Source organism: Haliotis rubra, unplaced genomic scaffold (assembly GCF_003918875.1).
Source record: "Haliotis rubra isolate DU_JTF1 unplaced genomic scaffold, ASM391887v1 Scf2179, whole genome shotgun sequence".
Lineage (NCBI taxonomy): Eukaryota > Metazoa > Mollusca > Gastropoda > Lepetellida > Haliotidae > Haliotis > Haliotis rubra.
In genome coordinates, this window is record NW_025766202.1 from 1 (window position 1) to 58,605 (window position 58,605).

Below are 58,605 nucleotides of genomic sequence, written 5' to 3' on the forward strand. Positions count from 1 at the left end.
GATTAGCACTAATTAGTCTCTGGCAACAGAGAGTGGGGTAATCAGCGAGGGGTTCAAGGTGTTGAGTAGTGAGGTGACTCTCGGGCTTAATGAGTTAGAGATAAGTTGTTCACTGGTTTCGAGGGGGATATAGGGCTGATGTACCCTCAATGTTTGCTTATGTTCGGCTCAGGGAACATTAAGAAACATCAAGGGTACATCCACCCATAGGCCCTGAGGGACCAGTGAACAACGTATTTATCCTACCGAAAACCTCTTAGTTTCATTTCAGGTATATGTCCCACATCTGATGACTAGTTTGAATTAGTGACCTGGTCTGTGAGACAGCTTAAAGAAGTTTCATCTGTGACCAGGACTGAACTACTTCGGTTTCTTTGTGTATGTCATTCCCTGCTGCACAAGATTATCCTTCATTATTTCCATTCTTCCATACACTGAGAAATTAAAAATATGACAGAGAAGAGGCATTTGTTCCTTGCCCCTTCTTCCCAATGGAATGAGACTAATCTAACCCAGGACCTGACAAATATCTTCATGGCTTTGACATTGCTTTCAGCTCTTGAATTCAGCTATACTAAGACTTTGTGCAAGGATGCAGCCTTTAAACTGCTACAAATCAATCCCAGCTTCAGTGATCCTTTCCCTCCATGAATGAAACACAGTCCATCATGGATATTGTCTCAGTTCTTCCCTGATAATATCTCTCCCCCATGGGTCACTCTCACCAAAACTATCCTCCCAGGCTAAACACTTATGCAGCATGGGATGTATGGCTGGTTTTGTTCATCCTAGCAACCACTTACAGTGGCCTATACCAATCCACCCTTCACAAATGTTGAAACTTAACTGTAAATTCTATATCTCTAGTAAAACTTCCTTCTGCAAAACTTATGTGTTAAGCAAGAGCTTATCACTCACAACCAACAAAACCATCCCAAAAGTAGAAGGATTTGACAACAATGGATCTGCAGGGCATCCCATTATCAAACATTATGCCTTTGCTATCTCATGTTATTGGACATGTTAAGCATTACTTACACCAAGATTGACAGCAATGATTAAATTATCATGAGACGGACTAGAGAGTTTCTCAGTAATTGCATTAGTTTGCTTTGGTTGCAAAAAGACAATTCCTGACTTCTGCGCCAATGAATTCTGTCTGTGACCTTGGGATTACAGTCAACATTACTTTGGTCAAAGGACTCAGCTGATCTTTGAACGATTAGTAAGTGCTTTCTTGAGACAGTGTTGAGAAAGTATTATGGTGCCTAAAAGAAACAATTTGATTCAAGTCCACTATGCAAAAATTATGATAGAGGGAATCATCAAGACATGTGTCCTGACATAAAAGAAATAAAAGGTACTGGCAAATAGAAATGATGTGCTCATATCTGCTTAGGAGTCGTCAATCAGATGTAAAGGGTTTTGGTGATTGGTGTGATGAGACGGTGGCGCAAAGGTCATTAAAAAGGTTGAGGTCAAATATGAAAACTTGCATTTTTCAGCAACTGTCACTGAATGTCTGGGAAAGCACTGAGCACCTAGTTAGTTGAGTGTGATGGGTGATTTTTTGTCTCAGACATGTTCAATGGACAAAGGTCAGGCACGAGTGCAACAATATCCTGACATGAAATGCTGCATGGTCAATGAAGTAAGTTTCTTTATGATTAAACATGTTCAATTAAGGTGCTGTGACCATTTCAAGAAAGCCTTATATGTTTGCTGAAAAATGTGACAGTGGTAAATCAAGCATACAAGGTTGTGTTTGGGTACTTGATTTCTTTAAAGATGTTCTTACTTACTTTGTTTGACACTTAAGTTTGTTCACCTTAAAACAAAGCATCGTCTACTTTTTTTTGTCTAAGTATGTAATGATTTGATATCTCAGAGCCTAAATATCTGATACTTGGTCTAAAGGGTTCTTGATTCTCTGACCATGCAAACAAGCATTTGAAGCTGCATATCAGATTTCTTACATGTGCTCACATGGAGGGTTTATCATGTGTCAACAAAGAGAGGTTTCAATTCAGAGGAGAAAAATCTAATTTTTATGAAATTATTAAAAATAAAGCTTAATGCATGATTTAAGCTGAACTCATTACAGAACTTACTACGCTACATTATAGTTCGCAAGCTTGACATAGAAGGAAAGTTGGAAATGTAATGCACCATTTAAGTGAAACCCAACAACATTGGTATTTAGCTTGTAAACCAAAGAAACAAAAATATAAATGAGGTTGAATTACTGACTGACTGGCTGAGTTTGGTTTTACACAGCTTTTAGAAATATTCCAGCAACATCACGGCAGGGGACACCAGAAATGGGATTCACACATTGTACCCATGTGGGATTCGAACCCGGAGTTTTGGCGTGACGAGCCAACGCTTTAACCACTAGGCTACCCCACCGACCAAGGTTGAATTAGAGATTAATGGTCTCAAAGGGCATGCTCAGCTCTTTTAGAGTAACAATGAGCTAATATTTGTCATGCATTTTCTTTCCAATGTTGACATCATATTTAGTTCAAATCATTATGACTTTTTCAGATGCACTTTTGTAACAAATATTCCAAGAAAGAAACTTCAGACAGGTCCAAAATCATACAATCAAGAAAACCTATACATTGAGCTAAGAGTTCTCATGACGGTGAATATTTTCAAAAAGATTACGCTTTGTACAAACTGGCAGACTAATATAATTGGTATTTCATATGAAAATTTGGACTGAAACAAACTGGGTCATAATTTTGGTGGGAACAAGCATTAAAACTTCATTGGTGAAGTGTTTTCTGAGGGAATACTGTTTACAGTTTTCCCAGAATTTATTGGGAAAATCCTTGTTTCCTTATACTGATAACATAATTTTAAAATAGGTGTTACATTACATAGTAAATTACTCAATATGGGAGGCAACTCTTGTAGGCTTAAGAATGAACCTTACCACATCAAGAGTTATCTCCCTGGTGTAGCAGACGACTTCCTTTGTTGACATGGCAGATTTGACAGCAGAAAAAAGGAAGCTGGTTCTAGATGATTTTGAAAGGGTGTGATTGATGCAGAAGAGTTAGCTGGTGGACATGACATTCCTCTGTCGATAGTATACAGAACTTTGAAGAATATACAGTCAGGAGTTGGGACTGAGTACAAGACAGGGGCAGGGAGGCCAAGGAAGATCAGTACTATGGATCGCTGGTGACTTGGTCAGATTGCTTGAGTAGGTTAACAACTGAAAATCATTGAGAATATCAGAAATGAGATTATTAGAGGAAGTCCTCAGGTATGTAATGAAATCTTTAGACAAGAGTTACAAAGACTTAACAGGGTGAAAAGTGCAGAATTTCCTTACCACTGATGAAAGATGCACAAAAATAAAGATGTTTAAGGCTCACAAAAATCAAGATTGGGATAATGTTTTCTTTTCAGATGAAAGTTCTGTCTGGCTTTTCTGTGTGAAAATTTGGACAAAAGATACCATGAAAGCTATCTACCAATGCCCAAAACGAACCCAGAAATTTCACATGTGGGGTGGTATATCATCACATGGAGTGACGCTGTTGGATATTTTCACTGGATATATGATGAATGAATGATATGTTGACATCTTAAATGATCACCTCATTCCAACGGCTCAAACACTGTATGAAGATAATTGGGTTTTCCAGCATGATAACAACCCAAAACACACTGCAGGCTACTAGAAACAGTGGTTGTCAAATGAAAATGTTCAAGATTTAGACTGGCCCAGCTACAGCCCAGATCTTAACCCTATTGAGAATGTGTGGGGGACTAAAGGAGGACAGAATAAACCAAAAAGGACTTAGAAATATTGAGGATATGAAGAAAGAAGTGGTTGAATATATGCTGTCACACGATTTCCTACAAACTTCGATTGTGGCACATTCAGTCATGTATTGCAGGGCAAGGAGGTCCCACATAAGACACTTAGACTGTAAGAGAACGTTTCCTCAACATATTCATTTAAGTAAAACTACTAGTTTATATACATGTATTAGATATTTGCCAAAACAATTTCTCAATCATTTCTGGGAATACTATACAGTGCAAGGAAATACATTTTGAGAGAATTTAGAGCATTGTCAAAATGTGATGTCATTATTGAGATATGTAAAATATAAACCATTGTATGCTAACCTCAGCTTTGAGTTTCTTCACCTCTGCTGCCAGTTCCTCAGTCTGCTGAACATAGTGCCACTTGGCCTGCCTTTCACTGTCAAGAATCTGTAGAAGGTGCAAGTGTTTCTGCTCCAGTTCTTCTTTCTGCTCCAACACCTTGCCATAGCTGAATTATCATGAATTAAATGTTCTGTTCAATATCTTGTTTGTGAACATAAACTACCAGGCAAAAGAAAGTTATCACCGATTTTTTCACCAAAAGATAGAAACAAAGATGTATGTGAGATTTATGATAATTACTTTATAAACAGAAATCATTTTCCAACATTTTTGACTGAAAATTAATTGTAATGCTGGTCTTGCATTTGCTGCAGTTCATTAAGAAAGAGTCCAGGGGTCAAAACTTCAAAATTACGCAAATCAGAGTTAATTAAAAATGAAGAGTCACATAATGCGACAGAAGCCTGGGGACACGTCACCAAGTGTGACCATTCTGGGCATCCATACACGCCAACACATGTCTCCTCATTGATGCTGTCAGTCAGCAGATTACGTCAGCAGGAATCCTGATCCATGAGTCCAAGAGTGTCTGTTCAAGTTCTTGTTGGTTTGCTGGGGGTGGTACATACAGTCTCAAATGATGATCAAGATGAGCCCAGAGATGTTTCATGGGGTTCATGTCTGGAGAATGAGCTGGCCAAGGCAATATGTTGGCGTTAACATTGTGCAGGTATTCTTGCGATGTCATGCTGCAAAACGACTCCTCTTAGCTGTTGTCGAATATAGGGCACAACAAAAGGTATCAACACTTCATCTTTGTATCGCTGGGCATTCAGATTTCCTTGGATGATAACCAGTCTTGTTCTCTGGCCACAAATTTCCGCCAAATTTCCATGACGTCTCCTTTATCGATCAAATGAAGTTCTTGAATGCAGTTTGGAGCCAGTCGTTCTCCCCCATGTCGAAAAACTTGTACTCTGCAATTGTTTCTGAACAAACTGAACCGAAACTGTCACCAACTGTTGTACGTTCGTGCTGATTGCAGTCTGCTTTGATGGTTTAGACAGACGGTAGGCTTGTATACCAGCCATATCAAGTCATCTAAGGACTGTTCATCTGCTGATGGCACGTCTTAGTGCTGTCACTGCCATTAACGTCACAGTAACGCATTTGTTCCACAGGTGGATCTGCCAGATGTAGCATTCTTCAGCGCAGTGTCATGACTCTTGGTCTTCACAATTTTGGGCTGTCTTGGGTTTGGCCTGTTTGCTAGTAGCAGTTTATCAATTTGCTGATGGTGGCTGATGGTGGCTGATGGTGGCTGAAGGTTCTAGCCAGCTGACATTCTGAAGAACCATGTTGGCCATATCGATCGCCCTGTCTTTTTGGGCCTGTATATGTCTTGGCATATTCGTGGGTTTTTTTTTTGGTTACTGCATGCTTACTCTGTTCAACATCGGTATTTAAGCCACAATCTTGCACATGCATTTGGACCAATGTCCCAAAATTATTTTGAAAAATGCATGATTCGTACAAAGCTGTGTTGTTATCGGGACCATGTTGGGTTTTGGCGAATGTTTTCTGCTTGGGTTAAAACCTGTACCAGTGTTTTTGTTTTTTATACAATTACTTAAAAAGTGATAACTTTCTTTTGCCCGGTAGTTCATGTTTATCAAGTTCAACTAAAATCTCTTCTTTTCTGTAAAGTGTGGTGAAACACCTCTAATTATCCTGGATAGCTTTTGAGGTGATTTTCATGAGTTGACATTTATCAAAGAAAGGAATGACTGTCTCATGTGACATGTCACTTTTTGGCCTTGGTTATTCTGCAGAATTAGAAAGGTGTTTGCATTACTTGGAAAAAGCAGAAGCAAGCCCATTCTGGCGGTTATGAATCATTTACACCTCACACATGCTTAATGTGTCCTATAAATCTTCGGGGACCCATATTGCGATATATTGGAGAACTTACGTGTTTGACAGTGAGTGACAGTGAGTGACTTTAATTGTACATGTCGATCCTATTTTCTACATCATAAGTCTCTGAACATATATGTTATGGTTCTGGAGATGATAGGATACCCAGGACGTTTTAACTACAGTCCGTTTTGAGTCAGAACGGGCCAATGAATTGCAAATTTTATCATTGTACAAAATTGCCACATAAATATAAATAGTACACGTTTATCATTGACTAGTACCCAACAGCTTTCTTATATTTGAAAATTTTCCGGACTCCACCAAAAAAGTTGTTTAAGAAACTATCATCATTGAAAACTCAAAAGTTGTTATCTGTCAGCGGCGGGTGAAACGCAGAAAGCGGAACAGCCACTATCTCGTCGTGCACGGGATACACATGCCTGATGAAAATGAAGTTGAATGCTGACGGAAACAGTTGATGATTAAAGTGTATGATTTTTTTCCGTGCTGAAGCCGAAAGGGCAAACCATTTTATGCCATTAACATATTCCGTAAGGCGGGCAGCAAAAGCTTTAGGAGTATCAGCAAGGGTACTGACAAATGTTCTGGAACACAAACATTTGTGAGGGTGATGCGAAGCAGGTATGGGGTCGTGTCAAAATCACACAAATTAAAACATTTGGACAACTTTCAAAAGAACCTTGTAAGGCAGTCTATCAACAAGCTCTATTCTGAAAACAAATACATGTTGCTGAAAATTTTAAAAAGCATTTGAAGCAAGAACACAACCTCAGAGTATCAAAGTACACACTCTGGCCTTCTTACACTCTTTCGGGTATCGTTATAAGAAAATTTCGGGGGAGAATAGGTCAGTACTCTGTGAACACCCTGATATCGTTCACGCTGCCAGCAGTCAGTGGGTACCCGATGGGGATGATAAGGGGTCACGTAGAAAGCTGCCTCTAGGGAATGGAGAGAGACTAATCATTCTCCATGCTGGTTGCTCCAGCAAAGGCTTTCTCCCTGGCTGCGACTTGGTATTCAGGGCAAAGTCCACAGATAACAGACTACCCTCCGAGATGAATGGTGCGGTTTTCCTCGATTGGGTTAAAAACAAGTTGGTACCAGCTCTACCAGAGAAGTCTTTTATCGTAATGGACAATGCCCCATACCACAGCGTGCAGGACCCCGACAGTAAAGCCACGACATTGAACAGTCGAAAAGGTGATATGATATCATGGCTCGACAAATTTCAGATCGCACGGCCTTCAAAGGCAACGAAGCCTCAGCTATATGAGATCATAAAACCCCACAAAGGTGAACCTTTCTACAAAGTTGACAGTTACATAAAAAGTAAGGGTCACGATTTTCTGCGACTTCCACCCTATCACTGTGACCTTAACCCCATTGAAATGATATGGGGTATGGTCAAAGGAGATGTTGCCAGATCAAACACAACTTTTAGATTACGTGACAGAGGTTTTGGTTAAGGAATCCCTTAACAAAATCACGACTGAAACTTGGCAAAACTGTGTCAACAAGGTAGCTAACGTCATTGAACAAGGTTACTGGTCTCAGGATGGCTTACAACAGGCAACTGTGTCACCACTTGTCATCCCTTTAAGTCGTGACTATGACACTACGACAGACGAGGAACTGACAGGTCTCCAGGAAAAGGTTTTGAGATGTCCCCCGCCATGACTGGCTGTTCCGTTTCTGCGGTTTCATCCCGCCGCGACAGATAACAACTTTTGAGTTTTCAATGATGATAGTTTCTTAAACAACTTTTTGGGAGGAGTCCGGAAAATTTTCAAATATAAGAAAGCTGTTGGGTATTAGTCAATGATAAACATGTGTACTATTTATATTTATGTGGCAATTTTGTACAATGATAAAATTTGCAATTCATTGGTCCGTTTCTGACTCAAACGGACTGTACCATCGGATCTCATTGCAAGATACTTAGTTATTGTTTAATAAGATTCTAGAAACAGAATGTAGCATGTGAACTAAGCAGAAATACTCAGCCATGTCGTTTCTGTTCGAAACCCACACAATTCATATCAAGTGCGTTTAACTCTGAAATACAAGCCACAGTAGCTAATGCTACTAGAAAGTTTTACATGTTATTTGTTCAAACTCCTTATCATTTAGCGGCTCATAATCACTGGATACCAAGTGATGAAGGACAACTGACAAATCCCATGCAGGAGGTCTAAACCTCCTAGACTGGTCAGCAAGTCTGAACAGAATGAAGCAGATACTGGAGCTCAGGAGTAGTAGACACCTTGGTTCCAGCAGTATTGGCTACAACCGAATTAATGGCAGCCAGGTAGTTTGACAATGTAGTACCTTTGTGTTTTTGTAGCCCATAAATGCTATAGAAATTCCTCAACAACCTGAGTTGATGCAGTGGTGGAGAATTAATTCTCTTAATTTCACAGTACAGTTCAAATTTCTTCCATTTATCGTCTTACAACGGTTGGGTCGATGTCCAGTGTGCAGATGTTATAGCTGTAGTTACTCTATGAGAGTAACCCTTGGCTATCAGTGATTTCTGTAAATGCACCAGACGTGCAATTCAGGGTTTGTGATGACCCGTGGTACACGCCTGAATGTGGATGACGAAGTAGGTCATTTCAGGCGGTAGCGGTTCTGGATTCGGTTCTGCTAGCTTTTTTGTGCTGACGAACCAGCTTCTTGCTGGCCAAAAGGGCACAACCAAAAGTAGACGAATCTTGCTGGTCGCAAGTAACTTTGAACTACTTTGGGTAGTAGAGCCGGGGGAGGAAATGCGTAAGCATTTAGACCCTTCCATGATGGGTCCCAGGATTGGGGACATGAACTGCGGGAGCTGATGGTTGTACCGAGTGGCGAATAGATCTATGTCTGGTTGTGATAACAGGTAGATCATCGATTGGAATATCAGGGACAGTAACTTCCACTCTGTTGGTGACGATCATTTTGGATGTGACAGGGCATCGGCCATGACATTTCTCGCCCCAGGAATGTGTCGAGCGCTGGCCATTATGTTGAGTGAATTGATTAGATGATAAAATCAAAACATCTACTGAAGCAGAGCTGCAGAGCCTGTCGAGCCAAGAATTGTGTGATTGAATCAGTAGATGGGACGACCATAGTTTTGCCGCCCAAATGCTGAATGGCGAGAATGACAGCACTGAATTCCAACTCATTGATGTGAAGGACCTTTTCTGATGACCACTGTCCGGCCACTTGATGATGAAAAAGTGGGCACCCCAGCCCTCGATTGATGCATCGACGAACAGGTGAAAAGTCTGTGTGAAGGGCACCATAGAGACTCCTGCGCAAACATTCTGCTCGTTGAGCCACCACTGAAGGACTGGATATGGTTATATCCCAAAACTTCCACATCCCAATACTACCACACATTGTTAAAACAACAATTTCTCATCACCCCTTTTAGGCATACAAGACATAAATTATGCATGCTTAACATGCTTAACTACATGTACATTAAAATATGTAGTCAGGGCTCCAGATAACTTTTGGGGGGGGGGGTGAGTGTACTTACACATCATATTGCAAGTGGAGGTGTACTGAAAAGTTTGAAGGAGTACTGACATGTTTTTGTGTGAGCGTGTTGGTGTTGTGGTTTGTCTGGACGATTCTTCGATCACTATTTCCAACCATGTATTTGTATTTGAAGTCGTGTGAGAAATAACTGAGCGACCGTGTGATGCGCGAAATGTCAGGTCCGACTGGATATAAATAGGAACAGTGTAGTTTTTAGCCAATCGAAAAATAGTGACGCATATCGTTGCATGGCAACGCAAGTGATTCCTACTGTCGGGGTTTCCTCATGTGTCAAATCGTGTTTCGCAAAAGAAACTTGAAAAGTATTTATCCGAAATATATTTCCATTTGCACGATACGCACGGAAATTAAATGTTAGATGTACAAAGGTATTTATGTGCGTACACGATACGCTTGAAATCTTATATTATGTCGTACTTAACTGATTTTGAGGCGTACATTACGCCTGTACGCCCCTTATCTGTAGCCCTGTGTAGTTTTATAATATAACATGGCTAAAGAGTTTTGAAAGTTTATATTTATTGCATAAAAAGGGGCCAACAAGCCGAACAATTCCTTTCAATTCTGATTTGCAAAATAAAGTAATGTGCAGCAAATAATTCAAAATGAGAATATGAATTGAATTGTTATGGCAGTGACGCAATAACGGTAGTGACATTATTAATAATAGCCAGTTTTATAAGTTTTATATGATTTAATGAAATTTGTCAGTCAGATATTTCAGAATGTTTAAAGAATATTCAATAAGCAAAAGATTTACTTATGGGTGTCCCTGTCATGTAAAAAAACAGGTAAAGACTGCATGTCACGGCAGTGACACTGTGATGGTATATAATGCTCCAACAACAGTACAGAGTGACAGTGTTGTGACTGTCAAATGTGCGGGTGAAATCTTGGACACTTTAGGACATAAGTTCCATAAAAATGTTCTACAAAGACTGTGATATGTAACTAGAAATTATATGTATTTTTGTTAATAACCCTGCCTTAATAAATTATATATTTATTACTAAGTGATTGTTTGTATGCATTACTGATTAATGGATTACACCATTACAGACTGAGGTAATCAGTATTCTAAAGTGAAGAGGGCGAAGAGGGCGAAACTGCAGTTGGCCCCTGTAAGTGCTTGTGCCAAGTCAACAAATCTAGGAAGTCCTGCCACTGGCGCAGAGTTCTGGGTGAGTTCAATGCTAAAGATAGAATGCGCCAATACTGCCACTATGAACTGTGTCGGTGTTAACTCTGACTTCTCATAGTTCAGGAGCCACCCTAATTGCGTTAGCAACTTGATGGTGAACTGCCTGTGGGGATGAAGGACGACTGGATCCTGCTGAGCTTGAACACAGTCATCGATATAGCTTTCGAAAGTGACGCCTGATAACAATGCAGGTAGCTTGTTATCAGTTTGGTTACCCGAGTAAAATGCCATGGGGCCGTAGATATTCCAAACGGCAGCACCATCCACTGGTAATGGCGCCCGTGGAACGTGAACCGATGATACTTCCGGTGATCCGGATGTATCGACATGTGAAGGTAGGCGTCTTGCAGGTAGAGAGAAATGAGATAGTCCCCTTTCTTCAATATGGTGCGTAGAAGGTTGACTGACACCATTCTGAAGTGGGGTGGCAGTGACAGAAACTGGGAATTGAACTGTTTCATGTTCAATATAAGTTTGATTGAGTTCTTTTTGGCACCAGAAAGACGAGGGAGTAGAACCCCGGAATAGCGCTGACTGGGTCGAGCTGTTCTACAGCATGCTTGTTCCGAAGTGTGTCTAAGGTGGCCTGAAGAAACAAGTTTTGATCCAGAGGATAATTGTGTTGAAGAGGAGTGACTGTGAGAGATGGATTCCTGACAAGTTGCATCTGATATCCGTGAGTGAGTCTCCAAGAATGTCCTAATTGGGAGCAAACTTCCCTAATCTCCCGCCCATTGGTGAGTCGAAGATCGGGACGATTGGGGGTGGTAGGGAGCTACCTCCCGGTATCAGGATCAGCCTTGGGGGTGGGAGGCGCCACCACGGGAGGGTTTCCTAACCCTGTTCCACGTTTGAGTAAAGGGTCTGTCACAAAAGCAATCCTTCAACTCCAGATTGGTTGGAGAAAAACGTGGTGTTCTGTGTTGTTTTAAGGAACTTCAGTAATTCTACTGAAACTTGAAAATGAGTCTCCTGATGTACCTTGGTAGACACCTCTTCAATCTTGCCACCAAAAAGCATATCTGAGGACCAAGGCTGCCTAACCAATTCAGCCTTGAATAGTTCATCCCAAGATGAAACGTTGAGGGGCCTCTTCTCACGCACTTCCGAGTACATAACCACAAATTGGGATAGTTGGTCTAGAATGACCTGAAATTGGTCTAGAACCAGCCATGCATCCTCTAATGTACACATCTTGGTCAGTATAGGCATGGTCAACAGCAACAGCAACAGCGTCCACTGCTGAAACAGCACAATTGATAAAGGGTAGTGTACGGCGTACAGTCAAATCCATGTGAGCCAATTCCCCTGTCTTTGCCAAAGAAAGGTGAATCCAGCACACTTGCCACAAAGGGCAGAAATGTCTTTGTCAACCGAAGGAGAAGAAGCCAATACAGAAAACCCATGACCATGAGTGATGGATGGCATAAACTAGGCAGATGACAACCCATTCTCAACGTGTTTCAACTTCTTAAACGCATCATCCAGTGAACCGGACAATTGTAGAATACACGGTCATAGAGGCTAGGTAATGGTTGATGAGTCTCTATTCCTAAGAGCATAAGAGACATAAAGGTCATCCGGGGATCTGCTCACTGATAGTTGAAGCTTTTCACCAATCCAAGCAAGTACATGGACATGTGAAGGCTCTAAAAGGTCGATACTACCCTCTGGGATAGAAACATCTGAGTTAATTGGAAAAGTGGAATGAAGGCTGACGAGACACACTATGCACACCAGAGGAAGACTGGTCACCAGCTGAAGGATAGGGAACTGAATTCGAAGTAGTCGAAGGTTGGCATTGATTCCAAGCCACTGTAATAGCCCAAAGCATTGCATTCAAATCAGGCCAGTGAGAGGAATCCACAATTCAGGTAAAATATTCCCCACGGTAGTATGAACCGAAGAGTCAGTACGATGTGAAGGAAATCGACGGTCCATGGAACCATACCGGTGTAACAGGCCAAACTTTCCCCCTGGCCAAACTTTCCCCCCCTAGGCTTAATCTTCCCCGGGGAAAGTTTGTCCTAGGCCAAACTTTCCCCACCCTTGAATCAACTTTAAAGGCTACTTCTTCCCCATCCTTGTTCAGTATATCAAAGGGGAGATTCTGGCCTAGCTAGGCTACTTCTTCCCCAACCTTGTTTTCATGATTATGTTTGTCTTGAAAAAGTCAGAAATGAAAAACAAGACATAGCTATTCAAATCACTACACCCAAGTCAGAGGCAAGAATGGCCTATCTGGCAAAAATGTGTATGAAAAAATTAAATCAAAACTACTGTCGGTTTGATGTTTGTAATAACTTGTTCTCAACAAGGGTGGGGAAGAAGTAGCCTAGCTAGTTCAGAATCTCCCCAAACTTTCCCCGGGGAAACAATATCCTAGGACAAAACTTCCCCGGGGAAAGTTTGGCCTAGGCCAGATTCTCCCTGGGGAAAGTTTAGACCTGGGAAGAAATTGCCTGCTACACCGGCATCTAGTTGGGGAGTGACTTGGCAAAAGCAAACGAACCGTAGAATACTGTCAGGGACAGAAGAATGTGATGACCTAACTCAATCTTGAGATCTAGCTCTATTAGAAGAGCCCGGTATACCATCCCAATAAGATGACCTAGAGTGAACAGGTGAATCTGAACACCAAAGTGATCCAGTCCGGGAAAAACTCCCTGAACAAATACGTGAAACACTTCGATACGGTGAAGCAGTTAAGTGGTGTGAACCAGAATGAGAAGACGATGAGAAGACCGGATTGGTGAGGTGAAACGGTTCGGCTAGCCGAATCGATTCGATCCCTTGAATCCATTTGCCCAGAAGCCGTGGAATGACTCAGTGAAACAGAACGGAGACCTGAACTGGTTTCGGCGACGTGAGTCATCACAATTAGATGAACCCATCCGTTCACACGAATCTCTACGACATGGTGACTTGATTTGGCCTGGTGAACTGGTTCGGTGGCACGAATCCGAACGTGAGGAAGTGTCGAAACAACCATGTGAATCAATACGTGATTTGGTACGATCAACAGAAACAGATCGACGATAAGAACCACTTCGCTGGGGTGAACATGACCGCTCAATCGATCTACAAGATGGATTTAAGACAAAACCATGAGGTGATCTCAAACGACTAGCAGAACTGGGACATTCCGATGAGATCGATCAATGAATGGAATGGGATCATCTGGGATGACCAGGAGAAACGGACTTATCCGGTACCGCAGATTGATGAATCAAAGTGACTGTAGTCACAGGCTGAGACGAACCAGAGGCCCTAGAAACCAAGAGAGTAGACCGCAGGTCAGGGGAGGCTGTAGAAACTTGAGGTTTATCTACCACAACTATCCTAGAACCAGCCTGAGGCGTTGAACCAGGTGATGGAAGTGTCCCAAAAAGCTTTTGTACCTCTTCAGACAGGTATGAATCTGAAGAAGTGTCTCAAGAATCCTCAGCCTGAAAGGGTGGGGATTTCAAATGTAGAGCCGTGAGGGTGGGACGATCCAAGCATGGTTTCTTAGTAGGGGAGGGGCCTTGGTCAATAGATGTATTCCGAGCCCTATCTGCAATTCTACGAGCACAGACCCGTTTATAAGCCTTGAAATCCTCAGGAGTAAACCCTGCGCATTTATCACAACATTTCTCCCAAGAACATAGACCCACACAATCAACACACGAAATGTGTGGGTCCCAAGTCGAAAATATTGTTTTACACTGGTTTAAAACTTAAGATTTTTTATTTGGAGGATCAGATTTCCCCATGATACAATAAACAACTCAACTTGTGCGACAAGAAGAAGAAAGATCACTCTGAGGTAGTCACGTAGGTAGATGCTGCATGCTGCATGCTTAGCTAGGGACTAGGGACCTGTCCTATAAGGAGAGCAGCCTGGGGAACACAGGCTTATGGACAAGAGTGGCCTACAGGGGAAAGTTCTCGTTCGTTCCACTGAGCATCAATTGGAAGCAAGAGAGAAGTGCAGATCGTGGAATAGAATAAGTTTAAAAATATGGTGTTTTGTTCAAAACATGAAAAGTGGTTGAATGGTTTGTCTGCTTCAAGTGTTATCACTTACAATAAACATGTAGTGTTATGTTTTCCTCATGATCTGCCAATTAAACAATTAACTGTCATGGGCAAAGGATGCAAGTATTCATCTCATAATGTATTAACTCATTAAGGCTGAGAGACACATATAATGCGAGAAACTTATTAGCTTCTCTGGCGAGAGACGCACATGTGCGTCAACAGAAAGCACCTCTTATTCAGCAAAGAGACACACATGTGCTGTCTTACTTTTTAAAATCGCACTGAACCTATTATTTCAACCAATTGAGTAGTACTACTGAGCAAAGATGAGTTTTCTTACGAGAAATGCAACCTTTTAGTGTTGATCACAGGGAAGTACTTAGAGTGTTTTGATAGCAATTGCTAATCATTATCATAGGCTTATCTTGCGTTTGGTAAATGAACATGTTGGCAGAAAGGGGATTATGAGATGTTTTACAGAGGTAAGTGTCTGGTACTCTTCATTGGGAGTGGATACTAAAATACTTTTCATGCACATTGATTGAATTAGATGTAATGGTTTAGATGTTACTGAAGATTATATTTTCTTCAACTACCTAACAAATACAAAACAATATACTAATTTTCCCCTAGCCCCTGTTGTTACAAGCCACTAACTAGTACCTCTAGCCCCCGTCCCCCTAGCCCCCTGTTGTTACAAGCCACTAACTAGTACCTCTAGACCCCGTCCCCCTAGCCCCCTGTTGTTACAAGCCACTAATTAGTACCTCTAGCCCCGTCCCCTTAGCCCCTGTTGTTACAAGCCACTAATTAGTACCTCTAGACCCGTCCCCCTAGCCCCGTTGTTACAAGCCACTAATTAGTACCTCTTGACCCCGTCCCCTAGCCCCCTGTTGTTACAAGCCACGAACTAGTACCTCTAGACCCCGTCCCCTAGCCCCCTGTTGTTACAAGCCACTAATTAGTACCTCTAGCCCCCGTCCCCTAGCCCCTGTTGTTACAAGCCACTAACTAGTACCTCTAGACCCCGGCCCCCTAGCCCCCTGTTGTTACAAGCCACTAATTAGTACCTCTAGCCCCCGCCCCCTAGCCCCTGTTGTTACAAGCCACTAACTTAGTACCTCTAGCCCCGTCCCCTAGCCCCCCCTGTTGTTACAAGCCACTAATTAGTACCTCTAGACCCCGTCCCCTTGCCCCTGTTGTCCCCTACAAGCCACTAATTAGTACCTCTAGACCCCGCCCCCTAGCCCCCTGTTGTTACAAGCCACTAATTGGTACCTCTAGACCCCGTCCCCCTAGCCCCTGTTGTTACAAGCCACTAATTAGTACCTCTAGACCCCGTCCCCCTTGCCCCCTGTTGTTACAAGCCACTAATTAGTACCTCTAGACCCCGTCCCCTAGCCCCTGTTGTTACAAGCCACTAATTAGTACCTCTAGCCCCGTCCCCTAGCCCCCTGTTGTTACAAGCCACTAACTAGTACCTCTAGACCCCGTCCCCCTAGCCCCCTGTTGCTACAAGCCACTAATTAGTACCTCCAGCCCCCGTCCCCCTAGCCCCCTGTTGTTACAAGCCACTAACTAGTACCTCCAGCCCCTGTCCCCCTACCCCTCCTGTTGTTACAAGCCACTAATTAGTACCTCTAGCACCTAGCCTGGCTGTTCTGTTTGGGGCTAGAGGGGTGGAGTCCATACAAAGAATTCATTCACAATGGAACAGTTTGAATTTACATTTTAGGTATTATTACCTTGTCATGTTTCATATAATGAATCTAAAGACAAATAATTATACATCCAAGCTGGAATAGATTAGACATATATGAAGCTACTAATCTAAAGCTTACTGAATTGTAACTATGTATTTTCACAATAAAAGTTGATAATGTTACCTAATCAAATTAGGAGATAAACGTACTGTGTTGGGAAATTAGATGAATGTTAGGCAGAATTGATAGTCTCTAAATTTCATTTGGAACCGAACGCATAGCGTGAGGTTTCAAATGATTAATTTAGAGACTATCAATTCTCCGGTAGAATGCATATGTAGTTATGCCCTTGTTGAAAGCTTTGTCGCAGTGTGTGTGTGTCTCGACTCGGCTTGTACAGCCGACCGGCTGGCTGGGCTACGTTATGTTGATTTCCACTAAACCATACCGCAGCTCTCAGCAGTCCCCTCGGGTCGCCTTGCTGTCATCTCGGTAGTACTGAGCGAGCGCTGTGGGCGAGTCACAGTGTGTGTGTGTGTGTGTCTCGACTCGGCTTGTACAGCCAACCGACCGGCTGGCTGGCTGGCTGGCTGGCTGGCTGGCTGGTTAACTTATGTTAATTTCTGCAAAGTCATACCGCAGCTCTCGGCAGTTCCCCGGGTCACCTCGCTGCTGTCTCGGTAGCACTGAGCGAGTGCTGTGGGAGAGTCGCAGTGTGCATGTCTCCGCTCGGCTATTCACCTACAGCTCGCTGAGTTAGATGGCCGGCTGGCTACATTATGTTGATGTCCGCGAAACAGTTTATTGTGAATCTCCTATGATTTGTTTGGTTTTCGTAATGAAGGCTTGTCAGGCCTGTTGCTTCCCTTGTTCTATGAATTATTTTTTCTGGTCTTCGCAAATGACAGCGTTTTTACGAGACTTGGTCCGAATCTCTTGTTTCATTCTGTGATATTTTGCGATTTCTGATAGCACCAAAGGAAACTCTTCTTTCGGAGATTTTAGAGTCGGTAAGCGGGGTGGAAATATGATCGTCTATCGTGTTTAACTTCGCTTCCGCTAGAATTCTCATGTCGTCGTGTTTCAATGCTTTACGTTGCAGTCTGCGAGATATGAACTTAAGGGTCAATCCCATCAACCCTGCCACTCCGGCTGTTATTTCGATGCCTAGCACCACGGGTGCGGCCACGATGGTGGATAATAACCTGATACCTGCTACGCCTAATCCCATGCTGACTGGAACCAGAGCGCTGTCAACACCGTCCACGGAATTGACAGCCCTGTGATATTTTTTCTGTAATGCCGACAGTGTATCGCGTTCACGTTCTAGTTGTTGTTTGATCTCACATATCTGTCGCAAACGAAACCCGTCTACGGTTTCCAGTGTTTTCGCTACTTCATCCACGACTGGGTACAGTCCCATCCTGTGTGTGTATATATATATTTTTTTATAAAATAATATTTAATTGGTTTTCGTTAATGTCTGATCGATGTATTTGAGGCTGATAAGGTTTAGATTATCGTTAACGTAAATATCCGAGACATGAATCGATTTTTTTCTATAACACGCATTACTACATCGGGGCTTATTAAGGGTGTCGATTCGGTCTTATGGCGATACGACACCGTTGGTGATTGTGTCTGGTGAACCAGTGTATTATCAACCCAGTCAAAAGCGTTTGTTCTGACCCACGAGCGTCAGCGAGATAGACATCTATTACGAGCGTGTTGTGTGATTTGATAGTCAAATTTGAATCGAAAAAATCCCATTGGTAATCGGGTACATCAAACCGTAAATATGAAGCCATGTCGTTTGAATCTAACATGTTGCCCGTGTGACCTGGTATTCGAAAAACTTGTACATCAAACTCTGGAGTGAAAGACGTGAGAAGGATCCCGTTGTTCGTTATTTTGGAGACGTAACCATTGTTTTTAAAAGATATGTGGGGTGAGGTGAGGGTCATGTTGATCAACCAGTCGGGCTGTTTGAAGTCTGCTGGTGACACCCACTCGTATATGTCTTTTAAGTGCAGGACGTACAAGGTGTTTTCCTCGCCGAATCGAATTCACATGTGTCCCCGAGATTGGCTAGCGTTATGTTGGGATGATGGTTGTTCATCGGTTGTTTTATACAAAATTACGAAATTGTTTTCAATTGGTTATCGGATAATTGAGATGTATGTTGTCGAGTAGGAAAATTTTGGTGAGCGATATCGTGTCTTCCACAGTCACGGTGACTCCCTGCAGACTGGTGTAGGCGTTAACGTTCACCCGCACCTAAACGGAGCAAACTTGGTATTGTTGTTGTTTGGCCCAGTGGAGTTTGATCCCTTTCACGATTTCGATGATGTTACGGGCCGACAGCAGTTCGCCAAGGTAGACTTGGATGTACAGCGTGGATTTCGCCGGCAGATTTTCCAGGACGTCTACCGTGCTGTCGAATTCCGACACCAGGGCTCCAGATAATTTTTCAACATCAGGAGTACTTACTCCTTATTTGTTCAATATTGAGTACTGGAAAACCTAAAGTGTAAATCTAGAGTACTGAATGGAAGCTAATGGACTATCAGTAATCTTGTGTTTCGTTTCATATATGCACCACAACATTGCTACTCTTGTGTAAACAGGTCAACAAACAATAAAACAATACTTTTTTTTCAGATAAATACGTCTGTAAGTGATTCTAAAACCGTACACCATTGCTGTGGTGCGTATCTGCTACGTTTTCTAACTTATTTCCTACCGTATCGTGCATATTTTTTATCCGTACATACGCGGATAACGGCCCTTATCTGGAGCCCTGGACACCATGTGCAATCCCACGTTTTGCGTCCCGTGTTTGCTCGACAGCATGTGGGCTACTCTTTGCCTCAACGTGCTGACGATCACGCTGCGTCTGGACATAGGGACGTAAGCCATGAAAAGCGTTCCGTTGTTCACGACTTTCGTCAGGTAGTGATCTTTGTTGTCCGTGAAAACGTGGGGAGAGTGGAGCGTGATGTTGAGATTCCAGTCGATTTTGGATGGCACTAATACCCATTTGTTGTTGTCGTTGAAGATGAGAGTGGACTGCATGTTTCTGGAGACGGCTGCGGTCTCGACGTCTTCCAGGTGGAACAGCCTGCCCGCAGAACGCTGGGGTTATCGTCCATTCGTCCTTGTCGTTGCGGATCGAAACAGTACGGCCTGGACACCCGTGATATTTCTCCTCCCCCGGTCTCTCTTGGGACGCCTTGTTGAAAAAGACCGGCATGGAGCTGAAACTACTGACGGATTACAACATGCACCTGTTCGTGGAGAAAGGCTTGCGAGGTGGGATTTCCATGACCTCCAAACGATACGCCAAAGCCAAACAACAAGTACGTTCCCGATCACGACCCCGGCACAGCGACCAAACACATACTCGACGCCAACAACCAGTATGGCTGGGCCATGAGTCAGTATCTCCCCACCGGGGGATTCGAATGGGTCTCCTCCCCCGAGATGATTGACGTGAATAGCATAGCGCCGGAATTCGAACAAAGGCTATGTGCTCGAAGTGGACTTGGACGATCCCGCAGAACTACACGAATCGCACAACAGCTATCTGCTAGCTCCCGAACGATTGATGGTGAACCCGGACTGGATGTCCGAATATCAACGAAACGTGCTGGGAGACAACAAGCTGGCTAACTTTGAAAAACTTGTGCCGAACTTGATGAACAAGACAAAATACGTCATTCACTATCATAACCTGCAGCTGTACTTGTCGCTGGGAATGAAACTCACGAAAATTCACAAGGCACTCGAGTTCGATCAAAGTCCATGGATGGAACCTTACATTCGGTTGAACACGAATCTGCAAGAACAAACAACGAGCGACTTGAAAAAAAACTTGTACAAGCTCATGAACAACTCAGTGTTCGGCAAGACGATGGAGAATTTGAGAAAACATGTTAACGTGAAATTAGTCAGATCCAGCGAGGAAGAAAAAATCAGGAAACTTATAGCCAAAGCAAGATATTCGATGACGATTTGGCAGCACTGCACATGAACAAAAGCCACATCAGATTCAACCGGCCCGGTTACATGGGGATGAGCATCCTCGACTTATCCAAACACTTGATGTACGATTTCTACTACAACGAGCTGAAGAAACAGTACGGCGACAAGTGCGAAGTGCTGTACACGGACACAGATTCCCTGCTGATGGAAATTCACACCGAGGACGTGTACGAGGACATGAAGAAACACATGCACCTGTACGACACCAGCTACTACCCTAAAGATCACCATATGCACAGCCAAATCAACAAAAAAGTGCTCGGCAAGATGAAGGATGAATGCGCTGGCATGTATTCCATCAAGAAAGCAGACGACGACGACGAAATCAGAAAGGCGAAAGGCGTGAAAAAACATGTGGTGAAAAAACACATTAAAACACGCCAGATTCAAGGAAGCCCTGTTCAAGAATAAAACGTTCAAACACCAGATGAACATGCTGAGAAGCGACGGACACAGGATATACGGACTGAGAATCTACAAGATGTCGCTGTCTCCCATGGACACGAATCGATGGATCGCCATCGATGGAGTCACCACTTTCTCGTACGGACACACACATATATTAAATAATTAAAAGCGCACGCTAATACATACATCATGGACAAACTTTATTACAGCCCATGCGGTACTGGAAAGGCACCGACGCCATCCCCGAAACTCGCCAAAACCGCTCGAGTCTCGAAGACGCCGCCAAAGCTTGGCTTAAAACAAGCCATCTGGCAAGTTTACCTGCCGGCGCCTCGGTACATCCCGAGAAGAAAATTTGTCATTTCAACGCCGAATCACGTTCACCAAGCCGACCTCCTGTTTCTACCTCACGGCAAGGTGAGGCGTAAAACCTAGAAGTATGCCCTGACAGTCATCGACGTCGCTAGTCGCTACAAGGAAGCCGAACCGTTGACAAGGAAAGATTCGAACGAAGTCGCCAGAGCCTTAGAACGTATATACTGACTGACTGAGTTTGGTTTTACGCCGCTTTTAGCAATATTCCAGCAACATCACAGCGGGGGACACCAGAAATGGGCTTCACACATTGTACCCATGTGGGGATTCGAACCCGGGTCATCGGCGTGACGAGCCAACGCTTTAACCACTAGGCTATCCCACCGCCCCAGAACGTATATACAAACGCAGTCGCTTGACCTGGCCTGCCATAATGCAAATTGATCCCGGACGCGAGTTCATGGGACTGCTGGCCAAGCACAAAGTCCAGGTGAGACGAGGTGTGGCGGGAGCTCACCAAAGCCAAGCCATAGTCGAGAGATTCAATCGCACCTTAGCCGAACGTCTGTTCTCACATCAGTACTCGCAGGATTTAATGGATCCCAAAAACAGATACACGGAATGGGTCGTACTCTTACCGCAAGTGGTGGATGCCATCAACAGCGAAGTCACCAGACTCGTGGGCAAGAGACCCGTTGAAGCCATCAAAATGAAATCTGTCGAATCGTCGTTAGCAGTGGCACGTCGTGATAAAACAGAGAAAACATTACCGGACCGGGTCAGCGTTAGGTACTTGTACCAGCTGGGAGAATACGAGGAACAGCAGAAAACGCGCTACCGATCCGATATGGTCCATGAAAACGTACAACGTAGACCTTATCGACATCAAAGACGGCGAACCGAAATTGTACTACTTGAAAGATGGACCACCGAGAGCATTCGTCAGAGAGGAGTTGATGATCGTACCTCACGACACAGTCCCTTTTAGATCGCCCACTGTATGATAATTCTCATGATTATTTGTGTGTGCTATTAGGTTGTGGTATGCTATGTGGCCAGCCAGCTCTAGAGCAAGCTGCACATGGTGAATAATAGCCGAGCTGAGACACAAACAAACACACACACACTGTGACTCACCTACAGCGCTCGCTCGGTGATACCGAGATGACCCGGGGAGGAACTGCCGACAGATGCGTTTCCTTCACTTTCAGACATCTGTAGCCTCGCTAGTCAGCCGGTCGTGCATCATTCTCATAGCCGAAAGCCGAGACACACAGCGCACACATATACATATACCGCCCACGCACTCACTCAGCAACCTCGAGACGGTAGCGAGGTGATGACTTCTGATACCTGCGTTTCATTCGGGCTAAAAACACCTCTCACCGATAATATATAACAAGTAACGACAATACGTTGGAATGTTAGCCTTTAAGCCTGACCGACACCATGCTCACTAAAAGTGATTATTTCCTAAACTATTTCACAGATTTACGGAAATTGTGCATGCATCTTGGCAGATGGTTACGCTATAGCAAAACGGCATTGGGAACACTCTTGATGACTTCATTAGATTAATTAAGACTTAATTACGACAAAAGTTGGACATTTTGCTATTCCCGAATCCACCCCATGCTCACTTAAAAGTCAAAATTTCAGAAACTATTCGACCGATTTTCATCAAATTTTGCATGCACCTCAGTAGTAGTATACACAATGGGGTTACGGGATTAGGGACTTCCCAAGGGCTCAATTTTAAATTGAGCCCTTGGGGGTACCTCTTGTGAGTCGAACTTTAGACATTTTAAACGCCGGAAAACATAAACGTAATGATTCCACCAGTGATGTTAGCTGAGGCAACTGCAAACCAAGAAACGGGATGTAATGGAGTAGTTTACTGTAGGAGGCTGTACAAGGCGATGACAACTGACATGAATCGTGGACGCCGGTTACATTGTGACGTAATGCAAAAGTGTTCGCTATTTGAGGGCAGACTAGAATGGCGCGAGTGATGCCAATACATTGTGACGTATCGCAAATAGTGTACATTATCATCTGATAAAGTACTGTCGGCGCCTTTGATCTTTCACCAAATCATCTTAGAATGTTTATTCATAGATGCACATCTGTAATCTTATGAAGCTTGTGGTCATTCAGTATAAATATAGGCATGCCCATCTTCATAAGTATTTGGCAGGGTTCAACTGCAAGTTTATACAATATAATAATTCAGTATCGTGTCACTTTTTGAATTCTATAATAAATGAACTTTAATTTGGATATTCATTCGTATCAAGGTGCAGATTATATTTAAATGTACAGCAAACCATAATGATTTATGTACTAGTTGTGTGCGCAAAATATATATGGAAATATATACTATCTCTACTCAATGGTTGGATTTCAATCGCTTTGTTTTAATTATCGAAAAACACTAAAACGTGTTTTCGATCTCCGAGGACAAATAAAGTCGCTAAAGTGTCTATCTACCGCTTTTTGTCTTATGCGTATATTTTACACATCGTTACCAGTGTGTATGTTTACAATACACAAACTGTTACATGAAAGCCTGACTTGATACAACCAAAACCCAGCATATCGACTGGTCAACGATATAGCCAATAATCAATCTCTATCCAAGCTGCTGAGTGACCAAACGTGCTCTTCAGAAATTTAGCCCACGCCCCATCACCTGCCCCTTCCTCTGTGACAGGTATCTCATGATAACGATTGGTCAGAGATCATGTTATTTTGCAGTATTATAATTCAGTTAAGTCTGCAATCTTATTTACCACACAACAGTTTCGGTTTTCTTCCACCACACGTTCCATTTATTACATCCGGTCATCTCGTCTTACAAAACACACACTCATGAGCGAAACGAAATATTCCGTATCTGACAATACCGACACGACATCCCTCCCCCTATCAGAGAAATGCAGTAATTACTGTAACCTTATAGCTTAAACAAATATTAACATAAACTGACATTTCTGCAGAATCATGAAGTCTGGACAACTTGAGCCAAATAACTAAGCATACCCTCAATACACTACTTTATGAACTCCAGCTCTTGTGTCTCAGTCATTATCAAAATAGTCAGAACTGAAATTAAATGTTGCAAACTACTGAACCAAATCAAAATAACATGAATACTTATGTCCATGAAACTGAACTCTCAGTCTATGCTGAAACAGTAAAACTATCAACTTAACGATGGTTAAGCAATCAGATCCCCAATCAGTCAAGCATAACAAAGTCATCAAACTTCTTTGGAACAGACTTCTGTCTGTCAGACCTCCTAAGACACTGATCAATATCCACAGTCTCTGAATGGCTAGCTTTATTGTCATCAACTCGTGCACCGGTTGGTTCTGTCAGATTGTTCAGCTGTGACTGATATGGCTTCACATGCGAAGTATTACGCCTATACTGAGCACCATCCTCACTTTGCACAGTCACCATGCTTCCTGCCTTAGAAATAACTTCAACTGGTGTTGGGAAATAAGGTATGTCTACCTGACTCATGTGTTCCCTTTTAAGCAACACCTTGTCTCCAGGAACAATCTTGGACTCTGCGGCATGGCGTTTTTTCATTGGCGTACAATTTCGATGAACCTTTCTTTTCGGCGTCTCTGTCACGAACCTCATAGTCAATGGATTCAGGAATCAAAACAGGTAACTTAGTTCTCATCTTCCTTCCAAACAACAGTTCAGCTGGGCTTTTCCCAGTTACTGTGTGGAGTGTTGCACGGTACTGAGTGACATATACCTGCAGTGCCTCTTTCCAGTTCTGCTTTGTGGCATGAGCAATCTTCAATCTCTTCACTAGAGACTGATTTTGTCTCTCCACCTCACCATTAGCTTGAGGCCAACGAGGAGTTACTCGATGGTGTTCAATACCACTGTCCGTCAGATAGTCTCCCATCACCTCAGATACGAACTGAGGACCATTGTCTGAGTAGATTGACACAGGCAATCCATGTCGTGAGAACATACCTTTGAGAACATCTACAGTTTTCTGTGCTGTGGTTGATTTCATCACCTTGTATTCATAGTATCTACTATAATAGTCAATCACCACAAGAATCGATTCACCAGATGGTAATGGACCAAGGAAATCCATTGCAAGGTTTTCCCAAGGTTTTGATGGCAGTTCTGTTGTCTGAATAGGTTCTGGAGGACTCGGCTTGCTGACCAGCTGACAACCGTGACATGTTTTGCAGAGCCTTTCTGCATCCTTATCCATATTTGGCCACCACACCTTGGATCTCAAGTTCTGCTTTGTACCAACAACACCAAGGTGCCCTTCATGTGCAAGTGACAAAACTCTGGGTCGCAAACACATGGGAATCACTATTCGATTACCTCTCAACACCAACTTCCCTATTCTGCACAATTCAGAACTCACAATCACATATTGCTTCAATTCACAATGATTCCAATCACTAGAATCAATACACTGGCGCACCATTTCCAACTCATCATCCGTTGCAGAAGCTCCCTCGACTTCTCGAGTTGTTACAGCCTGAGGAGTTGCATTCACTGCTACAAATCTGACATATTCTTCAGCACTACTTGACACAGCTTGAGGTTTCACAAACTGTTCTCTTGACAACCTGGACAACGGATCAGCTATATTGCTCCTTCCTGGTGCATACACAACCTTGAAGTCGTATTGTTGGAGGCGCAAAACCCAGCGTTCTATTCGAGCACAGGGTTTGGACTTTGGTGAATATATTGCTTCTAGGGGTTTGTGGTCTGTGACCAACTCAAATGATATCCCATATATGTACGGGTGAAACTTCTCGCACGCCCAAACTAAGGCAAGAGCCTCTTTTTCAGTTTGCGAGTACCTGCGTTCCACATCACTGAGCGAACGACTTGCATATGAGATGATCCGCCATGATGTATCCATCTGTTGCTGAGCAAGGACTGACCCAAGTCCAACAGGACTGGCGTCCGCGATAACTCTTGTTTTTGCAGCTAGACTATAGTAGCCTAGGGTTTTACCACTTGCAAGGGCAGCTTTGAGTGACTGAAATGATTCAACTTGATCCTTTCCAAACACAAACGGCTGGTTTTTCCTTGTTAGTTGTCTCAACGGCTCTGCTAATGTGGAGTAATCAGGGATGAAACGAGAGCAGAAGTTTACTAGTCCCAAGAAACTTCGGACCTCACTCGCATTTTCTGGCTGTCTTGCACTCACAACAGCTTCAACTTTGTCTTTGGTGATATCAATCCCCTGATCTGTCAAATGATGCCCCATAAACGTTATGCTTGACTTCTTGAACTCACACTTATCAACGTTTAAGGTTAAATTTGCTGATGAAAGTCTCTGAACGACTTGCTCAAGTCGTTTATCATGCTCATCTGTGGAAGGACCATGGACAACAATGTCATCTGATATATTGGCAACCCCTGGGATTCCTTGAAGGGTTTTCTGGATTTCATGCTGATATATCTCAGGTGCAGCATTTATCCCAAACAGCAGCCGCTTATACCTATACAGTCCACAATGAGTCACAAAAGTTGTAATGTTACGCGACTCAGGATGTAACTCCAGTTGATGGAAACCCCACTTCAGGTCTAACTTTGAGAAGACTCTACTTTCACTCATGTCCTGTAACACTTCATCTACTGTAGGTATAGGGTGCCTTTCTCTCAAGATAGCTTCATTGGCACGTCTCATATCCAAGCATAGCCTTATATCACCTGAGGCCTTTGGTACAATGACAACAGGATTCACCCATGGGGTCGGTTCTTCCACCGCCTCAATAATATCCTTCGCAATAAGTTCCTGAACTTTGGACTCAAGTTTTCCGTGCAGTCCAAATGGAACACGTCGCATTGGCTGGGCAATAGGCTTAACTTCTGGATCAATTTTCAGCTTGATCTGCTTATTTTTTCATTTTCCAAAGTCCAAGAAATACTTCAGGGTACTTGTTGAGGCACTCAGGAATCACTGATGAAGAATGCACTGAATTGATATTAAGTCCAATCTTCAGCACACCAATCTTCATAGCGGTTTCTTTGCTGAGGAGCGGTTCTGCCCTACCATCAATCACAGTGAACATGGCATCTGTCCTGTAATCCCCAGCTACTACTTCTGCTGTGAAAGTGCCTAGAGTTTTCAATGGTGTCCTACTTGCATATGGAAACAACTTTTTTACCACCCTTCTGTGACACACACCTGATGTTCTTAGACTTCAAATAGTTCCACAAGTTAGCATCAATAATGTTACTATCACTGCCAGAGTCAACAGTAATGTCAATATCAACACCACCCACAGACACTGGAATGACTTCACTGCTATAACCATTGCCTCTGTTCACGCTGTGCACATTGCTTCTCATAAGGAAAGCATAACCTTGGCCTTCATTATCTTCATCATCACTGTTATCTCTGCCTGTTTTCTCAGTTTCTAAATGCTTCACATCACCACGGCCATGTGATTTCCTGTTAGTTTTCTTGCCTCTGTAACCACTTCTATCTCTCTTTTCTTTTGATCTAGATGACTTTCTAGATAAGTCTGAATAGCATTTAGAAGCAAAATGGTCAAACCCTTTACACCTTTGACATTGTTGACCTCTTGCGGGACATGTAGAATCTCTGCCGTAGTGACCAACTTGTCCACAGCGGAAGCAGGAGTTGTCAACTTTCCCTGTCTGATTACTATTCCTGTTGAATGTTTTCTGTTCTCGTATTCTTTGGACCCTATCTGACTGTCCCCCCTTTTAAGTTCATATCTTTCATCTGTTCCTCGACAGCTTCAAATGTTGCAGCCATTTTCAACATTGATTTCAATGAAAGTTCATCTCCTTTTTCCAGAAACTTGCGTCTCAAATGGTCCGACTTACAATTTTCAACCACCTGATCACGAATCTGGTTTTCAACATCAGTATATTCACAGCCTTCAGATGCCTCACGTAACCTTGTTACATACTGTGACACAGTTTCATCACTCTGCTTCATTTTCCTGAAAATATGGCGTTGGTACGTTACATTAGGTTTGACAGTTAGATGGTCATTCAAAGCCTTTTTTTGCCTTGAAATATTCTTGAGACGACCCCCGATCTTGCAACGTCTTAAAAACACCTCTAAGTCCAGCTCCGGCTATATACAACAGTAGTGCACGCCTTTGTGCCTGATTATCTGCTTTTCCTTCCTCAACAAATAATGCTTTGCTGTCAGCGTATGCCTCAAACTCCTCTATCCAAGCTTTCCAACGGATACTCACTGCGCTCGCATCACCAGAGAGGTCGAATGACGGCATCGCGCGAACATCGCTAAATTCTGCCATTTTGTCACTGAACAAAGTTGCAATTTACCCTTTTACGGCTTCCTTGTGAGTTTATGATCCTCGTCGCCAATGTTATTTTGCAGTATTATAATTCAGTTAAGTCTGCAATCTTATTTACCACACAACAGTTTCGGTTTTCTTCCACCACACGTTCCATTTATTACATCCGGTCATCTCGTCTTACAAAACACACACTCATGAGCATGACAATACCGACACGACAATGCACTGAAACGTGAAATGTTTATTACGAGTACATTTAAGTCTTTTTGAGTGTAGATTGGAGTTGTAAGAGATGTTATTCTGACAATACCGATTATTTCTGGCAATGTATTCCATTGTTTTGCAGGACAATGTCAGACAATTTGATGTCAAGAATGAATGTTGATGGGCAAAACGGCAAGTTTTCTTTTAAGAATACAAGGTTGTATTCAATCATCTCTGGTAAGTTAATTACCAAGTGCAGCATTTTCATCATGACCATAGCAAATAATATATGACAGTAAAGCATCGTCTAATTCATCCTACCGGTAATTCATAGTCTAATTAAATAATCAACTTGCAATTGAGGATTTTCTTTGAAAATGTTTAAGAAAACTTCCATTCCTTCGGTTGAAAATATACATTGTTTACACTTTTCGTCATATTTTGTATTGATGCTGTTCATATGTTCACATGCCAAGTTACAGCAGTGAAATGAACCTTTCAAATGATTGATTAAACAAATACTTGAATCATTTAAGACAATATATCTTCCATATAACTTATTCATGTATTTAAATATAAAATTTCAGAATGTGTCCTATCTCAAGGGAATGAGATGGGAATGCATCCGAAGTAAATTTCAAGAAAGAGTTAGGAACGTTTCTGAAGTATCCACCTGACCGCCAGGCAGTGAGTGGCAGAAAGAAGAGGAGCTGAAAACTGTGTTTTTGGAGTTGTAATTGTGTTGAAAAATCTGAACTGTGGTATTGAAATTGGTGGCGTAAATGTCACTTTGATGCTATATGCAGATGATATTGTGTTATTAGCACAACAGAGATCACCTACAGACTATGTCATGTGTGATGTTTTACATTATGCATTAAACCACGTTTTCTGTGTGCGTGTGTGTTCATAAAGATTTCATGAAAAGTGACTTGTTTTATGTGCTGTCTTCAGGTATAGTTCCTGGTCATCTTGGATCCCTTTCATGGTGAAAGTAATTGCATTGTGTTTATTCAGGTGTCTGTCTAAGAGCTGAAATTCAGACAAAATGTCTTCTCGGGACAATTTTCACCTTTTCAAGGTAACAATACAACAGTAAATAGTTTTTCTTAATTTGGAATACTCTTTTCTTCTTACTGGAATTATACGTCCAACTGACATAAAACTTAAATGAACATTATATTGAATGTGGAATTTTAACCAAGTATTTTATCAGGTAAATATTTTTACTGCAATTTTCTGTTTGAAGTTGTTTATTGAGGTAGCTCCAAGATATTTTAGCTATGGAGTTTAAACTTCTTTTAGTTTAAAGATGAAATTCTCTACAGGAAAGCGTAATACCTCCGAGACCACCCACGGAACAACCCTTCATCAACGTTGAACTGTCAGACTTCAACACTATGATTCCACGTCGGATATCTACGTCAAAAACTTTCATATACAACTATTTTCAATCTGTCTTTCAGTGGCACATCACATTGATACAACTATTTTTATGGATTAAACTACTTTATAACGTTTGAGTTAGTTACATAATGAGTTAGGACTATGAATTCATGCTAAATTAATATGACGTTGAAAGTTGAATTGTCAATACACTGTACAACTGCTAGTTACATAATGATGGTTATGCTAAATAATAGAGTTGATAGCAGGCTTTCCAAAAGAATAGTAGACTCGTTTTTCTTGTATCTAAAGTTCATCTTGTAAAAAGTTCATCAAAAGTTCATCAAAGTTAATCAAAGGTCCCACGCACTTGGCAGGTATACACCTTGATCACGATTAATTGCTGGTTTATGTCTCCTTATCTCGACAGCTTCCTGTAGTTTTCTCCGACGCCAGTCATTGTTATTTCTCGAAATCACCCTAATATCATTCCACATGATTACATGACTTGGGTTATTTGCCTTGTGCTCCGATATAGCTGACTTATCATTTTGTTTGCATACTGATGATGCAATGGAAGCCCCAACCCTAGAGGATGTGTATACCAAATACCATGCAGCTGTGGCGATCAATATATTGGCGAGACTCTCAGGCCCATTAACACCCGGGTTGCTGAACACAAGTCATCAGTATGCAAACAAAATGATAAGTCAGCTATATCGGAGCACAAGGCAAATAACCCAAGTCATGTAATCATGTGGAATGATATTAGGGTGATTTCGAGAAATAACAATGACTGGCGTCGGAGAAAACTACAGGAAGCTGTCGAGATAAGGAGACATAAACCAGCAATTAATCGTGATCAAGGTGTATACCTGCCAAGTGCGTGGGACCTCTTGATTAACTTTTGATGAACTTTTGATGAACTTTAGATACAAGAAAAAACGAGTCTACTATTCTTTTTGGAAAGCCTGCTATCAAGTAACCTTTGTGTAATTAGCAGTTGTTGTGTATTGACAATTCAACTTTCAACTCTATTATTTAGCATGAATTTCATCATTATGTAACTAACTCACTTATACAGTACTCTCCCTAGTGTACTGTGATGTCACTTGCATTGTGACGTCATAACTCAGTAATGACGTCATAGTGACGACGTCATAGTCCTAACTGACAGTTCACCTGATGAAGGGACCTGGAATGGTCTCGAAACGTTGTGAGAGAAATTTAAAAAGAAGTTTAATCCATAAAAAATATCTTGGATATTTTCAATCTATTTTCAACGTTGAGGATCAACCGATTCTCAACGTTGATAATCGGTCAAACTTCAACGTTGATTCCACGTCTGATATCTACGTCAAAAAAACTTTCATATACAATCTATTTTCAATCTATTTTCAACGTTGAGGATCAACCTATTCTCAACGTTGAAACAACGTTGATGTGCCTGCTGGGATTGTTCGTAACTGATAAACTATTTTATCAGTTAATCATAATCATGGCTGGTACTTTGGTGGTCTTAATCCCTTACATGCTGTACGCATTTGGCATAATGTAATTCTACCAGATGCTTTGTATGGTTGTAATGTCTGGTGTGAGTTATCTCCCAAAGAATATGATATGCTGGAATTAGTACAAAAATAGTTCTGCAAAAAGGTTCAAGGTCTATATAAACGATCCAGTTCAGTTATTGCCAGAAGCTGTTTGGGACTCATTTCTATGCAGCCATACATAGAGCAGCAAACCCTCATATTCCTCAGGAGATTAATACGTGCTGATATCCGTTTTGTTTTTAAGAAAATGTTTTGTTATAGATTTACACAGTTCATTGGCGATGACGCTCCTTCATTATGTCTAAAGTGTAAGACCTCACTCATCTTTCATACGTTGGCTTTGGTTAGAAAATATAGAATATATGACTTAAATATGTACCTGGAAACTCGTGTATTTCCAAGTAAACAACTATGGGCACATCAGGTTAAAACAGAACTTTCTACAAGAGCAGCTTTAGCACGGTATAACCTTACTTATGAAAACTGTCCGAGCAGGTTGTGGTGTCTTGCCTTAGAAAAACATCTATGCTTCTTTGATATTGCAGTACTATTACACATCGGTACTTACGTTATTCAATCTCATGAATGTCTTTGTGGTACGTTTGCCTATGACATCGTTAAACATGTATTTCTTTATTGTAATGAAACGCAGTATGAAAGAGACAGACTAATTGAAGATTTAATCGACATTCTTGATGTAGAAACGTTTAGTAACCTTTGGAATAATGATGACGATATATTACTCTGTTTTCTACTTGGGGGTCGCCCTACTCAGTGCACGAAGGACCTCGACTATGAAACATGGGCAATGTGCATAAGCCTAATATGCAGAACTATTAAGTTGTGGAAACGATATTTCTATGAATGTGTATAATTTCTGACATGTGTAAATACCATACACATAATACCATATGTGTATATCCATATAATACCATATTGATTTACTAGTAGTAATGTACCTGTAAACCCTGTATTTATATTCATATGCTATGGAGGAAATAAAGTACATCTCTCATGCTCCATACTTTCCGACGAGTGGCATATTGTTCGTAACTGATAAGCTATTTGATCAGTTTTCCTCAACACCTGTATAATTTGCGAGATAAAGTAACAACGCGCATACACAAGTAGGCTAAGTTACAGAATCTGCCCAGCTCTACCCTGTATGAATACCCTTCCGGCTCATGCCTTTCAGATCGTGTGCTGGAACATCTTTTATCCCGCCAAGTGAAAGTCGGCGAGTGAGTGAGCTAAAATTTAAAGTCACATCGGCAACATTTCATCCATATCGTGACTGATGTAGTTATAGTTTCATAATAATTAAAGGTTAATCATAAAAATCTGTCAACGAAGGAGCCAAGCGAAACACCTAATCACACTTGACTGTCGTGTTGAAATAATACATGAAAACCTGTTTAGGACATTCCCTATCAAAATGAATAATTTTACACAGTGTTCACTCAGTGGGATCACGTTGCACACACACCCAATATGTAAAATCAAGACAATACGTAAAAACTAACGCAATATGTAAAAGCTTAAAGATCACATATACCCTAGGGGGTACAAATACATAAATCACTAACTGGCATCGTTATAAATGAAACCCCGTCATTAAAACTACTCATTTCGACCTTTAATTGACTTATATCGACCTTTTTGACAACAGTGCACAATTCTCAACCGCGAACGAAATTTCAACCAATCAGAGCGGCGCGTCTCTGTGACGTCATATGGGGGAATAGCTTTGAGGGCCGATGCAGAATTCATCTACATTTTAGGGGGTACATTATCTTGTTTACAGGTTTGTATAAACCTGAAATCGTGACAATTGTTGTGGAAAATGAAAGCTATATGTTCTCACAATCTACTGTCATTTAATTTTGTCTCCTGCTTTGCCTAGTTTCCGAGTTACAACTTGTTTTCATAGACGATTCTGTCAAAATCGATTGGTGTCGTTAGGCCCTATTTGTATAATGACTGATCCAAATTGATCCCATTTCTGTGTTTTTTACCTCGATATTTAATCATGTCATGTAAAAATCTGTTTGTATTCTCAAAACAGTGTCGGCCCATACGTTTTCACATGCAATACAGCAATTAATACTCCCTTGTTGTAACCCGTGTTAGGTGGTATAAACCTACACATGTTACTTGTCATCATTCACTTGATGGTCAGTTAATGAATTTATAACAGGTATAATTAGTGGTAACACACTTAGATTACCCGACAAAGGTTCCCATTTCGCATTTCTTGTGTCTGGAGTAAATATTCAACATTATAAACATCGATCAAAGGATTAACCGATAACACGCTGATTGATTAATTACTTTTATCTTACACAGCGGAATTGTCAAAAGGTAGTGTTTATGTATGTAGATTTACTAATCTATACTGAATACACTCTGTTGTGTCGGTGTCTGCGTAAAAACAACGTCCTTCTTTCAAAGGATTAACCGGCAATACATTGATTGATTGCCCATTATTGGCTAACTAAATTACTGTTTTTAAAGAAAGGCGGACATTATGCAATTAGTTGCCAGGTGTGCTATCGTGGGTGACCAATGAGACTATACACCAATACCTGAAAAGATTTTTCGTATATTAAACTGTTAAAAGACACATCATTTGGAACAGTTTTGTGGATATTGATGGATACATTCCTCAAACAAGGTAATGGCCTGATATTGTTCCAATAACTTTAATCTGTTTTAATTTTAATATTTGCATTTTGTTTTTATTCATTTGTCGTAGCATTCAACAGAATCATTGTTTTCGCCGTGAAGAGTAATGAGACAGACAACATACACTAGGGTGTGTGTGCGAATTATGATTCACATTGGCAAACTATAAAATGTCTAGATATTACAGTCCTGTCATAAATTCACTATAAGTATCAGCAGATCGTCTGCTTTTTAGTTAGTTTCAAAATGCATACAAGTATGATAATAAACTAATTAGGATTATAAGACCAAATATAAAGACGCACATTGACTAGTATCTACATACTGGTGAGAGGACATTAACCATGGGAATGTAGCAAGAAATTTATCGCGCAGTATTGTGACTTCGACCCCCACCTCGCTTCCGTGGAGGAAATCGTTATGTTATAAGTTGTGTCATGCAAAATCCGTTTGGTTATGATTCCAATACATAATTAACTTCGAGTAGAAAGTAGTTTTGATTTTCTAACTTGATGAAAACAAACTATAATCTCATTAATTCTAACAGACTTTACGATTTTCAAAAATGGCGGCGCCCTGTCGGTAACATCCGCCAGTCTGAGGATAAATGCTATTTAGGTTTGTTTTCACCGAGTTACAAAATTAATACTACTTTCTACTGGTAGTAAAATATTTATTTTATTGATGGCCAATATAACATAACAATTTCTCTCCTGGCAGCGAGGTGGGTGTCAATATAATACTGCTTACAATATTATTGTTACTTTGACCACAACCTCACTTCCGAGGAAGAAATCGTTATGTTACAAGTTGTGTCATGGAAAATCTTTATGGTCATCAATCATATACATATTCTACTACAACTAGTAAGTAGTTTTGATTCTTTAACTTCCGTGAAGCGATCTGAACACAAGTTAGATATCGTTTCAGGCTTCCACAACGCTCGCTTCGCACTCACAAACATAACCCATTTAGCACGAACTGCGGGTCCTGTGGAAATCTGTGCATGGTGACACCATCGCCCGACCCCTAGGAGCAATTGACGACAAAGCAACGATTCGGCATGTCGTCGTTCATGTCGAGAAATCATCAAAATGATGAGCGTGCAACACACTTTCTATTCAACTAACTGAAAATCGTTCCTCATATGACGTCACTGCAGTGCTCTGGCGACAGAGTTACGTAACCTGTCTGTGGTTTCGTTGGCGGGCGAGAGGGAAGCAGGCGACTTTTTGGCCACTTTTAATCGCTCGGTACAAGTTTTTAAAGAATAAATTTGGTGTTCCGCATAAGACTAACCACAAATCTTTCATAAGTAATGGTTACAAGAGTAACAAAAAACAAAGTTTATTGGTTCTTTAACGCAAAACGTAAAACATTTACGCAAAATGTAAAAAATGTCTTTAACGCAATATGTAAACATATAACGCAAATTGTAAAACCATTTTTTAACGCAATTTGTAACAGAATATGTAAAATACAGCTTTTTTTCTTGTTTATGAGTCTTGGCGACTTAAATTCATTTTTTCAGAAATTTTACTTTATTGCTTTTCAAAATGACTAAGATATTACAATATTTCTGTCAAAATTAACTTCATTTCTAATGTAATTGAAATCTGATCTATACGGTCATTACACATCAAAGTAAATCCGATAATTATATAATATACATGTATAGAGATACTTGATATCATCATCTATATTCGAAATTATCCACGGAAATCATTTTATTCATCATAGTATTTTTACATACATGGTCATATGTGTTGTATTCGTTATGTCCTATTCAAGGAGGTTTTACCTCTTGAGACACCAGTTTTTCTTGAGAGACCAGTTTGTTCAGATTTGCCCTATTAAGTGGTGAATAAATAGCAAATTATTTTTCCTCTTTGGAATGAATGTATTAGTAAATTTACTTGGTAGACAGACTAATAGTGGGTTTTCTCAATCCACCTCAAAATACGCAAATGAAATGCAACAAATCCGGATAAAATGTTTGAGCCACCCCACAGGAATTACGAGAAACTTTGCAATTTGTTTCAGAAACACTTTGAGAGAAAATATCATATTTATTATGATGTATTTACTATTTACATATATTATATTACTCCAAAATGTGAAAATTAATGTGAAAGTATAGATGTGTCGCAGTGTATGAAATAAGCCACAAATCCAGCCAGACATCAGGGCTGGTAACATCAAAATGTTACCAGCCCAAAATGGATTTAACCAGACCAAATATGGTGAATTCACATGGAACATCTAAAAAAAATTACCAGACCATCGGGCTGGCTAGCTGTACATTTAGACCGTTCGTCAGATATCTATACCGGCGGTCGGGCGGGCTTTATTTCATACAGTGTGTGTCGTTAATCCATCTTGCAGTTTTAGGTATAATGGACATGCAAGATGCATCGCAGGGTTTCGGGTATTTCCATTTTAATCATATCTGATTTCCTTCAATCAAGTCACAGCTAATATTGCTGCCAATGAAATCGAGCAATACCAGATACATTTGGGATTAGTTCCCGACGTTGAGCTCTCAAATTTAGTGAAATATCGTTATTGTATTTGATGCAAATTAAGTAATATGGAGCATTGATGTAAATGGGTAGCTGTGTCCAAAGGGTTCTTTGTACGACGCCCTTTACCTGACAGGTAGATGTGTTACCTGTCAGTTATCCCACACCTGGGATGGCGTTCCTTTACCGGAACCACGGTATACCCTCGTACTTCGGTCCTGACGATAAGGGATGTGCGAGAGGTACCGTGTGAGTACCCGAGGGGCTTTGGACCTTTACCGTAGTTCCTCCATCAGCCACAAGACGATGATCTTCGTTCCACAGTTTTATTAGCACTGCGTTGCTGGCCCAACCCACTCTATTTGTTACATAATTAGGAGACTTTAGCCGCAAAGCTTCAGTCTCAGTCGAAATGCTGGTGCCTTGAGTTTGTTTCTTAGTACGAAAGTTAGTGACAATCAGATGAGTGCTGATGCGCCCTAGACCCCAGGCTTGGGGATCCTAGGAGCACTCCAGACACTCCGCTTGAGGTCTCGAGTCGCGCACCACTTCCTTTTTTGTGAGCTTTTGCTTCAGCTTAAAACTGGGTTCCTACGTCACAGGCATCAATACTCTTGTTTATCTATTGGACGGTAACCTTTCCATCTCGCTGCAGACTAGTCTCCCCCTTCTATGTCTTTACCCCCAATACCTTATTTGTAAGACTGCGAGGTGAATTTCAGGAATCCCAGAATCTCTCTCTCCTAACCATTTATGACTCGTAGAATACCAAGAACTGGCACTAAGGTCCCCGGACATGTTGCTCTTTCTTGCTAGCCCAGCACTTTTACCCTTACCTGAGCAATGAGTCACCATCTTGCCCCATCAAGCTCTAACGACCTACTTTCATGTTTATTACCTCCGCTACTGAGTTCCTACCTTCCTACCTTCCTACAAACAGTAGTAATCACTTCATATATTAAATATCATATCTGCAAAATCACAAAAAACTACGCCTAAGAAATTATAAACGTAATTCCTCATTTAATCACATAGATGAATTGACGTAGCATCAAGCATTATTGCAAATGGAACCACTTATTCTACTACTTATCTAAATGGAGATATTTCAGTGTAATTAACGTCTTGAAATGCTGCAAAATTGCTGAAAGGGTGTTTAACCTTATTAACTCTCTCTCTCTCTCTCTCTCTCTCTCTCTCTCTCTCTCTCTCTCTCTCTCTCTCTCTCTCTCTCTCTCTCTCTCTCTCTCTCTCTCTCTCCTTCCCCTCTCTCTCTCTCTCTCTCTCTCTCTCTCTCTCTCTCTCTCTCCCTCCCTCCCTCTCTCTCTCTCTCTCTCTCTCTCTCTCAGGTCCATATGTCATGTGCAAAATTGTGAGAGAGAGTCAGTGAGTGAGTTAATAAGGTTAGACACCCTTTCATCAATGTTCAGCTTTTCCAGACGTTAATTATACTGAGATACCTCCATTTAGATCAACAGTAGAATAACTGATTCCATTTGTAATGATTTGGATACTACGTCAATTCATCACATGGATGTCACAGAATACATAGCGAATGGCAATCTATGTAATTAATTTGTGAATTGCGATTATAATTTGTTAGGCGTAGTTTGTGTAATTTTGCAATTCTCTGAAGGTGTCATTAATCTTGGCATTGGCATTTTTATGGATTAAGTTATCTGAAACCATGAACAGTCAGTCCTGCTACCCATTTACATCAATATTCCATATTACTTAAATTGCTTCAAATACAATAACGTTATTTCATTAAATTTGAGAGCTCAACGTCGGGAACTAATCCCAAATGTATCTGGTATTGTTCGATTTCACTGGCAGCAATATTAGCTGTGACTTGATTGAAGGAAATCAGATATGATTAAAATGGAAATACCTAAATCCCTGCGATGCATCTTGCATGTCCATTATACCAAAATCAACGCTATTTGTATCCAGCGACACATCTATACCTTTACAGTATATATTATCACATTTCGGAATAATATAATATATGTACATACATCATTATAAGTAGGATATTTTCTCTAAAATTCATTCAGAGTGTTTTTGCAACAAATTACGAAGTCTTGCGTAATCTCTATGGGATGGCTCAAACATTTTATCAGGATTTGTTGCATTTAATTTGTGTATTTTGAGGTGAGATGAAAATTAAAAATATTCTATTTGTCTGCCTACCAAGAAAAGTAACTAATACATTCATTCCAAAAAGGAAAAATAATTTGCTATCAATTTACCACTAAACAGAACACAACTGAACAAACTGGTCTCTCAACAAAAACAATGAAAAGAATTTTGTAAATTTTTTTTAAAACAAACCTGATATCTGCAGAATTCCAAGTTGAACCTTTTGGTTACCGTACCAAATATCATTAAAAAATGATAAACCACTTCTTGACATATCGCGCAAACCAATTGTTTGGACGGAGAGACTGACGGACGGAGGGTAATTAGATGTCCTCAACGCTGCGCTACATGCGCGTTGTGGGATATAAAAAGGACAACTACTATGAAGAATAAAATTATTCCATGGATAATGTCGAATATAGATAATGATATCAAGTATCTCTATCCACGTATATTATATAATTATCGGCTTTACTTTGATGTTTAATGACCCTATAGATCAGATTTCAATTAAATTAGAAATGATGTTATTTTTGACAGAAATATTGCAATGTCTTAGTTATTTTGAAAAGCAGTAAAGTAGAGTTTATAAAAAAAATAATTTCAGTCGTCAAGACTTATAAACAAGAAAAATACTAGATTTCACATATATTGTTAATCTTTTACATATTGCGTTAAAAATAGTTTTTATATTTTGCGTTAGGTGTTTACATATTGCGTTAAAGACATGATTTAACATTGTGCGTTAATTTGTTGCATACTGCGTTATTTATTACGTTTTGCGTTAAGTTGTTACATATTGCGTTAGTTTTCACATATTGTCTTGATTTGACATATTGGGGTTGTACAACAGTTACATTGTAACTATTGGTGATCGAGAGCTACATCCTGTATGCTCTATCTCAAGCAAAGGCTCGTCCATAACACGATCAGGGTATACCATTTCGAAACTACAGCTGCATATTTACAAGGACGCTGGCTCAATGCCAACAAAGCGAGCGCAGAGTGACCTAATTCAGACACGCCAGTCCTGAAAATAGACGACGAAGGATAAACCCACGAAGCGAAATTAGAAGTAGACATTACTTCCAGAACATGAGGAAATATCTCTTGGTAAGTAACATACATGGGTTGTTAATATGAATGCTAGTTTATATGTTATCCTGCACATATCGCTTAACGGTCTTCACTAACTGGTAGCACAGTACTCGTCCCGTGTTAACTGAGTTGGATGCACATATCATGAATGCTTGTTGTCGGTATGTAAACACGTATTTCATAAACCAGCCTTACCAGCGTTGTCGTTTAAAGGACATGGTATGCTTGATGTTCAGTGATATGCAGACAGGAGAGAGATCCATACGACATCTGGTTTCCAATAACATTTAACCATCCTCTATCACCCACGCCCATATTACTATTTTAGAGTTTACTTTGAGTACCCCCTTTGCGAAACGGGCGCGAGAAAGGAGACCTGTATAAATGCTTGAGTTCATGTTACAACCAAATATAATGGGTATGTTGTGTTACTGACAGGAAAACCAAGTTAACATATTTAATCATTAGGCCATGTGAAACAGTGTATTCGTCATATAATGTGAGGTAAATTTACCTTATCCATGGTAATTTGGTAAGTAACAAATTACTGAACAGGAAGCTGTGGAAATCTAGACTTGCCACATTTTCTAAACTTGCGTGGGCTTTCCGGGATATGTTTGCTTAAGTGTCTGTATGGCAGACTAACGTATTGTATAAGATATCTAATCTGTTATGATATTGCTGTTTGTAAGTGTAATATTACAACAGTATGTCTTATGTTACAAAGGTTTAAGAATGGAGGATTCAAACGGGAGACAGGTTGTCCACTTCCGACATTTTGGGGCAGGGACGACTTTTGTTAGTGACAGACAGTGTTGCGTTATCGTTGACATCTGCAGGAACTATGCTGTTACTGACAGGCTGCACACGGCAGGTAAGTTATTTAAAACAAGCTACACACATTTGTCTCCCCAATATTTGAATTGGTTAAAACAGAACTATAAGCTGAAATCAATGAGGTACATCTGTCTTCAATAATACTACAGCCCACAAAAGTCATATTAAGATCATTAATTTTCCAAACCACTAAATATATGACGGGTGGAGAGGGGTCTGAAGCCCCATAGTATAGGACTCCACGCAGTTGTCCCAGGTGACTTGCATAAAGCGTTCATAGAGCGTGTAGTTCAACATGGGTGTAGGACTGTGATAAGAACTAATTTACGTTTGAGGAAGGATATAATAAATATGATATCTCTCTAAGGTTGTCTGTATACAAGTAATGTCTTCGCTCACAAGCAAACAAGGCTATGATGTCAATTTTGGGTATTCTAAGAGGGTTGGAGGTATGCCATGTAAGGATTTACTAAAGATATTTGATAGAATGGTCGTGCCAGTTGTGTCTTACGGCTCAGAATTCTGGGGCATATACTATAGTAGAAGTAGAAAGAGCACAGTTGAAATTCTGTAACTGGATTCTTAGAGTTGGTATATCTACATCAGATAATATGGTATTGGGGTGAATGTAGGCGTTTGCCTCTACAGATTTGGGTTTGGTTTTGTCTGGGTTTCCCAGCAGGTTGGTTGCATAAAATATTTCATCTCTTTATTCAGACAAAGATTATCAGATAATTTGCAACAGTTATGGATCAAGCGTAAGCACTTCCTCCAAGTGTAACTACTATAGACAGTTTAAATCATTGTTAAACGTAGAATTATATTTGTCAGGGGATATTCCTTATTACTTAAGATCTTCAATGCCTAGATTCAGATGCCAACATTACGGTCTTGCTATAGAAACTGGTAGATACAATACGGGTTTGTTTATTTTGTAAATTTAAGAAACAATATTTTATTGAAGATCAGCTTCACATACTGTTTGTCTGTGAAACCTATGATATTCTTAGAAAGAAATGAATACACCCGTTTATGCGTTATGTTAAATCTCATAATGTTCCGCAAGATATGGTGAATTTACTGACATCACGCAATGTTTCTACCTTGCATAGTATATGTTTGTATTTATATAAAGTATGGACATTGAGAGCCAACACTACTAACCCACAAGTGTTTAGCCTTACAGATATTGCTGGTACACAGTGATGTCTCTACCTTGCATAGTATGCGTTTGTATTTATATAGAGTACATTGCACATTGAACGTTTTAATCATCAAATTTCTAATTTATCATTTGAAGGAAAACGTATGGTAGAGAGATGGTATGTCGTATATTTCTCCAATGTGATAAGGAACAGTGTGTTTTAAATTGCAACCAGAGGAATATTTACCCATCCTTTATGAACATATTGAAATAAATGCATGTATACATACATTGCTCGATATAATGTGACGTTAATATTATGAAAATTTAAATGCAAAACATAGCAACATTTCCTTGTAGCGTCTGTCAATGGTTATTATTAGTTCATTGTTTAATACGCATCTATTTTCTAGAGCTTGTTGTAAAATTCTACTAGTAAATATATGTTACACGCATAAGCTGTGCCGAGAAAAGGAAAAGCTAATATCAACAACGATTAACTGTTCAAAACACATTATGACGGGGTATTGTGAAACATGCATTGAAATAAAAAAATAAATATGTAGTTTTTTTAGAAAGCAGTTCTTTAGCACATATTCAATGTATGGTAACTATTTAATGTTTTTTATTGTTTTATTAATAAGATAATGTTTATATTCTGCTGAAAATTCAAATGTTCGTCATGGCTATTTACTTGTATATAGACCCGTGAAGATGCCGGGGTAGAATAGGTCTTCAGCAACCCATGTGCTTGCCATGAAAGGCGACTATGCTTGTCGTAAGAGGCGACTAACGGGATCGGGTGGTCAGGCTCGCTGACTTGGTTGACACATGTCATCGGTTCCCAATTGCGCAGATCGATGCTCATGCTGTTGATCACTGGATTGTCTGGTCCAGACTCGATTATTTACAGACCGCCGCCATATAGCTGGAATATTGCTGAGTGCGGCGTAAAGCTAAACTCACTCACTCACTTGTATATATATAAAGTTCATATATCAAAATCGATTTCAGAGTTAAGCTGAAAAAGAATCTTGTACACAACCGATATTACGCTTGTATTTGATTGCGGATAGATTATTTAATGGTAAAATAAAGCCAAATTGACCGTCACTATTGTTTACCAAAAGGAATACGGACGTAGCTCAGCGCTTAAACAACTTCCATTAATGTACATTTCAGAGTGTACATCTCTGTTTCACCTACACTGGGAGGGTCATGACAGTGGGAATGAGACATCCAGTATTACGGTGTCGGAAGCAAATGGTGACCACAAGTCAACAGTCATAACCCCCGACCATGTTAACAACCTCCTCAAGCATCACCCAGCGTTACATGACTTCACCACAAAGATGCTCACGGCACACCAGGTTCAGCTGATCCACGTGGAATACGCCCCACTTGTTCTGACGTTCCAGCACTGTGTGGGTTCAGACAGGAAAACATTGGTGTCCAGAAAGCACAAGGTTCTTCTGTTGGTGAAAGAATTCCTAAAACATTCCATAGGCTCTGAACATTTGGAAACTTTGAATATTGAAATACTTGATAGAAAACCAATTGTCCTTGGAAATTTACATTATCAGTACTGCGTGGAGGAAAATCCCCGAATGCAGTAAGTATTGAAAAGCCTCAGATCTACATTCTTATATTCTGATAAATGCCTTAAAACCATAGCAACATCTATGAATGCTGATAATGTTTCTGTTTGTATTGTGAATGTAGGTCAGCAACAAGACACAAGGAAATACCACATGAGATTCCAGATACAATAGAAAAGAGATTTAAGAGTATTGAAGAGCAACTTTCTCACCAGAAGGAATTAATGGAATCTCAATTTTTTGGTCAAGAAAAACAATATGAAGACATTCGGTTGTCACTATGCAGCATTTCTGCGACCTTGGGTTTTACTGATAATAAACAAAAACTGTGGAGCAAGGAGGTTCAGCCAAATATCCTCGATCTCTCTGAACCCGACCTTGAAAGTTTGGATTCAATTTATCATACCAAAACAGAAATACTTACTGAAAAAGAGGAAAATACAAATGAACTACAGAGAGAGGATATGGCGGACGGGAATGACAAGGAAACGTCTGTGCTTGGTGAGACGAGGAAGTTGTCCAAACAAAATGTACATGGCAAATCAGAGCAGGAAATCAACAGTGTCGTTGACGGAAATTACCCTAAAGCAGTGGATATGAAAGGTACCTCGTTTGGAAACAAAGGTGAAGATCGACAGCCTGGACATTCGTCACCACACACCAAACAGAACTCAGGTCCGTCCCAGAAAGGTCGATTACCAACTGAGAGAAGTCAATACAATGATGGGAGCTTTGTCAGTAAGGTACCAAGCAGGACCAATGGGTTAAGAAGGCAGTACACTGACGAGGTGAAGGGCGGAAATGTATACCCTAGTGGTAACTACAGAAGCAGGCAATACGTAAATACATACGACAATATCCACCCCACACCTCAAGAAAGGAATCAAACGGCGTATGGGCCTGTTGTCGGTAGGCGGAACCAGTTGAAACCACATTACACACAGTCCCAGAGAGGAGAAACGCCAGCATCACCTCGACTTCGAGAAATGTTTTTTGGAAACGGTACTACGTCATCAGAGTACGATCCCTTCCCCGATATACAAACAGAGGATCTCAATTTTGATATGATCAAGAGTACACAATGCATTGTATCGGCTCAAGAAAGGTAAATTGTGCTTCTAACGTTAGTGTGGCTGTTATTGGGGGCTATGTCGTTAATTTCATTACTTAATCATAAAATGTAAATAATATGGAATTGAAGCGGTAATCATCATGACGCGTTCCTGCTTGAGTTACATGAGGTAAGGCGAGGTAGAACAGGTTTTAACACGTGGGTGGGTGTGTTTGTACGTGTGTATATGGAGTATGACACTGTGTAGTAGATGACTTCTCTTTATACCACAAATTCACTATAACACGAAATGAGATTACAGCAGGTATTTGGTTGCTGTGAACATGTTAATTCAAGTACGTGGAGCCTACGTGATAAATGTTTTGATATTAAAACAGCAACTATGGCGACCCAAGAAAGGAGAACATCAACGGAGACGAAGAAAGGGAAAAACACTATCGTCTGATGTTAGAATGTATCATTGGTGATAGTCCCTACTGGAGCAGAATATGGGCGAGTGTGCAGGAAGCACTACTCGAAGGTATTGCCATTCGTATCATTTACAAGAATATATGAATACACATGAATAATTTGTCTGACCATATCTTAATGCAATTAGTAGAATTGACAGTATTTGGATTGGTAAGGAATTTAGATGTCTAACAATTTGACAACAATAATTGCTATCCTAGCTTGTGAGGTACGAGGCATAAACAACTAACGATGAACAGTATTGTGTTTGTAGATGAGAGTCCTGTTCCACGATATGGTCTGGCCCTGGATACAGTCATATGTATGGATACATCCAGCAGCATGTGGGGCGATCCTTTCAATGAAATGAAGAAAATCGCCCTTGATTTTATCAACGGTAATGTTGATACCAGTGGCTTACTATACCTTCGCGTTTTTCAAACGGAGAATTGTTGTCTGATGCTGTTCGATATATAATAACTATTATATTTTCATAGGAATCGAGGACATTGCAGAGCGACATGATCTTGAAGAAAATATTGCCCTCGTTACCTTTGGAGGACGGGCCAAGGTAGTTCACCACTTATCCAACGACTATGGGAGTCTTAGAGATGCACTAGGTAGGAATATTTTAATGTGAGTGAACATTTAACCGTTTCCTTTCTACATAACCGTTCCCTTTGAATAATTTCTTAAAAATGAAAATGACGTCTCAAACTGGTTCTATAATTATCTTCTTCCTCATTGTGAACGTTGCCTAGAAACACCCAGGTCAAATAGTTGCCACTGTAATGATGCTGGGTATTTAATATTTTGCTAAATAGTGACCACCATAATAATGTATTATGTATTTGGTTAAATAGTGACAACCATAATAATGTATTATGCGTTTTGTTCAATAGTGACCACCATAATAATGTAATATGCGTTTTGTTCAATAGTGACCACCATAATAATGTAATATGTGTTTTGTTAAATAGTGACCACTATAATAATGTAATATGTGTTTTGTTCAATAGTGACCACCATAATAATGTAATATGCGTTTTGTTCAATAGTGACCACCATAATAATGTAATATGCGTTTTGTTCAATAGTGACCACCATAATAATGTAATATGTGTTTTGTTCAATAGTGACCACCATAATAATGTAATATGTGTTTTGTTAAATAGTGACCACTACAATAATGTATTATGTATTTGGTTAAATAGTGACCACTATGATAATGTATTATGTATTTGGTTAAATAGTGACCACTCTTAATAATGTATTATGTGTTTTGCTCAATAGTGAAATTAGTGACCACTACAGTAATGTATACTATAATAATGTATTATATATTTTGTGAAACATTGAAAATGGTGACCACTATAATAATGTATAATATATATTCTGTGAAACATTGAAAAGGTGACCACTATAATAATGTATTATATATTTTATGAAACATTGAAAATGGTGACCACTATAATAATGTATTATATATTTTGTTAAAGAAAACATCACACCCGGGGGCCCCTCCCCAATCATGGAAGGCGTTCTTGTCTCACTGGCGTGTCTGGCGAAAGGTAGTCATTGGTCTGCCTCATCTATACATGTATGCTGACCTGGCACTGCTAGACTGGAGCTATATGCTTGTTGTCAACTTGAACAGCATCTAGACCATCAGTTTTTATTCAGTCTATACGTATTTGTATTCCATGTAATTTCCTTAAAGTTAATTCATGCTTATCCGTCAAAATAACTGACAAACAATTCTGATGAAACATGTATACATTGTGATTTATTGTTTGTCATTTTGTGTTGTCTAAAGGCGGTGTCTTCAAGATCAGGAACAGTCTGCAACTTCGGCCACGACTTATATTCATAACGGATGGTCTACCAACAAGAGAGATGCCTGAGACTTCAGCGGATGGTATCTGTACAGAGGTTGAGGTGTGTCGATACATGTTGTTTGAGGAAATGGACTAACTAATTGCTCACAAAATTGTTCTATTTGTTCGTGCATTAACTTTCTCAGTAAAATCTGTAACAATTTCTTTTTTGTCGTAGGATAGAGGTCGAATCTCAAGAGCATTTGCGGAGGTTAGAAGCAGACAGCACGAAGATTATCTTCCTGACGAAATCGTTTTTGTTCCTGTTGGAGCCTTTTGCAACATGGTATTTTACCTTCAAATATCCGCATTAATTAGAGCAGATATCTGGTATATGACCATAGTCGGGGGCGCGGTGGGCGAGCTGGCTAAGACGCCAGGCTGGTGATCCAGCAAGGTTGAGGTGCCGGGATCGAGCCCACCTGTGACCGGGTGTAAAAACCTTGGAGTCAACTTTGTGTGCAGACTCTTTCTGTGTTGTCACAACCCCTAGTGTACAGTACACAACCCTGTGCACTTAAAAGAACCCACGAATCCGTTGGTATATGACCAGATGGTGGCCACATGAATACGTGCAAACACCTAGTTGCGGGTACAGCAACGTGCAGTGAACTTGGACAAAGTACTGTGACTATGTGTCCCAGTCCACCCAGCTGTGAATGGGTACCTCGTTAGGATGAGAAAGCCATAATAACTCGATGCGCCTAGTGGCTGCAGGAGTTGTATACTCCCGAGGGAGTTGAGATTGATAATACGATGTGCCGTTGAGATTGACATCAATTGATCGAGGGAAAAATACCAGCGCCTTGAGCATGCACTAGTTGCCCGGATATGTGCGCTATATAAATATCCTATAATAAAAAAAAAAAATCAGTACATAATAAAACGATGCTCCGTATATATATATATATATATATATATATATATATATATATATATAAACACGCGTGTACGTGTTTATGCTCGCCCGAAAACATGCATATGGGGAACAAGTTATAAAATATTATGTATTACAACGTATATATTTGGCAGAGTTGTCTCCAGGCCCTTGCGTCATTCTGTTATGGAAAAGTGGCAGACGCGACATCACTGGCGAGGTTGCCAAAATACCAATTTCTGCACGTAGGTATTTATGAAAGGTTTATGGAATATATACAGCTCGATGATGACACAATTGTCTATATACGTTGCAATAACAGTATCTAACACATGATACAATGAACTTCCCATTACATGGCATTATGCTTTTAAAGCGGCTGTATTGTATAATGCATTGATATTATGTGCACAAATAATGACATATGCTTTATTTCTACATTGTTTGCAACACGTCCATCCAAGACTGTCAGTTTTATAAGAAATGGGGAGATTTAGTGAACTAAAATTGTTTTAAGTAATTGTTTTTATTTCAGAAAAGTGCGATTCATGTAATTGATTACATACGAGACAACGATCAAACCTCGGCAACGTTCCGTGCAGGATTACATGAGGTGTTTCTGGAACTGGAACCTAGTCTCGACCAGTCGGACAGGGTTGGTGTTCTGCTGTGTCCTCATACATGATGTAAACCTATAGAGCAGATCCTGTTTCGGTACTACTTTACTATTCTAGGACAATCAAGTATTTTATTCAATGAACCCAAGTTAGAAAGTAAATTACATATATTAGGGACACATAGGTACATTGGAATTTGTTCTACCAGCGTTCTTGCGCAATGGGTCTAAGAAATATTAGACATAATATTGGAAGTCTTCACTTTAGGACTAATAATAGCAACGTTTCAATCTCTTGCCTTTTAATGTACGAGTAAAAAAAAATATCATAAATTCACGATATGGTGCTACTGAGATAAACCGGGAGCTTCAGGTCATTGATGACGTTACGATTAGGGTTTATAAATTATCTTGTAGATAATTTACGTTAGTCTGTACAGGGATACTCTACAACAGGGATAGGTCACTCGCTTGCTTTCTTTACCATTTGTACTAATTAACGTGTGCCTCGTCATGCTCCAACGCACACAGTGACTTGGTTCGGTCCCAGCGCAACTTCGGCTGCGTTTAACAGTACTTCAGCCAGTGTATTGTATCAGTCGGAATTTTACAATGAATGAATGAATGAATGAATGAATTAAGAGCAAGAATTTTATGTGAATGAATGAAAGAAATTAAGAAAAAGAACAAAAGAAAAAGAACATATGTGAATGAATGAAAGAATAAATGATACACCACGGCCATCCCTCCCCAAACATGTTAAAGAACGCAAAACTATCGGTAGAACAAAAATGTTAACATCAGCTGTCCTTTTTTCAAAAAAAAATTACTTTGAGACATGTTTTTACAATAGTAACTAATTCAGATATCTTATTGCATGTGTGGAATGACATGGGCATTGACAGAATGTTAACTGACACTGTCACAGACCCCTCAAGAACAGAAAGTTTAGAACTATCACAAAGCGTTGTAAACACCTTTCCAGTTTTGTCAAATACTAAGATCAACAAGAAAGAAAGAAGTTTTAGAACTATAACACTCAAGCATCACAAGCACCAATGGCGATATGTCATATTTTCACACACCTCAAATACACACTAACAAAAAAAAAAAAAAAAAAGTATCAATGTTACTTGCAAAAACCTTTCACCTGATGGTATATTCCCCTCATAAAAATTGAAGGTGTATGTGAAAGATGTTTTAGAACAATAACTAGAAACACTCAAACAACGCCCTGTATTATTTCAATGGCAGATCGGCGATATGTCATATTTTCACACACCTCAAATACACACTAACAATTTTTTTTAAATTATAAAACTATCACTATTACTTGCAAACACCTTTCACGTGATGGTATATTCCCCTCATAAAAATTAAAGGTATATGTGAAAGATGTTTTTGAACACTAACTAGAAACACTCAAACAACGCCCTGTAGTATTTCAATGGCAGATCGGCGATATGTCATATTTTTCACACACCTCAAATACACACTAACAATTTTTTTTAAATTATAAAACTATTACTTTTACTTGCAAAAACCTTTCACCTGATGGTATATTCCCCTCATAAAAATTGAAGGTGTATGTGAAAGATGTTTTGAACACTAACTAGAAACACTCAAACAACGCCCTGTAGTATTTCAATGGCAGATCGGCGATATGTCATATTTTTCATACACCTCAAATACACCCTAGCAAATTTTTTAGTTATAAAACTATCACTATTACTTGCAAACACCTTTCAACTAAAGGTATATTTCCCTTCTAAAAATTAAACGAATATGTGAAAGAAGTTTTTAGCGATATAATTTAGTCTTTCTTCGCTGTGTACTGAGAATTGAAGCCAGTGAGCTACAACATGCCCACTTGAAACTTTACTACAAAGCTACTGTACTTATACTGACACTAATAACAATTATTTGACTTGAAATGAAGTGACAGAATAGGTAACTTATCTTCTACATGTAGGTTTTCAGTTGTCACAACACTCAGCGTATGTAATCAGCTGTTGAAAATAAACCGGGCTCAATCTTAAAAACTACGCTGCCGCCATATTGGCTACACTGGTCACGTGACGAGCCGAGGCATAGCTTAGGAGCTTTCCGAGGAGTGACCACTCCCCCTTATAGAGTCTCCCTGGTCTGTATACATCATGAATTCTACAATATTCTACAACTCTAATATATAGAATGCACGTAAATGTGCAACTTCGTTGAAATTCTGTGTAATCAGTAAAATCTCCGAGTGTAGCAAATTTATATAATACTAACACTAAAGCAAAGTTACGTTTGCCGCTTTGTGTTAACATGGCCTGATTGGTTCGAGTCGACATTGTAGGGCAAGTGTTCTCACTACTCGTTACAGGATCTTGCTCCGACTCCTGGTTCAAATGCCCATTCAGCTCATAAAATCCAGCCCGACACTTGTGCCTGGTTGTATTCATATAGTCACGGGTGTCATGTTTTTTTAAGCATACGTATGGAAATTTAGCTGAATGATCATATCTGCCGTGAACATAAATCCCCCTCCATACACACACGCACGTTTACAATTCATGCACTTCTATTTTAGCGGGATCTGCACAGCCTACTTGCTCCTAAGGTCGACTCCATGATCAACCATGGCTCAGTCTACAACTTCCAAAATGTACATGAGGACCCGGAACTGCCTCCCCTCGGCTCCAGAGTTGTCCGAGGCCCAGACTGGCTGTGGGGTAATCAAGACACTGAGGCGCCAGGGACAATATTCAACCATGCACTCGACAGTAAGAACAGGTCCATGACCATGAGGCAAACGATCTTTGAGGTTAATTTAGAAGTACAAGTTGCCACATGACACAGGAACATTAACGTGATGACCCGTTGGCCATGGTAGTGATCAAATGGCAACTTATATTTCTAAATGAATTTTACCTTTAAAAATTACCCATTATTGGTAATAGATGTCGGTTACACCCAGGAGGTTACAAGAATGACATATTTATCATTAGAATGTATTTGAATTTGATTGTTGTATTAAACGATGAAGAAATATGCAGTGTATAATGCTTCACAACGTTTGTTCTCAGACATTGTGTGGGTGATCTGGGACAACGGCCACTCGAACGTGTACAGGTATGGACAGAAGGACAAGTACGATGTCATCACAGTGGAGGACCAGCCTCGAGACATCGACGACTACTCGATTGCTGTCGGTGTTCAGGTTGAAAGAGGTGAAGAACAATGCGATCTAAACCTCGGACATTTTCTAGCTTTTGACGCCTGTCCTATAAGTTATCACGACAACTATTTATAATGTCATGACACTCGACATCAACCACGTTCATTCTATAAACTCACATACCCTTTATGTATATATTCTCCTTCTCCATAGTGTTGTGTATCACTTGCTTGATAACGGTGTTAGCATTTACACCGAAACGCCGCATCCATTGCAATAAAAAGGTGTCTATCCATCAAGATACCAGATTGTAAATGCCATTCAAAGAAGTGTATGCGTTATTACTTAGTACCTCTCCTGAAATTCAGTAATAAAAAGGATAAATGATAAATGTACACGTATTCTTTATTGTACTAGGAAACCTAAACGTGAATACGCAAGGAACGGTTTTGCATATAACATCAACATGCTGCATTGTTCCTGACAGGTGCGGACTGGCATTTTCTGTATGGGAATCAGGATGGTGGTCCTGGAAACTACGGCACCGTCATTCGAATTACGACGGGGAAGGTCAAGGTAGGAATAAACAGACTGTTACGAAGTATACGGTAATTATTCACACCTTGCATCATTATACTGCAATTGCTTCAGTGAACATTGTCATACTCTGATTTGAGTATAATATTAATTCTTTCAGATTTGTAACTGATGTGTTGGCTCTTGCATTGGATTAAAAAAATCAATAGGCTCAAAATAAACACTCTCAACGTCGGGATTTCATGTTAGTACACCGTTTGATTTGCTGATGCCAAAACAAATTATCATTCTTCTTGAGAGACAATTTATACATATGTATGGTGCACTTAAATCAAGATTGTATGCATCGAAATAAACAAGTTAAAGTATATGCAATGATAATTGTTGTAAAGGTTCGGTGGCAGAAAGGTGGAATGTACACATACAGATACGGCGTCGGTGGACTGTTTGACTTATCTATTCGGTGGGTAATACTGTTTACTGAACAATAAAGTTGTAAAATGTAATGATTCTATACTTATAGTAGCAACTTGTCATGCGATGATAAAAGGAATAGCAGTAACTGAGACATTAATTTACTTGTTTTCATGTGTATCATTGAGAAATGATGCAGTCCGTCTCTTTTAGTGACCCTGTTGCCTCCATCCTTGAAACAACTGCAAAATCAGATGAAGGTTCAAGCCGTATTTCAGGTAAAAACATGACGTGTGAACTTGATCATAAACGTGTGCCAGTGTCATTCGAGATATTGTGTATTGATGAGGATGAATTTTCACAACGATTATCTACTCGAGTTATGTGACACTTCTGTTGTCAGTTTTTTTCGACGTTTCACAGGTTCATCTTGTCCTTTCATGAAGAATCGTTATAAAAATAGACTTTTCAATAAAAGCATTTATTTAATGATCAAGTTTGGGACAGCCATAATCTTCCATTTTCTAAATTACTATCAAAGAAATTCGTATGTTAGTAAATGTTTATATGTACGTTCTGGTGATCATAACGTGGAGTGAGTTTGTATTCACGAAGAAGTCAATATATGCATATATGTATATGAAGGAGATATAATCAAGGACATATCTTACAGTGGGGCCAGGACATGGCCAGAGGCTGCAAGAGTCTGAAAACAGGCCGTACGTTTGGCAGAGGCGGGACAACCAGGAAGGCTGGGAATCATACACAGAAATCAATGATGCTAAACTGAAGAAGGAATATGGGAAAAATGCGAAAGGCTCATGCTTAATTCAGAGAAAAGGGGAGAGGTAGGTGGAGTGCCTATGTTTAGTATTGGCATCAAATGCTAATGGTCACAACAGTGAAACGTGTTTTAGATGAATTAGTAAGATGAGAAGGTAAATATAAGCATTTGTGTTCATAAAGTATACCAACGAACGACTGTGTGAAAGAATAACGTTTGTTTCTTATCTAGTTTCAGGGTATCATTCAAATCCCTGCAAGAGCGCTCTGTAACTGACAAAACCTGGGTTCCTGTGCGAAAATGTTTTCAATAGATCTGTAAGTATAATTCAGAGCACAGAGTAGAAGCTCCGTACGTCGTCTATTATATACTGAGGATAAGATTATGTTTTGTGTCGTTTATATTCTTCTTCTTTTCCTTGTTCCTGTTGTTGTTGATTTTGTTTCATAAACTGGGATTAAAAGTAAGCGACGAGGGAATATATTGTCATCTTCTTAGTTTCACAAAGAACATGTTGTTTATAACACTGTATATGCTTTCTTACTTTCCATAGATCTAGTCATCATTGAAGTGTGAAGATTTGATAATTAACAACACTACAGGGTTTGTGGGATCTGCACGTGATGTCTTCACATTTCCACAAAGTTTACAAACGATTTATAAAATATAGCGATAGTGTTTATCTATACTTATACTATTTAGCATATTTTAATGCTCTGCCATAGAGTAGATCGTTTTGACTATATCTACATGGCCATCTTAGTACACAATATCACAGTTTCTAAGATGCCTAGCGGTTAGAACAATCGGCAAAAAAATACATTATGAGACAATAAATTAAAGGTATTGTTTTTTTATGACGTAACAATTGAATGACGTTATCCCGTCACTGCGCCATTCTACTGTGCTCCCTCGTGATCGAACCATTTTACATTACGTCACAATGTAAGCGACGTCAAACTGTTATCATTTGTTTTTTCTGTTAACCGTCGTCTTAGTGAGTGAGTGAGTTATTATTTAACGTCACATCGGCAAACCGTCGTCTTAACGTAGGGGGGCAGACACATCAATAAACCAGCGCGCTAGTAAGCCCTGTGCGAGGATTCTTAATTTAGGTCACCGACACCGTCGTTTGTTTTCTGCCTTAAATTAATCGTAATCATCCTCAGAGAGTATTAAATTTGGCATCTTAAAAAAGAAATACAGTTCGCTCTACCACCATGTATAGTGTAATAAAGCACACTTTCGCCCTGAACTATTATAACGTTAAAGCTTTACTTTAACTATACTGTATATAATAGTTCAGGGCGAAAGTGTGCTTTATTACACTATACATGGTGGTAGAGCGAACTGTATTTCTTAAGTAGATACATTATAGTCAGTAGATTCATGCGTAGTATTTGGGCTATGTTATATATATAGAAAGAAAGACAGACAGACGGTATAATTTTATCAAAATGTTTCAAGTCACTGAATGAGGTAACTTTTGACGGAAATGTCAGCTGTAACCGCCAGGAGTGTTTTTATTCTTCTCTTTGTGGGGGATACAGTAGTTATTAAATATGTGTCCTTCTGTAAGTCTGTTTGAAATCCCATTTCTGGTGTTCCCTGTCATGATATTGCTGGAATATTGCTAAAGACGGCATGAAACCAAACTCACTTACCCACTCACTCTTTGAAATGGCCTGTGTTCTTAGTATAGGTCCGTTTTCTTCATTTCTATCGTGAAGTAGATTTCATCTTTGTTCTTATTTTGTACTTTTCACATAGCAATTTAAGGGAAACTTTTGTTCATCAGAAATGTGATATAATGAATTTGATGTACTTTTTGTATTGAACCTGCTAATGATTTCTTCCTGTATTTGGAGTAAACAGCAAATAATAAGTGAGGTCTTGCCCTTAGACATTCGGTTAAACTTTAGAACGTATTGCTATAAAGCTCCTGGTTTTGTTAACCAAGATATATGATGTCCAACGTAAATAGTTGTACGGCTGTACAATCAACACCAATTTACATACATGCGTGGAAAAATCGTTGATGGATATGAAATCAGCTTAGGTTATAATACACATTCCTGTTTGACTATATTGTGCCTACTTTCCTCAACTTAACCACGGACAGTCACTTTCTGTATTATTAAGTCACTGCTTGCTGTCAGTTTAGGTTTTAATAATAGTACATAGTCTTATGTTTGAAGCAATACCCACTCTTGCTGTTGTTCAATCCCCTTCAGAGTCGAGTCACAGTGGGATTCGGGGAAATGACATAGTGACTTCTAATGCATTCGACTGATACCGTTTTATATAAAGTGTACTCACATAATTGAATAACCTTGAAGACATTTCCGATTAGGATATTTTCCCTAAATTATATAATTTATTCCTATTTCAGTTCCATTAAGAAATTCCTAGGAGGATTTGGCAATGTGAGGGGAAAAAAATCAATTTGGATAAAGTAATGACTATATAATTGCAATTTTCTCCAAAGTTGTTATTATGCCATTAACCCATCTGTTAATAATCTGTTGGGTTTCTAACAACTTACCTTTACAATTGAAATTAACCATCTTGTCCAAAGAAGTAGAAAATGTAATTTCGATAAATCTGAAAATATCTGAATGCCACACTAATTTTAGACTTGGCATATATCTATCATTGCTATTTCTTTTTGAACCAACCCAAAGAACTTGTGACATGTCAAAATTAATCTTTAAACCTGAAATATCAGCAAATAAATTAAGCATATCAATTGTGGCTTCAAATGATCTTGTACTTCCGTCTAACATAAATTCAGTATCATCTGCTTATTGAGAAAGAGTGTAAGTGATTTGGTCAATTGTTATTCCAGTTATATCTTTATTGTTTCTAACTACAATTGGCAAGTACTTCAGCACATAGCATCAAAATGTATGGCGAGAGAGGATCACCTTGTCTACAACCCCGATGAACAGGAATCTGATATGACATATTTCCATTTATTAACCAGTTTGAATGAATATCGTTATATAAAGTTGAAACCCATTTCCTCATTATATTTACCAAAGCCAAAGAGTGTCAAAGTGTTGTTAATGAATGACCAGGAAATGGATTCAAAACCTTTTTCAAAAAAGATTCAACAAAAGCATTCCTGGCATGTTACGAGTTTATTTATCATAAACCTTTCAAGGCTACACAAGACACGAAATTACGATGGTTTCAATACAGACTGCTGCACAGAATAATTGCAACCGATGTATGTTTATTTAAAATTGGTAAGGCCGAGAATACTCTGTGCAGTTTCTGTATATCTGAACAAGAAAGTATTTTGCATATATTTTGGGAGTGACATGAAGTGAAGGTTTTTTTGGAATAAGTTACTTCTTTGACTGTGACCATAGTTGTGAGTTTAAGTGCAGAACTCATTTTATTTGGTATAAAGGAAAATGTAATAACTGATAGGGCTTTTGACAAGATTTTAATTCTTTCAAAGTTGTATATTTATAAATGTAAATTAGAATAGGTAAACCTATATCTCAAGAATTTCCTATATGAATTAAAAAATACACATACAATAGAAAAACAAATCTTCACAGATAAATGTGAACAAAATAAATTGTATTCGCAGTGGATGTCCTGCCACTCACTGTTTCAAGACTCCACTTAACTGATTTCAGAATACTGAATCTTCTTTCCTGATTTCAGAATACTGAATCTTCCAGCCATGTCCATCCTTTATAATGTTATATTATGATGGTTGGTATATTCACTATATTTCTTGGTCAAGTGTGAATGAAAGTTGTGAAAATATTCTATCTTAGGTTTGCTCCATATGCACCTGTGTATTCACACTGGCAGCTTATCACTATTCATGTGGATCTTTTGTATTGTGTGTATATACTGTGTGTTCTTTCGGTATGCATTTTTGTGTGACAGTTATATCTTGTTAAAATTCTGAATCCTTTATCATGTTTTTCTTACTCTCAAAGAGGGCAAGGAATTTCCTGGTTCCTTCGTTCCTACCCGTAACAGGGTTCAGTAATAAAATATCAATTACAAACAAAAAATATTCCTATTTCCAAAGTAGAGACAACTCCCCCATGTTATACCATTTCAAAGATATTTACATAATACTCAAAGATGTCATTTCTGTTTTGTTAATGGAAAATCCAAACCAAAGAAATAAGATATTTCAAAGAGATATCCGTAAAGTATATATAATTTTACTTTGCGGATATCTGTTTATGCCCCTCAACGCGTTTTGCGGGGGACATTGAGTCCGTGCACATTTGTCTTTTCCGGAGCAGAACTTTTAAACCGTTCAATATTTCTTCACTAAACGTGGCACATAGATAGGTCTAGTGGTGTAATAGTGCCTTTTGGTAGTTTTGGATTTCTGACTATTATATTTTTGCGTTTCCATGGCAACAAGTCTGACTTTGACTGAAATTGGAGTTGGTGCTCTTTTCCGGAGCAGAACTTTAAAACCGTTCAATATTTCTTTACCAAACTTCTCACATAGATAGGTCTGGTGGTGAACTGGTGCCTTTTGATAGTTTTGGATTTGTAAATAAAATATTTTTTGCGTGTCTTTGGCAACACTTTTGACTTGGTGGTTGTGCTCTTTTCCGGAGCAGAGCTTTAAAACCGATCAATATTTCTTCACCACATAGATAGGCTTGGTGGTGAACTGGTGCCTTTTGATAGTTTTGGAATTCTGAATACAATATGTTTTGTTTTCATGGCAACGAGTTTGACTTCAGCTGAATTTGGTGGTAGTGCTCTTTTCCGGAGCAGAACTTTAAAATTGTTCACTATTTCTTCACCCAACATGGCACATAGATAGGCCTGGTGGTGTACTGGTGCCTTTTGATAGTTTTGGTATTCTGAATTAAATATTGTTTTGGCGTTTCCATGGCAACAAGTTTGGCTTAGACTGAAATTGGTGGAAGTGCCTTTTTCCGGAGCAGACCTCTAAAACCGTTCAATGTTTTTTCACCAAACATGGCACATACATACATCTGGTGGTGTACTGGTGC

At 39.8% G+C, this 58,605-nt stretch overlaps 2 protein-coding genes and 1 long non-coding RNA gene across 4 annotated transcripts; 1 reads left to right on the forward strand and 2 right to left on the reverse strand.

The window, feature by feature from the left end:
• Window positions 1–3,103: 3,103 nt before the first annotated feature.
• LOC124277070 lies at window positions 3,104–14,760 on the reverse strand. Its single transcript, XR_006898737.1, has 3 exons — window positions 14,750–14,760; window positions 11,783–11,787; window positions 3,104–3,209 (listed from the first exon to the last, which is right to left on the reverse strand). It is a non-coding gene; the product is annotated as an uncharacterized LOC124277070 (long non-coding RNA).
• A 10,102-nt stretch (window positions 14,761–24,862) lies between these two features.
• Window positions 24,863–27,175, reverse strand: LOC124277071 (uncharacterized protein K02A2.6-like). Its single transcript, XM_046712720.1, has one exon. It carries the CDS (start codon window positions 27,173–27,175, stop codon window positions 24,863–24,865), a length of 2,313 nt encoding a protein of 770 aa, XP_046568676.1.
• A 12,937-nt stretch (window positions 27,176–40,112) lies between these two features.
• Window positions 40,113–54,447, forward strand: LOC124277072. 2 transcript variants are annotated; one of them, XM_046712722.1, is made up of 20 exons: window positions 40,113–40,236; window positions 40,949–41,095; window positions 43,385–43,814; window positions 43,925–44,905; window positions 45,250–45,392; window positions 45,597–45,719; window positions 45,820–45,942; window positions 46,822–46,893; window positions 47,139–47,260; window positions 47,378–47,485; window positions 48,232–48,321; window positions 48,612–48,731; window positions 51,268–51,460; window positions 51,764–51,907; window positions 52,343–52,431; window positions 52,785–52,855; window positions 53,020–53,084; window positions 53,480–53,654; window positions 53,822–53,907; window positions 54,144–54,447. In XM_046712722.1, exons 2-19 carry the CDS (start codon window positions 40,957–40,959, stop codon window positions 53,901–53,903), a joined length of 3,270 nt encoding a protein of 1,089 aa, XP_046568678.1. In that variant the 5' UTR covers window positions 40,113–40,236; window positions 40,949–40,956; the 3' UTR covers window positions 53,904–53,907; window positions 54,144–54,447. The 2 variants fall into 2 exon arrangements, with proteins under 2 accessions (XP_046568678.1, XP_046568677.1); XM_046712721.1 differs by lacking the exon at window positions 40,113–40,236 and adding an exon at window positions 40,301–40,382.
• The last annotated feature ends 4,158 nt before the right edge of the window (window positions 54,448–58,605 follow it).

What these genes read in the sequence shown, in the direction of transcription:
- LOC124277072 (XM_046712721.1), top strand. An exon ending in GAGTCTTAGAGATGCACTAG is followed by an intron (nt 45,943 to 46,821) that starts GTAGGAATATTT and finishes ATTTTGTTAAAG; the next exon opens with AAAACATCACACCCGGGGGC. An exon ending in ACTGGCGTGTCTGGCGAAAG is followed by an intron (nt 46,894 to 47,138) that starts GTAGTCATTGGT and finishes TGTTGTCTAAAG; the next exon opens with GCGGTGTCTTCAAGATCAGG.
- LOC124277071 (XM_046712720.1), bottom strand. Translation starts at nt 27,175, where the DNA reads ATGCGACGTGTTCCATTTGGACTGCACGGAAAACTTGAGTCCAAAGTT.